Consider the following 71,436-nt stretch of genomic DNA (forward strand, 5'->3'; position numbering starts at 1 on the left):
ATGGGAAAATTAACTTATTCCCTTGCTTGCTGTCAGGTTTCCAGATACATTTCTCTGAAAACCTTGTCAAAAGTCAGTGACTGTTAACTGAAACAGTAGTCTAGATTGGACTGTAGTGAATGGGCTTCTTAATTTCTTTACTTCTATTCAGTTAAGAGACTCACACTTCAAATATAATGCCCATATGATTAAAATTCAATGGACAATCAAAAGTTTGTTAATAAAGTTGCCTCAGAATCTACAGGTCAGTAATTAAAAAATTTCAAAGTTCTAGTTAATATTGAGCAGGAACAACTCAAATTGTAACAAAACCCTGGGTTTAAGAGTATATAGAAATTAGAAACAACTTAGGAGGAAGATGACAAATTTAAGATTTTATGCATCACAGCAGTATTATTAGGAAAAACTCTGGCCAGTCCTTCTCCCCGGAAGTTTTATGTTGTAACTTTTCTATCAGCACTGCACATTTAGGTTTGGTTCATACTGGCCAGCAGGTTAGGAATAGCTGAGTGAGGGAACTACAGAGAGGCACAGACTATTGGCCAGAGAAAGTAAATAATACTTATTACTCAGGAGCCAGGCTGACAGGTGAGAGCTTGAAGCAGGTTTTTTCCCACTTCTCAAAAAAATTTTGTCCTGATCCTCTTTTTTTTTTTCCTAGGGGAAACAAACTGGTGCAGGTACCAAGAAGCCAGAGGAAAAAAGCTTAACATTTTAAAGTAAGTTTGCTTTCACAGAATCACAGAATCAATTAGGCTGGAAAAGACCTCTGAGACCAAGTCCAACTTATGACACTAGACAACTAGACACTAAGGTTCACAATCTTTCAACAAGCTCTAATTATTAAACAGAATTCAGTCCACTGAATAATTACAGTATCATTATAACTTGTTATGAGTCACCTGCGAGTGAGGAAGATGAATGATTTGCTATCCAGAGTGGTTATTCTGATTTGCAACTTATACATAAATAAAGATACTTACTTCTATGGGAACAGGATCGAGCCCAGCACAGTTTTCATTACATTTATCGTAGACTAATCTCAGTTTTCTGAAGAGTATTGATAGCTGACGGAGATGTTCCTGCAGCTTTGCCAGTCTGTCTTGATATGTTGCAGTATGATAAGTAACACCATTTGGTAACTTAGAGAACCAAAACATTAAAAATATTACAGTAAAGTTTCTGTCACATGAAATAAATAAAGATATCAGACAGGTTTTTATATATTTTAAAATAAGACAATCACACTTTTCCCACAGCAATCACTGAAATTTTTATTTTCTTTACTAGCAAAATTATGTATTTCATGTGCTCAGTCACTGCTGTTAAACACCCTCATGTATTCTACACTTTGGTCACTGTCAATCCCTCTGACTTTTCAGTGAGTGTCTTCACAATGCTTAAATATGACACCACTGTGACTGGGGTTGAGTTTTTGCATCTCAACCCCAGGTCACTCAATTCAGTGACACAAGAGTCATGAAAATGCAGAAGGAGTAGGAGTGATTATTTATCTTGTACTCTCCTCAGAGAAAACACAACAGAAGTTTGTATGTTTTCCCAGTAAGTAGGCACAAATAAGGATTATGTTGTTTTTCCCAACAACAACAACAAGTTTTAGGGGGAAAATATTACAGAAAAGGATCTATGAAAATTCCTCTAAATTTATTCCTCATATGTTAACATAAACAGAGAAATATGACCAACATATGAACAGGCTTCATTATTGTCCTAGGGTAACTTTATGATGCCTGTATCCCCAATCGTCTGTTCTGTTTGTGCTGTATATTGAGTCCTGTGCCTTTAAGACTGGTTCTAAGAGCAAGGAGAAGCGCGGAGTTTGTTTTGAGAAAACTACCTGACTCCTCCACATTCTTCTGCAGACGGCGTGTCTGGCGGAGGCTTGGAGAGACTGCAGGACAGAGATTTTTTTTTCCTTTGCTTTTAGTTAGTTTCAGCTAGCTAGGGCAGAGAATTTCCCTGGACTGTTTTTTTTTCCTTTTCCTTGGAACTGTTTAAACCTGCTCTAGACTGAAAACCCAGGGGAGCACTGGAGGCTGCACCTGCGGCCCACCGGAGCCTGGACCTCAGCATTTTCCAGCAGCGCCGGAGGGACTGGGACTGGAGACGCTGAGAGAGAGCTGAGCTACACCCACGGCAAAGACTTTCTCAGTTTGCCATCTCACTTCAGAAAGAGAGGTTTTATTGTTTCATACTATTCATTCTTTATACTTGTATGCACTTCATTTGTTTAGTAAAATAGTTTTTTCCACTTTTCTCCAAAGAGGGTTTTAGTTTTTTTCCAGACCGGTTAGAAGGAAGAGCCACGTGGGTTTGCTTCCTTAGAGGGATCCTATACAGGGGTTTTCTCCCAAATTTGTCCCAAACCAGGACAATTATACATAAAAGGAAACACAGTTAATTAAACATAGAGTTTTTTATTGTGGGGGCAATGACAATTCAGCATTTCTGAATTTCACTTAATGTACAGGACTAAGCAAATATATTAATAGTACTACTCACTTCTTCAACCAATCCTCCTTTTCAGAGCAGTTTGAGTTTTCTAAACATCCTAAGGCCTCTCCTGAGTCTATATACACTGTCATTCGGTGATAAAGACATGGCAAGTTCAGTGTATAAAAATAAATAGTTGTTTCTCACCTGCATGTTCCTTAGCAACTGGAAGATTTCCATGGTTCGAAACACAATGTCCTGCACGGTCTCCTGGCCGATGCGGCAGAGGGAAGCCGTGTTCACCTCCCTGGCAGCCTGAGCCTGCGTCCCGGAGAAAGCGCCCGGCGGCATCCCCGCCCCGGCCAGAGGGGGGGTCGACATCTCCTGGCCTTGACCGGTCACACCAGGCAAGCTGCACGGAGAAGTGATGATGAAACGATTAAATACTTGACTCTATCCTAGCAAACTTCTGCAGGGTGGCTATCCCACTCCTTTTCTCCAACTGTCCAACAGATGAGGCCGGCCCAGCGCAGCACCCCTTGTTCCGGACACCGCTCCCTGACCCACCGCAGCTTTGCCGGGCGGTGGAAACGGGGGCACTCCTCACTCCCCTCCCTCCCCTCAGAGCGTCACTGGGCGCGCCCCTTACCCGGTCCGTCCCAAGGGGTGCACGACAGAGGTTTCTGCCCAACTCCAGCAGGCAGAATCGGAGTCCTGGACACCGGGACCGGTACCTGCGCGACCACTCCTCTCCCCGCTGATCCACCCGCTCCCGGGGCGAAGCGGTGCCCCGGCCCCGCAGCGTCCCCGGACCCCGCGCTCCCGCCCGGACCCGGCCCCGCTCCGCGCTGCAGCCGCCCCGGACGCAGCGGCCCCGCGTAGCCCGCGGGCCCCGCCGCACTCACGGTGTCCCCGCCGCACTCCCGGGGCACTCCCGGTGGCCCACGGTGCCCCCGGACACGCGCGGGCGGAAGCACTTCCCGGCGCCCGGCGCCGTCACAGCCGGCGGGGCGGGAGCGGCGGGCGGGGCCGGGCTCTGTCGCGCCGGCTTGGGGCCGCCCCTGTACCGCCGCTCTCCGTTGCACGTCTCTCTCGGGAAGCCGGTCGCTTTCCTGGCTTGATGAATCCAGTGCGGATTTGCGGACAGGTCAGCCAACATGCGGGCTCTTGTGGTTGAAAAGTTTGGTCAGAATCCCCGGGCATATTCACACATTCACACCACCCCTCTGTCAGATCATAGAATCATTGAAACTTTGGGTTGGCAGTGACTTTAAAGGTCATTTAATTCCAGCCCCTCTGCCACAGACGGGAACGCCTTCTGCTAGACCAGGTTGCTCAGAGCTTCATCCAGCCTGGCCTTGAACACTGGCAGGGATGGGGCAGCCCCAGCTTCCCGGGGCAACCTATTCCAGTGTACCATCACCCTCACAGTAAAGGATTTCTTCCTAACTCCTAAACCTACTGTTTTTTTCAGTCTGAAGCCATTCACTTTCTTATCACTAAAGTTCAGGATGAAGAGTCCTGCTCCACCTTCCCTGCAGGCTCCTTCACATACTGGAAGGCTGCTATGAGGTCTCCTCTGCTCTAGGCTGAATAGCTCCAACTCTCTCAGCCTGTCTTTGTAGGAGAAATGCTCTAGTCTCAGTCCCAGTGATAAATGGCTCAATATCTGTTTTGTGGGATAAGTGCGTATTGACAGTATACACTTTAAAACCTGTGCTAATTTTATAGTTTTATGGGTGTACTGCTATTCCTTCCTGCATAGATATATTATTCTTACTACAGAAAACCCTTAACACTTGGTCTTTCTTGGTCACAAGGTCACAGTCACAGTATTTGCATGGATATAAAATAGCTCTGAGTGCTTGTACCACGCTAATAAAATTGAGGCATTTTTGAAGTATAGACAAGCCCTCCTATGTAAGGGAGAGGGAATAACCTCAAAAAGAAACCAGGCAAATTCTGTGAAGCCTGACAGATATGAGCTGTTTCTACAGTAGCTAATGCTTACTGTCTGCCAAACAAACAAACAAACAAACAAACAAAAAAACACCACCACCAACTTTATACGCAAAAATCTGTAAGTACCAAAGGTTCTCTTTTTTTTTTTTTTTTTTTTTTTTTTTCCCAATTGTCATAATATCTAGGACTCTGTATTTGAGTGATTGTGGCAGTAAGTATCTAAATATGCAGAAGGGGACATTTATATACCTTCAACTTCTAATGAATTCTTAGTACAGTAAAGGTGGTTGTGCTGTATTAAAATTGATGTTACAAATGATCTTTCATGTGAAATGTTTTGCATTTGTAATGTTGTAAAAATGGAAGTTTGATGTGTGGTATACAGCCTTTGTTAAAGAAAGAAGAAAGCAGTCAAGGAACATTCAGGAACAGAACCATATAAACTTGCTGTTAGAGGCATTTTGCTTCATATAAAACATTTTTTACCTCAGAAGCAGACTACTGAGGGGAAAGAGGACCCCCTGTCCTAAACTGGAGCTTTTTGCTGCCTAAGTTCTCCCTAGAACTCTGCCTTACTCAATGTGCAATGGAAATAACTATATTTTAGCAAAGATCTTAGCATAAAGGATAGCAAAATGGTTTCTTAAGCAGAGAGGAAAAAATGGTTTATAAAAATAAGAGGAGGATATTTTCAGAAAGGAAAAGAATATCCCATGGTGTCTAGTTAGACAATGTTTGGAAAGAGCATCCTCTGGAGACCTTCAAAAGGATTGTTTAAATGTTTACTTCTCATTTCACTGTACATTAGAAAATGATACAAGAACTGTTCAAGTATTGAGCAAAAAGGATAATGGTTTCATATTCAGATTGCATGCCCAAGAGCTCTGTTCACAATGCTTAACTTGCTGCCTCAAATCCGTTGGCATTAAGAGTAATGAGGGATTCAGACCACCTCCTGTTCAGGGCTGCCAAACTCTCCACACAGAGTCGTATCCTGCAGTACAGGGCTGACATATACAGTAGGCAGTTGAAATACAGAGCCAAGTCTGTGTATGAAGAGTGCTGGAGAATGTTGCTAGGAGGCCTAATATTCTTCACTGCCAGTCTGTGGAACTGTCTGAATCTGGGATTTCATTCCCAGACAAAGGAATCTTCTTTAGATAAGAATGTTTTCCTGGTCAAAAGAGATAAAGATGAATTTGCCTTTGAAAGCAATCTATTAAGCAACCACTCTCTGACTTCAGTTTGGGCCAAGTGCTTTCATCTGGAAGGTGTCCAAATCAGAGATCATCTTTCATATCCATTTCAGTTTCTTTGGCATCAGTTCAAACCAATGTCTTACAATTCTGCTGCCTTTGTTGTTGGGTTGTAGAAAAGTTACCAAAAACCTAACAAAGAGCCTGTGTCTGCATGTAATATTCTAGTCGAATCAACTTTAACCCAAATTTGAAGTTAGGACTCTTTAAAGAGTAACTACTTCAGTGGTCATAATTTTCACAATAATAATGGATTATGGGGTTTTTTTTTGTTATTTATGATGTTCTCATTCATATACCCTGAGCAACTCCAAAGGTGGTTTTGCTGTGCTCTGTAAGGAGGGTAAAAATCCTCAGAAGTGAGGGAAGAAGATAATTGTTGCTTTTGTTCAAATAATTTTCTTTAAATCAATGGATTCACTCACAAGGCAGTATGAATCATTCTGTTTAAAAATAAACAGAACTGGTGAAATTCCTGGATTATCATCTGTTTTCCTCTAATAAAGAAGAGTTTACTCCCTCACAAGTCTCCTCACACTATTCTTTAAGCAGTAGTGTTTTGTTACTGCTCTGAGGGTGACGGGCTTAGGGGAAATGTGTTAACCACGGAAGGACTTCCATTCTCCACCCTGTCCCATTCCGTCTGTATGTGTTCATTCAAGGAGAAGTAATGGAACTTTGTAGAACCTTTGCCAACAAGAAACAGTTTCACTTGTTACCAAGCTGTGGTAGGTAACAGCATGACACGTAACTTTTTTAGCATGTGGCCAACATTTAAGGTAGGTGGATGTGATATATGTCCTAAAGTTAATTCGTGTTGATAGATAAAATTTAATATCATCTAAATAAATGTAAGGTTTTATTTTAATCCAACAAACTCTGAGTTAACTCAGAGTTAAGCAACTCAGAAGAGGGTGCAGGAATTCCTCTCGCTTGAAAGGACAAGGGAGGGGGAAACACGAGACATAACATGATTAAGAATTACCAGGAGGGAGACACAAACATGCATTAACTACCAGGAGAGAGACACAAACATGCTTTGGCTACAAATTGTTAAAAAGGAATGTAACATCTGCTCTGAAGTTACTTCATGTTAATAGAATATAAATTGTAATACTGAATGTATGATTATAAGTCCTGTATAAAGCATGTTAGAAGTTAGGTTTTGTTTTAGCATTTTGTGGGTTAACTTGGGAAGAAGGGGATTCAACAGAATACAAAAATATCCCTAGCCTGAAAAGGTTTGGGAGGGACACGGAAAGAGCTTGATTGGAATTACCAGAAAGGAGGACAAAAGACTGTCACTGCCAGGAATCGCTGAAAGGAAACAAAGGGCAACGGAACACAGAGATGATAGCCCGGAGGACCCGATGATGGTTTCAGATCCGTATCTAGATGGTCTCCAGCCAAAATTAGCATGTCTACACCACACCTGGAACCAACCATCGACAGCATTGTCCTCCTCTGCTGATCTATTCAGACTCTTAGAACTGAAACTTGCATGCTTAATGAAGCTGCCTCGGATGGAGGACTCACGTCATCTCAGGCCTCTCTCCGTGATCCAGTGTATAAAAAGAGGCTGCTGCAAACCCCAGATGTGAACTTGGGGATAACAGACTGGCAGTGTGTGTTATCGTTGTTCACCCGGCGCCGACCCCGGGCTCGACGCTGTCCTTTTAATTGTGGCTGTCCGAGACTGTTATTTTGTCTCTCAATAAAATTCCAAATTTTGATTTATCGAATTTGGTCCTCTCATTTATAACAGTGGAGTTTAATTCAGCAGAGATTGTATTTATATACCAGAGGCAACAGTTAATGGCTGTGATTAGGTGAGGAGGACTGGGTGCTCGGGGAGGTTTTTTTTGTGTGACGGGGTGTTTTGCAATGGTGTTTTCCACATCCAGGTAGTTAATTTCATGAACTATGAAAAAATCTATTTAGAAGGAACCAGGGCCATCTGTGGTAGTGCTATATAAGATGGGATAAATTAGACAGGATCAGAGCCCAAAGCATCAGAGCAGAGAGCTATACTCCATGCCCTTGCTCAGTAGGGGGTGAATACAGCTGTTTTCTGGACCAAGAGGAAGCTGGAGTTGAGCAATGAGGACCTCTCTGTCTTTACAGGATTCTCTTGCACAGCCTTTAAATGCTGTAGGTGATAAAAGGACAACAAGGAGAGCAAGATGGAAGGGGCTCAACCTCGCTGCTTGCCTCTTGCTTCTGTCATCTGTGTATCCATAAGCAAACTTATCTATATGTTCTGAGTGTTAATGGCACAGTCTGCTGGGGGACTGTCCTGGTTTAGAGCAAATTTGGGAGGAAACCTCTGAATGGGGTGCCTCTGCAAAACAAATCCAAGCAGCCCCTCTCCCAACTAGTCCGGGAAAAAAGTTTCCTTAGAGAAGAGTGGAAAAAACTGTTTATTCAACAAGCAAAGTGTTCACAAGAACCAAAAAAAAAAAAAAAACAAAAAAACAAAAACAAAACCCACCAACCAAACAAAAAAAAAAAACCCCAAAAAAACAAAACAAAAAAAAACCCACAAAAAAAACACCACCCAAAAAATCAACCAACCAACCAAAAATAACCCCACAATAAAACCTCTTGCTGTTCTGAAGTGAGATATCAAAATTGAGAAAGTCTTTGCTGTGGGTGTAGCTCAGCTCACCCAATCTCTTTATCAGTCCCTCTGGTGCTGGAAAATGCCATCCAGGGCCCAGGTGGGCCGCAGATGTGAGCTCCTGGTGCTCTTCTGGGTTTTCAGTCCAGAGAAAGTTTAAACAGTCCCACAAAAAAGGAAAACCAAACCAAACCAAACCAAACCAAACAAAAAACCACAAACCAACTGTTGAGGGTTAAGTCTCCTGTAGAATTTCCCCCCCACCCCAAGTTGCTAGGAGACTAAATGCTGAGTACTTAACCTGGACAAAAAGAAGCTGATCACTTAGTTTGGGGGAGGGAAAAAAAGCTCCGGGAGAGAGAGCTGAGGGTGGGGGTCGGGTGTCTTTGGTCTTCCGGGGAGCAGAGATCAGGGGCTGCTGGCTGCTGGAGTCCACGGTTAACGGAGGAGTCTGGTCCTAGGAATTCTACCATCTGTCGGAGTATCCAGGAATTCGGAGTTTCTTCGCTGTCCTGCTGGATTTTGGGTGAGCCCGGGTCCCGCCGCTGCGGCTTCTCCGGCACTGCCACCTCTGCCTGCCGAGGACACCCCGTGCCTGCGGAGGACAGCCCACCGCGCCCGGCTTCCAGCCATCAGCGCCGGAGCTTCCACCGTTTGCCCTCGGGATTCTTGGTTCTGTTCTACTATTGTTATAATTGCTGTTGTTTTTTGTCTGTCCTGTTATATTTACAAGTAAAGGACTGTTATTCCTTTTCCCCATAGCTCTGACTGAAAAGTTTTTTTTTTTTTAAATCTTCCAAATTATAATAACATGGAGGGAAGGATTTGTTATAAATGAGAAGACCAAATTCGATAAATCAAAATTTGGAATTTTATTAAGAGACAAAATAACAGTCTCGGACAGCCACAATTAAAAGGACAGCGTCGAGCCCGGGGTCGGCGCTGGGTGAACAACGATAACACACTCTGCCAGTCTGTTATCCCCCAAGTTCACATCTGGGGTTTGCAGCAGCCTCTTTTTATACACTGGATCGCGGAGAGAGGCCTGAGATGACGTGAGTCCTCCATCCGAGGCAGCTTCATTAAGTATGCAAGTTTCAGTTCTAAGAGTCTGAATGGATCAGCGGAGGAGGACAATGCTGTCGATGGTCAGTTCCAGGTGTGGTGTAGACATGCTGATTTTGGCCGGAGACCATCTAGATACAGATCTGAAACCATCATCGGGTCCTCCGGGCTATCATCTCTGTGTTCCATTGCCCTTTGTTTCCTTTCAGCGATTCCTGGCTGTTATAAATTGGCAGGAGTCGATGTTATCTCCTTTTAATGCCTTTATTAGTGATTTCAGCAGAGGGACGGCTCGGGGTAGGGATGCCCTTGCCCACGCTGCACCAGCCGGACACCGCCGAGGAGGAGGTCACGTCGGATCTGCGCCGCTGTCGTCGCAGAGCCGGAAGCCACGCCTCACGGGAGTCCCTAGGCTCGCTGATGGCTCGAATGTCTAGGGGGGTGACTCTTAGCAGGGACTTCAGAGGTTATGGCGACTCCTCTCGGTGTTTGTAGATGATACTGGCAGCTACCTTGGCTCTTTCCCCACTCAGCGCTGCATTCCGTCTCTCCGGGTCTTGATCAGGCTCGCTGTTCTGAGCGGTTCTTGGTTCTAGACTCACTTCCGGCTATACTCGATTTGCATAGAGGCGGTGACAGGCCCAGAGCAGGCGAGGAGTGGGCGAGGCCCCCAAGTTGATGGGCAGGCTGGTATGTGGGCGGTGTCTCGGAGAGCAGCGGGGCTTACAGACTAAGGTAGGGGTGCAGGGAAAGTACGGGACGGGATGAATGTAACATTCGAACCACAGAATCAGTGCATTTACGATTGGGTTTTAGGGTACAACAGTACATTAAACAGATAACTAACAGATAACATTGATACGTAGAACAGAGGATACCCACAACTAACTACTAACTGCTAATAACTAATGGCCTGGACCCTTTGTTAAAATCTTTATCTTTCTCAATCCCCCCTCTTTTTCTTTGATCGAGTTTAACTCGCATCAATTCTTTTGAGTTCTTGGTATTGATTGTAAATTTCTTCTGCTGTACTTAATTCCTTTATTTCTGATGTTAAACTCAACATATGTGGGAGCTTTTGTGTATTACCTTGGGATACTTGGAGGCTTGCTTGCACTGCTGATGTAATAATTCAGATTAGGCAGGGTAGTAAGCATGGGATGAGTATGAGGCTTACTAATGCACTCAGAGCTATAAAACCTACTTTCTTCCACCACGCCCCCTTGGATGACCAAAATCTGTCCCACCAGTCAATGTTTAGTAATGGGGTCCACTCCTGGTTTCCCACGTAGGCGACTCTCCTGATTTCTTTCGAGATGTTTCTAATGACCTCACTCTTATCGTCAATCTCAAGGCAGCACTCAGAGGTATTAAACTTCCCGCATATGCCACCCTCATCGGCTAACAGGTAATATTTGATATACCACTGTCCTAGTTTGGGATAACTGCTGGCTGATATGGTCTAATGCTAGGGCAGTGTTATTTGATATTACTTCTAAGACTGCCTGCAGCCTAATAATTCGGTTTAACATATAAACGGGAGTTCGATACCCCCACGACCCGTCTTGCGCCCAGGTTGCTGGTCCATATGTTTGTATAATTTTTTCAGGAGTCCAAACTTCTCCTTTCCAATCCTGGGAGCTGCCCATATTGATTACGGTTCGTTTTTGCCTCTTTAGGTTGTCATATAATGGTACTCCCAGGGTGTTTCCAGATTGGCGTGGCAACAGAAAGAAAGCTGGCTTTATAATTCCTATAGTGCAGCTCCCTGCCCAATCCCTGGGAAGATGTGTATACGCTTTGTCCCCACAAATCCAAAAGAGATGTTCGGGGGCGTTCCAGAACGTATTTTGGGTAATAAATGGAGATTCCCAGTATTTCGAGATTTCTTTAATTCCCCAAAAGGGGTTAATTCCCCGGTCAGTGCATTGGTACAAGTCATACACCTCATTATAGATACATCCTGTTTCCGTTTTCCTAGTTGCCCAGTAGGTGTACGGTTCTCTGGGAATCCACTTTTGGATGAAGTCCCTGATAATGAGGGTTCTTTTACAGGCCATTCTCCCCACTGGGGTCTTGTATCGTTTGCCTGTTCTTTTAATGCATTCTTCTCCGACTACTTTAGTTTTCAAATCCCATTGCTCTATTTCTCTTTCCCCTATGTATGGTGGTTCTGGCTTCATCATTTTCCATTTTAGTATGTCTAATGGTGATAAACTGATCCCTTCCCAAGGCCATACGTCTGCTACTTGAGTACTCCCACATATCCAGCAGTTAGTTAAGTTCAATTCGTGGCTAATCCTCTCAATTAGATCAATGAATAAATTTTCGTTGGGGAGTTCACTTAATTCATCTTTTCTGATGGTTAAGGGTTTTTCTTTCACTAGGTCTGAGGCCCCTTCCTGATTGTCTATCTTTTCTAAGCAGAACCATTCTCTCATAGGGCATTCTCCAGTTAGACGCTGCCTATAATTGGCTATATTCTTGGCAACCCAATATTTCTTACCTTCCTCTTGGCAGGAGGTAAGTTGTCCGGCCTCAAAACAAGTGGGGTTTACATTCGTATGAACCCTTATCAACTGCTGTAAATCCTCCCCATCATAGATGGGTGAATAGCACTTTGTGCAAGCGGCCCCTTCTGTATGTTTATTCATCGCCAGGACTAGTATCAGTCCTATCAGCTTCCCCAAGAGTCCAGTATGAACCATGGTTGTTTTGGTCTCACCTGGGCTTGCCTCTTGGGACTTTGGGGCTCTCCGCGTTTAGTCCTTAGGGTTCTATAGTTATCCTTTCTTCCACTCGGAGGTTAATTTGGTTATCTCGCCCTTCTAAAGGATGCTCTAGGAGAGAAATTTGAATAGATGCTCTAATTTACTTATCTATTTGCTTAACTGCTTTTAACATTAACTGAACTTTTATTACACAATGTCAACAATTTTCAAACCTAATACAACAGCAAGTGATTTATAATAACTTTTCTTTACTTGAATTAATTTCTTAATCACAGTTCTTTAACAGTCTCTGGGGCTCAACTGAGTTGCTCCAGTCTTCTACTGAGTTTTTGTTTTCCTTTTAAACGTCAGTTTTAGCGGGTCCAGTTGCGGGGTTACCGTCCAATCGGAGGAGTCAGCTGGTTGGTTTAGGTCTGGGGGTTCACTTGGGGGTGACACAGGTCCTTTTACTCTAGTGATGTGAGTCCAGCCTCTTTCTTTAGTGCGTACCGCGGTATGAGTGGTTAGGAGTACCTGGAAAGGACCTTCAAATTTTGGGGTCAATGGGGTAGTGCTCCAAGATTTAATTAAAACCCAATCCCCAGGATTTATTTGATGTATGTTCGCGTCGAGAGGGGAAGTTTGAGGAATATACCCTTTTATTCTGAGGTTTTCTAGTGTTTTACTGATGGTCTGTAGATACTTTCGGGCGGCTGTATCACCTTCTATATATTCCCCGGTGCTGTATGTTGTTAAAAGAAAGGGGAGCCCGAACATCATCTCATAGGGGGAAGCCCCTATATCCGATCTTGGCCTAGTTCTGATTCTCAGGAGAGCTAGGGGTAAACACTTTAGCCAATTTAACTGTGTTTCTTCGATTAGTTTTGTTAATACGTTTTTAAGGGTCTGGTTCATTCTTTCCACCCTCCCTGAGCTCTGGGGGTGCCAGGGGGTGTGCAATCTCCAATTTATGCCTAACTCTTTAACAGTTTGGCGCAGAATTTTAGCAGTAAAATGAGTTCCCCTGTCAGAATCAATGTTATTTACTAACCCATACCGAGGGATTATGTGCTCTAGGAGTATTTTTGCCACTACTTCCGCTGTTTCCTTTTTGGTCGGGAACGCCTCTATCCAATGAGTAAGGTGGTCGACCATGACCAATAGATGTTTGTATCCTTGGATTTGAGGCATCTCAGTGAAGTCAATCTGAATACTCTGGAATGGTCTCAGAGCTAGTTCCCTCCCTCCAGGTATGGCTTTCCTCGCTATCCGTTGGTTGACTTTTTGGCAGATCGTACACCCTTGCGTTATGGCTTTTGCTATGCTGTATATTCCTATACAAAAGTTTTCTTTTAGGAAATGATCACATAATCCCTGGGTTCCCCAGTGGGTTAGTTCGTGAATTTCGGTTAAAATCCTTCTGGCTAGGGGTTTATTCAAAAACTTCCTGCCATCCGGAGTTAACCATTCCCCATGCTCTCCCTTCCTCATTCCTAGGTCCTTGATCGCTTTTAATTCTGTTCTATTGTACTTCGGTTTCTCTTCCCCTCCCTCTTCCTCTGATGTTTCATTTAAGGCTAATATCCTAATTGATCCTTTGGGGTCTTGAGCTGCTCTTTTTGCTTCTTTGTCTGCTAGTTGGTTCCCTTTCCCTTCAAATGTGGTTTCTTTTTGATGTCCTTTTACATGTACCACAGCAATCTCAATGGGTTTTAACAAAGACGTTAAAACTGATCTTATCATTTCCTTATGCACTAGGTCTTTCCCTTTTGAATTGAGATATCCCCGTTCCTCCCAGATCTTTCCGAAGGTATGGACTATCCCAAAAGCGTACTTCGAATCGGTATAAATAGTTCCCCGGTCTCCTTCTAATAGGTCTAGTCCCCTTTTTACAGCATAAATTTCGCAGAGTTGGGCGGACCAACTCGAGGGTAACTTTCCCGTTTCTCGAACTTGAATGTCTTCTATGGTGGATCCTTCTACCACTGCATACCCTGAAACCCTTTTCCCCTCTAGAACTCGTGATGATCCATCAGTGAATAATCTTTTTCCATAAGGTAAGGGAGTACTTTCCAAATCTTCCCTTACCTTCGTCTGGAGACTCATAAGTTCCAGACAATCATGCTCTAAGTCTGGAGGTGGTTCTCCAGAGAGGAACTGTGCAGGGTTCAGGTTTTTGGAAACTGTTAACTTCAAGTTCTCCGAGTTTATTAAAGTAATCTCATATTTTAGGATCCGGGAGTCGGTTACCCACCCCGGGGCTTTTTGGCTCAAAACTGTTTTGATATCATGAGGTGTATGAATTTGAATTTTTCCATTTAATGTGAGCTTTTGAGACTCCTCAACCAACACTGCGGTGGCGGCTACAGCTTGCAGACAGGCTGGCCACCCTCGGGCTACAGGATCCAATATCTTGGAAAGGAAAGCAATTGGCTTTTTGCATCCTCCCCACTCCTGAGCTAACACACCATAGGCCACTCCTCCTTCGGTGTTCACAAATAGATCGAATTCTTTCTTCAGATCGGGCAGGCTCAGGACAGGTGCAGTGGACAATTTGTTTTTTAGTTTTTTTTAATTGTTTTTCATCCTCTTGTGTCCACTCTATGAGCTCTGAACTTACCAATTTATCATAAAGGAATCTCACATTTTGGGTGTACTCATCAATCCAATGTCTGCAATACCCGAAAAGGCCTAATAATTTTCTTATGTCTCTTTTGGTTTTTGGGGCAGGTATTGCTATTATTCCAGCAATCCTTTCAGGGCTTAATTTCTTGTATCCTTTGCCAATCAAATGCCCCAAATAGGTCACTTCTGGTTTCACGAATTGTAATTTCTTTTTTGATACTTTCAGCCCTTTTTCCCCCAGAAAATTCAGGAGTTTAATGCTGGTGGTTCTCACTTCAAGTTGGTTTTCTCCTGAAATCAGTAAATCATCCACATACTGGAGGATTTGCACCTGTCTTTCTGGGGTGAATTGCTCTAGCAGCCTTTCCAAAGCTTGCCCAAATAAATTTGGTGACTCAGTGAACCCTTGGGGTAGGCGTGTCCATCTTAGCTGCTGTCTCCTCTTTGTTTCAGGATGGTCCCATTCGAACGCAAACCAGTCTCTGCTCCCCTCTGCTAGTGGACATGCCCAAAATGCATCTTTCAAATCTATGATGGTGAACCAGGCATGCTCTTGGGGAATCTGGCTCAGGAGATTGTATGGATTAGGGACTACAGGGTGTTTGGTGATAGTCCTCTTATTAATCTCCCGTAAATCCTGAACTAATCGATATTTCCCTTCCGCTTTCTTCACAGCTAAGATGGGTGTGTTATGTGGGGACATGCATGGTTCCAGGATGCCTTCTTTTAACAGTTGTTCAATAATGGGGATCAACCCTTTCTTTCCTTCCAAAGACATTGGATACTGTTTTATCCTGATGGGAGGAGTTCCTGGTTGCATTTTAACTTCTATAGGTGGTATATTCAGGAGGCCGCTCTTCCCTCCTTCTGCCCATACCTCTGGGTTTATTTCCTCTAAGTCTTCGGCGGTTACTTTCATAATCTTTACTTTCATTTGGCCGCCTTCGGGGATAACTCCTATTCCTAATAATACTTGCAAATCGCGTCCCAATAGGTTGCTCTCTAGGTCTGGTAAATAAATAAAATCCGCCCTTATTTGTTTGGAATTCCCCTTGACCTCTATTCCTTCTATAATTGAAGCTGCGAATGGTTTCCCCTCCGCTCCTACGACCTCACATGTTCTAGTTCCGATATTAACTCCCACTGGAAGCCTCCTAATACTGGATCGGTCTGCTCCAGTGTCTACTAAAAATTCATATTCCTCGTGTTGGGGACCCACTTCAAAATTTACTATGGGCTCACCTCGGTGGTACATCGGGTCCCCTAGTGCATAGAGCCCATGACACCCCTAATCCTCGTTGTTTTCGCCCTTTAATAGCTTCTCTAAGGCATCCTGTTCTTTTGTGATGGCTTCATCCAAGGATAATTTCTGACACTCTCTTCTTATGTGTCCAACCTCCCCACAATAGAAGCATTTTCTGTCCTCTCCTGGCCTCCCAGGAGTTTTCCAAGGTGGTAAGGCCCTTCCTCCCCCTGACTTGGTATTTCTCCGATTGGGAGGGTTTTGATCTTGTATCGCTTCTCTTGCTACAGCCACCATTATCTTTGCTTTCGTCTTGGTTTTCTCCTCCTCCCTCCTTAGATAGACCCTTAAAGCCTCTCTTAACAACTCATTTACGTCTTTTTCTTGCCAGTCTTCTATTTTTTCTAATTTCCTCCTAATATCGGGCCAGGACTTGATGACGAACTGTGTCTTTAACAACACCTGACCCTCGGGACTATCGGGGTCTATATTTGAATAAAGTTGAAAATTCCTCTTTAACCTGTTTAACCAGGTTGCAGGAGTCTCGTCTTTCCCCTGCATATTATCAAATGCTAATCTGGTATTATTGCTTCGGGGTACTGATTCCTTTATACCTTTAACTATTAGACTCCGATAGTCGTCCATACTTCTCCGGTCTTCCTCCCTGTTCGGATCCCACCTCGGATCTACGACTGGTAATTTGTAATCCCCTGGCGGACCCGTTCTGTTTTCTTTCTCCCAAATTTTCATCCCGGCGGTCCTAATCATTCTAATCTCTTCTGGGCTAAATAAAATCTTCAGAATCGAATTCATCTCTCCCCACGTGTAGGTATTGGGGCCCAGAAATTGATCAACTTGATTCGATATGCCTACAGGGTCCTCTACCAGGTTTTCCAGTTCTTTCTTGAAATTCCTCACCTCTGAAGCTGTTAGTGGAGCATTTACAAAACCGACCCCTCCTGCAACTCCACCCATCGGGACTTCCCTTAAGGGGAAAAGTTTAGTTCTAGACCGGGTGTTATAGTTATGTCCCTCTGGGACTTTAGTTACCCCTATGAGGTTAGTACTGTGAGAGGGGTCCGTATTCGGGGTGTTAAGGTCTAGCTCCCAACTACGAGGTGGAACAGGAAGTTTAGATGGCGATGGAGAATGTATGGAGCTTGGAGAGACTGGCTGCGAGACTGAAGGAGGAGTAGGAGAAGCTACAAAGCTATAAAAGGGGTTTTTACTAGAGCTATGAGATGTTACTGTTAGGGGTGTATTCCCAGAAAAATTCACAGCACCTACCAGAGGTGCATTCATAGAAAAATTAGTCTCCATCGGGGACGTATCTACCGAAAAATTAGGGGAAGGGGAATTAGGTACAGGGGAGGAAACTGGTGAGGAAGGGGTCTGAGGACTGACTTGGGGTAGATCAGGGTAAATAGGAGGAGGGGGTAAGTGCTCAAGGGGGTCCCATACAGGACCCTCCTCTTCTTTCTTATCTTTATTTTTCCCTTCCTTTTCCTGCATCTTGCAAATTTTTACTGTCTCAGTACCTGATCTTACATGCATCCAGCAGGCAGCATACCTTAGCTGCTCTGTGTCTACTTCCTCTTGGGCTCTCAAATATTGGTTTAACTGTGAGCTCATCCAAGAGTCGGTGGTACCGTACCATGGCCATTCCCCGGGTAGATTAAGGGTTGGCCATACTTCCACGCAATAGTGAATCATTTTCACTTTGTTTAAGTTCTTAGTTTTCTCATTGTTCTCCCACTGGTCTAACATTCTCCCTAGTGGGCTATCAGAAGGGATGTTAGCTACCTTCCCTTTTCCCGCTTTCCTCTCCTTCCTGATCTTACTTCCGCACACACCCATTCTTACTTGGTCAAATGAAAATACTCTACTGTGTCCTTACCCAAAGGAAATCTTACGACAGGACAACGCAAACTAGAAAAGCGACCTTTCTTGAACTAAAATCTTATAAGGTGCCCCTACTCAAACGGAAATTTTAAAGACGGGCAACTAAAATCTAAAATTTCATTCACTCTGGATAGCTTACTGGCACGCCCTTAGGTCCTGGCCACTATCCCTCTTTCACTCTCTCAGACAGCCTGTTGGCCCGCCCTCAGGGCCCAGCCACTGTCCCTCTCTTACTCACGACGCCACACTAAACTAATCCCCGCAGACGGCCGATAGACCGGGGCCCAAGGTGTCAGGCACCGCCTGCAGCCAGGATTAGTGCGTCGCGGTGCGACACTCACTCTGTCCCTAGCTTTGAACTACTCGCACCTCAGTAATTCCCTAACCACACACACCCCCACCCGGGACAGCGTCCTGTCCGCCCGCCGGTGGGCTGCCCCCGGATAGCGTAGACGCCTCCGCCCAACGGTCCCAACGTGTCCGGTAGCGTACCCTAGTGGTACCCCCGCCCAACACTCCCGTCCGGTTTGCACGTCTACCCCCGCCAGGGCAGGTCCCTTACACCCGGTAGCATAACTCCCCTTTGAGCTACCCCCGCCCAGTGTAAGGCTCGCACTCTTGGTCCCACTACACTACGCCAAATCAGCGGCGCACCCCCTCGTTGCCGGCCCGTAGGTCCGCCCTTAGGACCCCAGCCGCCGCGCTACGGGCTTACCGCCTTTGCTCACTGGGTAGCCTGCCGGCCCGCCCTCAGGGCCTCAGCCACTACCCCGGGTAGCCTGTTGACCCGCCCTCAGGGCCCAGCCACTACCCTTGTGGGGGGGGATCCCTAGTGGGGCCTCCTACCAGTTACCTATCAACCTCACACGGGCCACTCACTCCCTAGGTTTCCTCCGCCCGTTCGGAGGGGGGCCCACTATGCCCCTGGAGGCACCTCACTCGCTCAGGCTCCACTCGCTTCCCCCTGTTCCCGGCCGGCCCCCTCGCGGGAGTCCCGGAACCGCGGTACTAAGGGGTCCACACTCGCTTCGGAGGTCCGAGCTGCCGGCCCCCGTCTCATTCACACCACACTCGCTCGCCTCCACTCCCGCCACCGGCTATACTTACCAGCCGGCGCTCCCCGGCGCTGTCTTCCTCGATGCTGCGTCCCTTGTTGCTGGGGTCCGATGTTCGCCAGCTGTCCCAGGAGTTCGAAGATGGGCGGCGCCTTCCCTTCTTCGTCCTCTTCTGGGCGTGGCGATCCCGGACGAGCCCCCCAAAATTGTTATAAATTGGCAGGAGTCGATGTTATCTCCTTTTAATGCCTTTATTAGTGATTTCAGCAGAGGGACGGCTCGGGGTAGGGATGCCCTTGCCCACGCTGCACCAGCCGGACACCGCCGAGGAGGAGGTCACGTCGGATCTGCGCCGCTGTCGTCGCAGAGCCGGAAGCCACGCCTCACGGGAGTCCCTAGGCTCACTGATGGCTCGAATGTCTAGGGGGGGTGACTCTTAGCAGGGACTTCAGAGGTTATGGCGACTCCTCTCGGTGTTTGTAGATGATACTGGCAGCTACCTTGGCTCTTTCCCCACTCAGCGCTGCATTCCGTCTCTCCGGGTCTTGATCAGGCTCGCTGTTCTGAGCGGTTCTTGGTTCTAGACTCACTTCCGGCTATACTCGATTTGCATAGAGGCGGTGACAGGCCCAGAGCAGGCGAGGAGTGGGCGAGGCCCCCAAGTTGATGGGCAGGCTGGTATGTGGGCGGTGTCTCGGAGAGCAGCGGGGCTTACAGACTAAGGTAGGGGTGCAGGGAAAGTACAGGACGGGATGAATGTAACATTCGAACCACAGAATCAGTGCATTTACGATTGGGTTTTAGGGTACAACAGTACATTAAACAGATAACTAACAGATAACATTGATACGTAGAACAGAGGATACCCACAACTAACTACTAACTGCTAATAACTAATGGCCTGGACCCTTTGTTAAAATCTTTATCTTTCTCACTGGCAGTGACAGTCTTTTGTCCTCCTTTCTGGTAATTCCAATCAAGCTCTTTCCGTGTCCCTCCCAAACCTTTTCAGGCTAGGGATATTTTTGTATTCTGTTGAATCCCCTTCTTCCCAAGTTAACCCACAAAATGCTAAAACAAAACCTAACTTCTAACATGCTACTTTATACAGGACTTATAATCATACATTCAGTATTACAATTTATATTCTATTAACATGAAGTAACTTCAGAGCAGATGTTACATTCCTTTTTAACAATTTGTAGCCAAAGCATGTTTGTGTCTCTCTCCTGGTAGTTAATGCATGTTTGTGTCTCCCTCCTGGTAATTCTTAATCATGTTATGTCTCGTGTTTCCCCCTCCCTTGTCCTTTCAAGCCAGAGAAATTCCTGCACCTTTTCTGAGCTGCTTTTCTCTGAGTTAACTCATAGTTTGTTGGATTAAAACAAAACTTACATTTATTTAGATGATATTACATTTTTATCTATCAACACAAATTAACTTTAGGACATATATCACAGATTCAAATTCCTCATTTCCTAGAGAGGCCTGACTCTCCATAGCAGACACCTGTCTTTTCAAAACCAAGACACCAACCAAAAAAAAAAAAAAAAAAAAAAACAAAAAACCAAAAAACACAACAAACCAAAAACCCCCCAAACCAACAAACAACAACAACAAAAAAAACACACCAAAAAACAACAACAACAAAAAAACCCAACAGTCCAGGGAACTTCTCTGCCTTAGCTAGCTAAAAAATAACTAAAAAGCAAAGAGAGCTCTCTCTTGCTGTCCATGTTGCAGACAACACAGTCCAGGAGCAGAATGCAAAGGAGTGAGTGCAGTTTCTGCAAACAAACTCACAGCTTCTCTTTCTCCCCACTTTGCTCTCGGAACCAGTTTTAGAGGTAGAGAACATAATATACAGCACAAACAGAACAGATGACTGGGGATACAAGCATCCTAAAGTCACCCTGGGATAGGCACAGAGAAGCAGGGTCGTGCCTACTGGGTTTCATACAGGGAGTAACGAACTTCAGTGGTTTGCCACAGCTCAACCTCAGAATGTTCACAGAGTAAGCAGAAAAAAAGTGATCAGGAAACTACCCATTTCAAAATGGCTTTATGTGGTGGGGTGGCTGCCAGGTGCCCATGACAGCACTCCACCGTCACATTCCCTCACTCTCCCCCTCTCCCTCCTTGGCAGTACAGGGGGAGAAAATAGGATGAAACCTCATGGGTTGAGATCTGCATGTGGAAGCCCAGTCCTCTTGCAGACTGATCCAAATGGCACTGCAAAATTTTAGACCTTGTTGGGCCTCACATTTCCTCCATAAGCCAGGGCAAGTGTGTGGGTTACTATAATTATAATGTGGGTTTATCCCATAGGATAAAAATAAGCATTAACAGAATATGGGGAAGTCAGGTGCAGTGTGATAGTCCAGCCTACATGTGGGGTGTTTAAAACATGATGAGGCTTTTTGGTTCTCACTAAGCAGTGGGTCCCACACATCATTTCTTGATCTTGGCAGGCATGTTGTATCATCAGTTCTCTACCTCTCTGAAGTTTCCTTCCTGACATTCAGCTCAAGAATGTTGCCCTTGGCCCATTTCATATTCCTTTAAACACCAAAGAACTAGTTTTGCAGTCAGTTGTTTCTGGCATAAAGGTTATTATCCTTACACATGTTTTATGTGATGGGCTGTTATGCCCGGCAGCTGGCGCTCTCCCTGTAACTAACTGTGACAGAAGAAAAACGAGTAGCAGCACTTATTCCAGAGTATCACAATGCAGAAATATCATCCTGATCATCTTCCTGCTTTTGCCGTTGTTCAGTCGCGTGTCCAAAGACACATCTGGAAGTCTCAGCATAATCCTGACATTGTGACTTCAGACCCAAACCCAGAAGCAGATGTATCATGCCTCCTTTGGTCTCTCACTACCCAGCACCTCTCCTGCAGCCTTCAATTGTGTTAGTACTCCAAATGCTGACACTAAAAATTATTTAAACAGAACAGTATCAAGTTTCCCTCCTTGCCTTGCCCCAAAAATAACTGTGGGCTATCTGTGTCTTTTTGTACTGAGCTTTCAGACATTTCCCCCGGTTCTGTTTCTCCTGAGGAAATGATGCCATATGGGACTGGCTGTTTGGAAGAAGAGGCATTCCAAATTGAAGTTTATATGAACTCTATGTCTTCATCAGCCAAATGTGCATTTCTGATGACTGTGGATAAATTTTCAGCATGCTTGTTTGATGACTTCTCTTGGGGCTTGCAGAAAAATGGCTTGGAAATGGAACATTTGCAAAGAAGCGGATGCTGGCAAAAGAAAACATTACAATTTGATGTAAAATATGTGCACTGTCATTTATACGGGCAACTAGCTTCTGGAAAACGTGACCTCTGGCCAGTAGAGGACAGAAACATATCCAAAGAGACCACTGAAGCAGTGACTGATACCCAGTGGGACTGAGATGAAGGGACTAATTCTATTTTCACAGGTGTTACACTAATGCTGAAAGTATGTTGGTGACAAATGACTTTGTAGCAGACTTCACAGTACTTAATACAGGAGAAAAGCTAGTCTGCCCTGTGGTTTGACTGCTTATGTGCTATTACCATTATAGTCAGGAGTGCAAGGGTGCTTTTCCCTTCAGGGGTCTGTAGTTTCCCATTGTTGCTCTGCAGTTGGAGACATAGTTCTCATTAAGGTGTTGACAGATCATATCCCTGTGACTCTCTGCATAGTAGGACAGACAGAGAGACCTGTGCTTGTTTCCTTTCTAAAACATGTCCTAGTGTGTGAGGGGATCCTTGCTGGGCTCTGTGGTACGTGGCTTTTTGTCTTAGACCCTGAAGGGTACAGCAGACCAGGGTTTCTCTCTTCATCTGCCTCTACTGATGTTTTATTTCTCTCTCTGACTGCAAAGATCTAGCAGTAGGTGAAAACTTTCTCTGTGACTTTACAGAAACAAACCCAACTCACCCACTGTCATTTGGGGGAGCACTGAGCACCCATCACATGATTGCAAAGAACATTTGTATTCTTGAAATATTATAAGGCTCATTTTTATTTCTTGTATCTGTGGCACAAGATATTTTCTTTCACCTTAGCTTCCTTCTTATGAGCAAAATAGTGATTTATTCAGTGTCAATCAAGCTAGATTCTGTAGCCTCATTTCTTATTCACAGGTTCCACAACCCTTTCTGTATGTGAATCAGATATTGCATGTAAACATGGATGGCATGTAAAATAGGTATTAACAAGATCAGCCATTCTGGTGCTACAAATCTGGTCCTGAGAATTTTTGCATTCTGGTCAGTAGCTCCCCTACATGTGTGACCATTCATGGACTCATTCTGTGTCCTGCACTATCACACTGGACATTCGTGCACATAATCTATTCATCCCAAGATACATTTTGCTCTTCTTGTTTTCTTAGTAGATTTAGATGGATTAAAACAAACACAGAGATACATTATATAATCATGTGAGATGCATTATGGTAGCAGCAGAAGACTTTAGGTAAGAGTATAACCTCATTCTGCTGTGTGATTACAGAAGAAAACAGTCTTTTTCCTTGATGGTTTATGATTCAGAGATTGTATATTTCATAGCAAAGAAGTAGATAGATTAAAAAGGTACCTTATAGTTCCTGGATAAGGAGGTTGGAGTGTCCTAATTTACCATCAAAGGCATCAACAGTGTAGATGGCAGCGCAGAAAAAATTATAAGGGCATGAAAGATGTATAGTGCAGGTCGTGTCCACAAAAGCCATCATCACTCGATGCAAGTCAAATGTCACTTGTGTCTTCCCAGTGATATAAGACTATGTGAAATAGGGAATGGAAAAATAGATAGGGGAAAAGCATAGCTGGAGGCAGATGTTTGAACACAAATCATCCTTCTAGGCTGATGCATTATTGCGGAGTTCCTGGATTGACTCACTGACATTATTTATGCAAAACTTCTGGCCACATTCCCTCTGTGCCATATTACAAACAGTATATTACAGAATGGAGGATGTCTTCTATTTCCCCAGAGTTTTCCATCCTGTTCCTAGATAACCTTCCAGATGTATATCACAATTACTAGAAGCAGTATATTTCTCATTATAACCTGAATCTATATACAACATCTGGACATTTTTACTGACCACATTCACATCTAATGCAGGCTTGGATGATGGCAAAACTCATCATCTTGCTGGATCTCTACTAATTGCACATTACCTTTTAGACTTTTTTCTTGAACATGTATCCTAATTTTATTACGGCCGGCTGGAAAGTTGGCTGGAAAGTTTTTTGTCACTTGTAGGGGATGGTATGTTGTGAAGCAGATGTTCAATAGACTCTATATGGCTGCAGCTGTACTAATTAATAAATCCTCATCAGGCTGTTCTCTGGGTGCAAGGCCAGTTGGTGTTGAACAGTCTATATGAATAATATTTGACTCTCTTAAACTTTGGAAAAGAGGAGCAACACACACACTGCCTACTGGAAAGGTTTGCTGTCTCCTGGTATCTCCCAGATGATTGGTGGTAGAGTGCTACTGATCAGGGTGGTCTAGTTTTCTTTTTGCAATGCAGTCTTACCAGTGTGTACACCATAACAAATGCATTTTTAAATTTGCTTTAAAGACCATTAACTTTGAAATGAAAAGTGGGATGGAGGAAAAGCAAGCTACTAAAGAAGAAACTTCACAATCTTGTAATCCATGCAATTTTTTAGAGGATAATGGAATTTGATGAACTTGTTTGTTTTTTAAGTTGTTATAGGGGCTTTTTTTAACATTAAATCTGACATGAGCAAGTGCTTTCTCCATAAACTGTGTGAAGTGAGTGAGAAGTCTGGTGTTATTTCAGTTTCACATGTTTGCCAGTATCTGGAGCAAGGCTTTTCCTGGAATGAAGATGATAATTAGCAATCTGAGATCTAAGTGTGTTCTGAGGTTACAGCTCACAAAGGCTTATTAGCAGAGTGAACATACTGTCAGATGCCATGTGACAGCATGAGGATCTCCAAACATGGAAATGCTTGGAGAATTTGGAGAATTCCTGCTTTGGATGGCTTACTTCCAGTCATTTGTAAGTAAAGACCATAGCTAGTAGCAATGCTTTTACTGAAAATAATGTTAACAAGAGGAAGAAAGCAATGTCAGCCCCACAGAGCTCACATATCAGTATCTGCTGCTGTATCAGGCTGTTACAGATAAGAAGTACAGTGATGTTCCTTGAAAGGAGCTGCCACAGCCTTGTGGGTTATGGTGCTTTGACAGGCACAGCAGAGGAGCTGCCTCAAACCTAAGAAAACTCTCATGGCTGCATCTGTCCTTACAGATATGTGGGAAGCAAGAGTGCAGGCAGACAAACTGTGAGGGTAGAGAGGCAGAATACATTAAAATTACATGGTGCTGTAGTAAAGGATTCTGAGAAAATCCAACTGTTTTAAACCAATGCAATGAATTGTCAAGGAAAAGGAGAAACAGAAAAGCATAACTCCCCTCTCATGTAAAGCCTTACTACTGAATCCTTCAAATGGGTCTTCAGCTCCTCTGCAGAACTCCCTGAAATCTTGCTGCATTAGCAGGTGGCATGACATGGTTTTTACTTGCTCTGGCAGTGCTGACAAATCTTGGCTTCATCACTGTATACTGTGACTGTTGCAGCAGGGTGCTACCCTCCTTCATCAAACTGAAAACAACCATTATGGGGTTCTTCAGCTTCAGTTACCTGCTTCCTGTAATATGGGGAGGTTTGATCTGGATTTTAAAAGACTATTTAAAAAGAAACATTAAAACAATTACAAAGGCCCTAATAGTAAGCCTTAAAAAAAAAAAAGGCCAAAAGACAATTAAGATGTTTTAATCAGGTATTTTTAATATTTAGAGAGAACTGCACATGTGGTGATAGAAACAGAGTTTGTTAAAAGGCATATTTTCCTCTTTCCTAGCTCCTTCCACCTGATCCCCCGTTACTCCAATGAAATGGTTAAAATTAGTTTTGTGTATTTTTCAATGATTTTTTATTTTTTTTACTTCTGGAATTTGCAAGAGGGAGGTTTCTTTTTGAAAGTGCTCATCTTTTAATATATAATATGAGGAGTATCTACAGATGTTTTCATTTAACTGAATAGAAGCTTTTCATTAAATGAATGTTTTTGATGGAAAATTTCTGGCCAGCACTATCTGAATGACATATCACATAGCTCTATGATAATAATAAGAGAAAAAACCTTAAGTGAAACTGACCAGAAAGTAGTAACCTGAAAATGAGAACATGACTTATTTGTTTGTTCAAGCAAAGAAACCACCACAAAGCAAGATAACCACACCCCCCAAGCTTAGTATTTATTGTTCAACTAAAAATCTGAAAATTCTTCCATTTTAATGCTGTGAGGACATGAATGGGAAGAGTATTGCAGCTTTGCAGCTTTGGAGGTAAGAAATGGGACTTTAAAATAATGTTATTTTAACCAATACTAGCCCTTTAGAAAATGCCTTTTTAGAGAGCACTAGCAAATATCATCCATGTGTTATCAACAGAAGGACTCAGTATGCTCTCTTGGTGTGAGGCTGGTAACAATAATAACCATCCATGCATCACTGTAAAACAGAAAATATGAAAATAGTGTTAGTGTAAACTTTGTAGACTTCTTTTCCTATTTTCCATTTCTAGAGGTATCTAGAGCTATCCTTAGCTCTCATTGTTTGAGCTGAGGATCTTCAGACCCAAATGGCTTTATTTTTCATGTACAGGTCCCAAATTACTGTATAGAAAGAAGGATTACATAATGCAGAAAGGTGGTGTGTGGGGGTTTTTTTTTTGTGTGTGTGTGTTTTTGTTTTGTTTTTGTTTTTGTTGTTGTTGTTGTTTTATTCAGAAAAATCTCTGAAATCATTTTTGCAGCCCTTAGAGGATGAAAGCCTGTGTCTACAAAGAATGCTTACAGATAAAATCTGTGCCCTGTTGCTACTTCCGCAACTGAGGTTAAGGAATTTTTAGTTTTATGTAGAAAGATTGTAATTTACCAGCAGGTGTTTCACACACTATAGAACAGTCCTTCCTTGGACCTGTAAATATATATCTTTCAAATATTGTTTTTTCTTCTGTCAGCCTGTGTACATCGTCCCACTGGAGGTGCAACACTGCCATCCTTTCTTCTTAATATTTAATGATAAAAATGTATTTAGGCATGCTGCTTGCATTAGTATCAGAAGTGACAGAACAAACATACATATTGAGGGCATGGGAAGAGGTCCTTCAGCAGCTGGTATCTGCTGAGTAATAGCTGCAGGCATGAGAATTAAAAGCTTATACTCAATCATGAAAAGAAGAAAATTACAGTGCAAAGGTCAATTCAGTGTTTCATCATTTGTCATTTGAGTTGAACTAGTTTTTCAAATCCATATCCTCTGATAGCATGAACTGTGAAGTTTCCTAGGTGACTTATCTTTTGTCTGTATGGCACTATATGACAACAGTGGCAGCATCTAGTGATTCATGTCTTCAGGGAAGTGGGTAACAGGAGGGCAAAAAATGAATATTGGGTTGATGGCAATTGTCATGGTTCCATTGACGTCAAAGAGACAACTATCAAGTGGCAGGAGTTGAGAAAATTTACATGAGTTGAGCATCTGTGCCATCCTGTATTTTAATAACTGACAATCCTGACTGAAAACTAATGAGGGAGAAACTTTAAAAGATTTGATCAACACAGACTCAAAATGTGAACTGCAGAATTTCAGCCTTAGTGTGGAAGATTTTGGAATGTGGGATTGATGAATTTGGTCTAGTTCCAGTAAATACAGGGCCATTTCTAAGAGACATCTCTTTGCTGGGATAACTATTTGAAACCCAGACTGTGAGCACATTTTTCCCATATTATCCAGCTAACACAAAGTTAGTGGAAGAATCATTCTTTACAGAACACCTAGCCCCTGGTGGGATCCTAACAAAGTATGACAGAGAAAAGTCTTTCTCTGATTTTACATCCTTTTCCTTTTAAAATACTTTTGTTTACTGTTAAGATTGGTCAGAATTAATTAACCTTATCATTCAGCCTTCCATGACCAATAGAGTTTAAAAGTTGTAATATTTCAGCTAAATTAATTAACACCAACCCAAGTAATACATTTCAGATGTTAATCACATCAAATCCTCAGGCCAAATGGGGAAAAAAACCCCAAAATATTATGGACAGAACTGCCACTACTGAAGTAAAGAAAAAAGCTGCATTTAATCATTAGTGGCCTAGACATCAGGTCTGAAATAACTGCACTTCTCAGACTCCTAATCCCACAGGGACCAACAATCTTTCATCCTTACAGAGGAAATATAATAGGAGTCAGTATTTTGCTATGCCTCAGTCTTTAGCCTTAGAATTTAAATATCAAGCAATTGTGTTTCATATAAGCAGATCTTCTGGGGAGAGCATGTTTTAGTTCATCCAATTTGCCACCATTTTCACCATTATTTTAATCTGCATATCCCTAACTCTGGGCTTTTCAATGTTGGAGTAAATTTACAACAGGAAGGACATGGGAGCTCTAAGCGCAAAGCAGGAATCCAGACCAAGGGCAGTGCTGGCAGCTATTGTACTGAAAACACTGAAATAATGCTGCATGCAATTTGGAAATTAACGTGTTGAACCAGTTTAGAGAACATAGTTGATAAATTTTCACCATGTATTTACAAAACTCTTTATATTGACTAGTAGATGATGCTGTTGCATTGCTGAACTCCACATCTGTAGTGGGTTTTTGTTTTTTGAGGGAACACCAGGCTTGGTTTCTGTCAACATTCTAACATTTTTGCAGTCCCTTAATATGGACATAAGTGGTGGAAACATGCATGCAGTCCCCAAAACTGCAAGACTGGATCTGAGTCTCCCAGCTTGGCCCTTTCTCCATTGTTAGGGCCATATTAAGGTCAGCAGAAAACAGGGACAGTCTTACTCTTACATGTGGTCTGACAGAACAGAGACAGGTTCCTACTGGGATGCCTTCAGCAGATCTTTCTCCTCACCTCAGCTTCCTGTCATGTTCAATAGGGGCAGTTATTAGTCTCTCTTGTCTTCTATTTTTTGTGTCCATAGTCTGTCTATGTAATCTACTTAAAAATGTTCAGTGGCCTTTTCCATGCTAATGATTCATGAGTCTACCTTTAATGAATCCCCCATCTCAGCTGGTTTTGTTGGTTCTGATCCAGGCAAGTCTTAAGCATGTACTGAGCTTTGAGTTTATTGACAGTCCAAACTCAGACTAACATCACACTTTGGAGAGCTGTAAAAATAGTAACTGATTTTATTGTTGGAATTGCCATGCTTTGTGCTGCAAGGTTGATACAAAGTTTTGATTAGTATTGACCTACTAAATAAGGTACATTATAAAGTCATTCATGACAGAAGTGGTTTCTGAAAAAACTGAAGAAAGAGACAACATAAATTTAAAATTAGTTATATGTATCTGAATGCCATATTTTAATAATATATGCAATACACAATTCTACATTTAAGAGAATGTGTTTATAAAAGCATATGAACCATATAAGCTAATATTTCATATTCTTGTATAGCATGTTAAATGTGTATATATGTGTATCTGTATCTGTTTGTATGTAACTCTATCCATATAAGATGTATACATCTGCCCAGTTATCGGTGTTGTAAACCACTGTATTAAAAATGTAGATGAAATAAATAATGCTTTCTGACACCTCATGTATCTCAATTGGTTGACTGAAATTCTGAGAATTGTCCATCTGTCTTCACACTAAGAGAATGATAGCAGCCCTTGTCTTGTCTGGTGCTTATTTAGTAAATGCCAGAAGGATAATTGGTCTATAGGAATTGTGCTACTGCTGGTAATGCCCATGCGGTGATGTGTGTACCATGAGAAGGTGCCAGTGCATACTGCTTGTGTTTATAATGGGGAGAACACTTTCAGAATGAATTTAAGTGTTCTTTAGCTAAAGAAGAAAGGAAGAGTAGAAAATAGCTTCAGACGGAATGTTCCTTAGGCACAGACAGAATCCTTATTTGACCGTATAAGGCTAGACCTAAATCTGAGCACAGCCTTCTATGAGCCAGGAACAGATTGTCTTCCTGGCGAAAAGCGAGTGCATTGCTTCAGCAGCCTCTCCTTGCATGTTGTTCCTGATGCCATAAACTTTGTTGCAGTGATAATTGCTTTTTTCTGGATTCGTAAGTCTTTTCAACACTGGACCAAGAGTGGAGATCAGCACAGGCCAAACTGCCCGAGGCTGCTGATACTTGTAACATTAACAGGTTGCAAGATCTGAACTGGATTACCCTACTTTCTTACCCTCTGATTTAAAGGGTGAATCAGGAGCTAGTGGGAAGTTCTAAGGTATGGTGGATAAATCCAAAGCATTTTGGATCTGTTCTTAGGAACTAACTCTTGCATAACTTAATAATGTGTTATATGGGCATTTCTGAATTTTGGATATTTACAATCAGATACCTGATGTGGATATGAATTTAATTTTTAACCTAAATTTTCATAATCATTGGAATTATAAACTCAATTATGTGTGTCTTTGAACATTCAAAGATTTGTGGATTTCTTCTGCCCAAGATCTTAATGTCAAGATGAGGAAATATGAGGCTAGAAGGGGAGAGTGGTGAGAGTGACAGCTGAGCATGGCAGGCCAAACAATTCTCTATTTGGAATGCTGAAGCCATGCTGTGATATTAACAGATTTAGCAAATATGAAAGATCTGCAGAATAGAAGCAGAATATAGCCAAATCAAAAGGACATTGAAAATCATTCTCAAGTAACCTTCCCACAGGCTAACAGAAGAAAGCTGGATGAATGTGGCCAACTGCTGGCAGAGCTCTTCACCTGCTCTTGGAGGGTGGATGTGTCCTCCTCTGTTTGGCCTGATGTTTAGCAGGACCTAGAATGGTGCTGTAAATTTTCCTGCAGTGGAAGCATGCATAGTCCTTCTCTTATCTAACTGGGCACTCTTTGAACACAGAATATGAGAGTTAAAGCATTATGTATCCTGAACAGAGATGACCAGTAACAGGTGGAAGGCGGTCAAGGTTTTTATTACCATAGTAGAGATCTGGGGTGGAGAACAGGTAGGGATAGCATTTCTTTGTAAATATTGGCCATCTGAAAGCTGTGGTGTGGAGGCTGGCCCTGTTGTGCAGACTGTCCTACTTCTCAAAGGAGAGTGAAAGGTACCTTACAGCAAATGATGTCCCTAGGACTGCTGATCATGCATCTGTCTTGACTGTAGAGAAGAGCTTAGACTGAACAGTTGAGTCAGGGAAGGCAAGCTCCATTCCCAGTGCCAGAGGCAAACCTTCTCGAGATGGCTGTGTCATAGTTAAAAATTGAAAGCAGGTATCCAGAATCCTATGTCTTGTGTGCAATGCCATTCTTTATTTTTAAAGATGAATGTTTGATGACAAAAGAAAGATCAAAGTGGAAGATTTCTGCTAAGGAAAAACTGGGGTCATCAGTTTGGTCTGGAGCTTAATCTTGAGAAATCATATCCATTTCAAAGTTTGAAATTAATATGAAGGCCGTATGGAAAGTGAAGAAGTGAAAATGTGTCTGTGAGGCAGAGAAGGTGTGATTAGTTAGAAGACAAGCAGGTTTTAATTGCAGTAGAGAGCTGAATGTGACAAAACAGACAGTCCGCCTCATCTTCCAAAGATGTCCTACTGTGCCATATGACAATGACAGATAAGGGAGCAGAATTAAAAAAAAATATAAATTGAGAAGTGGTTGCTTTGTGGGTCTGACTGATGAAGCCACCCAGAAAGCGAGACTTCATCCAAAGAGGATTAGTAATTTAAACATGAGACTTGGTGTCCTTCAAAGGATTGCAAAGGTGAAAGGGTGTCATACCAAAGGAAAAATAGCACTTTGTCACTTAGTCTCTGTTCTCAGAATGAACTGTAAGCAGGACAAAGGAGAGGGAAGATGTCAAAAAATAAAAATGTCAATAAAAGAGTAAAGAAAGGAAAAGATTAGTGAAAGCATTTTAAGTTCATCAGTGATAAAATAGAACTTATTTAGAGAAATGTCTACAGCAGCCTTCTTTCATCTGAAAAAACATAAAATCCTGCATGAGCTGAGTTTAATGGGATTCATACCTGAATAAGGTTTGATTTTCATACAGGAGCAGTTTCTTTGTTATAATTTTAGTTGTTTTCTGGTATTGTCTGCCTTGCCATGACCTTACATTCAATTTTGTTTTCTGTGGAACAGTTTATTTACATGGGAGTTTCCTTTATATGTGTCATCACCTGTACCTTGTCCAGCTTTTGTTTCACTTCCCCTGTCTTGTATCATAAAATGCTGTGTCTCAAGAATGTCTTAAGGGCTCCAAGGTTGTGATTTGATCCACTGATAATACACCCAGCCTCAAATATCTTTCAGGATACATACTAGCTTTGTGTATACCAGTGGTTGGAAGTCCTCAAGTCCAGTAATTCTAATTCCAGTAATCAGCCCTGAGAGTCTGATGAGTTTTGAAGTTTGAAACAGGATCCCTGAGTGTAGTTCATATGGTGCTAAACAAAGGGCACAGTTTGTGTTTTTTAACATATTTTCATTATTTAGCTGATACACCTGGCCAAAGTCCGCACACCCCTTGTGTGTCCGGCTCCTTCCCTCTCCTGGCAGTGCACTTTCAGTCCTGGTCATGTAAGGGATTCAGTTTCCATTCCCATGCTCCCTGCATTGACAGATCATTTCAGATGAAAGACAAAGCAAAGGCAACAGGAATTCAGACAAGCAACTTGGAACAGCCGGAGATACATGTTGCCAAATGCCCAATCTATCACTATCAGCATCACTGAACCCAACATCTTTCTGCACTTTTGAATCATCATGGGCTTTATAAACCACCCCCCTCCCAGTTTCTAAATGTCTTTGTTGTTCTGTATCATTTTTCTTTATAGTGGGTATAATCGGGTTTTTCTTTGCTTCTACTCATATTTTTATGCAAGTCAGAAATGATGTTTTGTCACCTGCAGCTAAGCTGCCAACTGAAACTGGCTGGCATATGCATATTAGGCCAGGAATCTGCAAGATTTACTGGCTGCTAATAAAGTGGCAGACTGATGTTAATGTTAAGATTGTCTGACTTTTAAGTTCCTATATAGAGAGTCAGCCTTGTTAGCCTGATTAATTATTTATATAATACTAAAGGTATACATAGCACTTAACTAACAAATTAGCAGATTAGGGCCCTCCACTCAACACTTATAGTGACTAGTTTGGTTTGCTATGATGTATAAGAAATTAGTGGATGCATGCAGGTGTAGTGGCAAATAACACTGAAGAGGAACTGAGTCACTCAAGGCTTCATGGAAGCAGCAAAGATACAGTGCTGTTGGCTTTAAGGGCATCCTTAATGGTGGCTGTGGGTAGTCTTTGGACTGCAGCCGCAGAGAACTGGATTTAACAGCTCTACAGCTCAACAGATTTTCTGCTCAAGCCTTAACAGTCCATAGCATGTATTGTTGCTGTGCTGCAAAACAGGGTCATAACTATGTGCTTAGCTTTACATTTTGGCATCTTGACTTCAATGGACCAGAGGTGGCTTACATCAGCTGAGGATCTGGCCCAAAAAATAGAAACCCACAAACTACCTACCTTAGCTGACTTCTGAAGAGACATCTGCAAGCATTTGTGCTATTTTATCTGATGTCACTAGGGTTTATGTTTAATGTATCCAGCAGAAAAAGGTGAAACTTGCCTTGCATACCATTTCCAGGGCAGGTACATCAGACACTAAATCACTGTTAACATACTTTATTTTTTTCAGTCTTAATGTGCATTTTCTGCTGCTATTGTACAACACATATAAAGTATTTCAAGTCCTTATTTTTCTCTTTACTTGTTGACGAAGCAATGAGCCGGTTCTAACACTGATCTCTAAGGTATGCAGGCATTTTTTTCAGCAGGCAAAGGATTTGTTTATGACAACCTGTTATTCTTATCCCATTGTTCCACTTTCTGCCTTATCTGTTAATGTTTCTTTCTTCACATTAGACATTTGTTGCTGGTGAGCTGTGTTATCAAGTGCACTAGGACATCTTAGCTAAGGGCTGCATCTCTCATGAGCAGCATGTCAGAGGGATCTTCGAAGAAGTCTTAACAAAGGACGCCTTTGAAGCAAGAGAAGTCTGGCTATTTTAACTATTCTTCCTTTTGATCTCCAAAAGTAGATTATGAATGTGACTGCTCTGTATTTTTGTTTTGGGTCTCTTGACTCTTTTCCTAAAAGGTTATGTCAGTTACTTTCTACTCCAAAGGGAGTCTTTACCGTACTAAATGCATTTCTGAAAATGTCAGCCAAAACTCCTTCACCTTCTATTCTTGTTTGTTTTTAATATTCTCACTTTTCTATAGCCTGAATCTCAGAGCACCATCAATTTTCAGATCTTTCAAACTTTTCAGAGAAGTTTGGTGCTACTGAATGTCTTGTTTGTCCTTATCACTTTACTGACTGACAACAAAAGTGATTCACCTTTTGCATTTCTGAATGTGGCTTATCACTTTATTACTACTGTTACTCCTCCTCCTCCTCTGCAGTTTCTCCTGCCCTTGTGCAACAAACAGGTCTGAAAATCTGTTTGTCAGACCCCAGTTTTCTTACTATTTTCTGAATTTTTCATGCTTTCATTTAAAAGCAATAACAACCTCTCATTTTGTTTCAAGGTGAACTGAAATATAACTTATTGTTTAAGACTAAAAAGCAAAATAATTTTCCTTTCAGTTTTAGTGGGTTTTTATCTATAAATTTCCTAATGTTGTTGAATTAGGATAGGTAGAGCTGCACAAGAATTGATTTACCAGGTATTTTATTTTTTCATTTAGAATCAGAATAAAAATGGCAAATTAAAAAAGTTTCCAGTAATAAAAATATTTTATTCTGGTCCACTAACACATTTCTTTTAGGTGAAATGAGAAATTCAATGTCAGTTCTGACAACCTTAATTTTCAGAATTTGTTTAAAGACAAAGTAGAACTAATGTATTTATTGTCCCAAATGAGAAATGTTCATTTTTTACATTGTACCCAGGCTTCTTTTTTCTTAATTGCACCATCTGGTCTTATAAAGTTTGTTATATCTCCTTGAAAACTGATTCTGTGATGGATATGGGCAACTTTTACTTATTTAAAAATTTTAACTGGTGTGCTGTTGTTGTGGTTTACACCCAGATGGAAATTAAACACCATGCAGCCGCTCATTCAACTCCCTCCCCTCTCCTCTCCCATCCTGGTGGAATGGAGAGGAGAGTTGAAGTAAAACTTGCATGTTAAGAGCAGTTTAATAATTGAAAACTAAGTAAAATTCAATAATAATTTTAAATAATTATAAGGAAATGTGAATTTCAGGGAAAGTGAAGCACAGTGCAGTTGCTCACCACCCACTGACCAATTCCTGACCCCCCTTCCCCAGCCCAGATCAGTCACTCTTCTAAGTAAGTCCCCCCAATTTATATCCCGGGCATGATGTTCTGTGGTGTGGAATATCCCTCAGATCACCTGTCCTGCCCCTGCTTCCTCCCAGTTTCTCTTGTGTATCTCCACACTGGCAGAGCATGAGAAAAGGGGAAAAAAAGAGTCCTTGACTTGGCATAAACATGACGTAGGAAAACCCAGATCATCAGTGCATTATCCACACCGTTCTCATTCCAAACACAGCACTGTAACAGTGACTGGGAAGACATTAACTCTACCCTAGCTGAAACCACGACAATATCTACCCTTTACTCCATACCATTTATGTCATGCCAACTTTCACATTGCTCAATATCTCATCACCTTTCCTATTTATCTGTTTTGATAGGTATACAAACACCATTCTCTTTGTCTATGGAAGGCCTCTGTCAAATATTCATAAAATGTTCACACACACACACACACACACACACACACAAGTTTGTTGAATTCATTTAGTCCATGACTTTTGGCCTTTACCCTTGGTAACTGTCTTTCAAGCAGGAACAATGGCATGCTACACATTCGACTCAGTTGTGATTTCAGTGCAGCTGTGCTTGTTCAGTTTTATCAAAGTTCATTCTTCATTGGTGTGGGTGCAATGGTCAGAGGCAAATCAGGCTGGGATCCCCAGAATGCTTGTGGTTAAGATCAATGCGGAGAGGTGCTCAGTGAGGTGATGCACACGTAGCCACCACTGAAGTGGTAATACACAGTGTTGGATAATTATTAACATAATGCAATTTAATTAATTTTTGATTTCCACCCAAAACCGAATTCCCTCGAGGCACACACTAGACTTCCCCATCCTTCTGTATTACCCACCAAGTGCACCCAAGTTTGTGAGCAAAAGCTATCCTCCTTAATCTCAGAAAATTATCTTACTATTTCCAAATTTGTCAATATACAAAAAATATCCACATGTGTGGTATATAGGAATGTTAGAATATGTTGTTAATGAGATATGATTCTTTTTTATCTATGACAAAGACTTTTTCCAAGCTTGAAAGCCTTGAAGAAACAAAGTCAACCAGCCAAGAATTTGCTTTCAAAGATGATCTTAAAAAGAAACATCCCCAAAGGGAAAGGTAGAAACTCTTTACAAGAGAAAGGAGATGCTTCTTTACCCCTAATATCTCTTTTGAATGTCAAATCTAAGGGTAAGAATGGGATGCAATCAAAAGGGATGATTGCCATTAGTATGGATATACCAGAGTTTGCTTTTCAATCAGTGCCTTTGGATCTGAGGAGAGTTTGTGAAAATGTTATCAGACTTCATGCAACCTGTACCATTGGGCAAGATGTGGTTTGAGTACCTGAGTACAATTTTTATCTCACCTAATTATAGAAAACAGCCCTAGAAGGGAACCTGACAAGTCCCCCAGTCCTTCCTTCACTGCTCTTCATCCTAAACCAGTCCTACTTGTTTCTGAAAACAGTCATGAGGTCTCCAGTCACCTTGTACAATACTTTCCAGTGCTTTAATCTCTTTGTTACAGCATTTTCTTTATTGTCTTTATTGGGTAACCTAAATATCCCTTTATGTTACTTTTTGTCCTATTCACAATGAATGAAAAGGGCCGTGGATCCCTGCAGTGCTTTGTAAGAATTTCTTACGTACCTGAAAACTGTCCGTGTGTCTCCTTTCTTCTTTAAGGATGAACCTCTAACAGTAGCACAAAGAGAAATAAAAACAACAAAAATAACTATGAGGTCCTATTTGCTGATATGTCCTTGCAAGTTATCTACATTGTGTATTTTACGGTCTCACCCTGAGATAAACGTGGAGCAGGAATCTGAATTAGAGCACAGGCTTCTACGTGCTCCCCTTGCCAGAACAGGAGCGCTGTATCCGAGCCGGGCCGAACCCGCGGGCCGGGGCCGAGGGGCCGGGGCCGGGGGAGCGGGGCCGGTGGCCGGGGGAGCGGGGGGGCCGGGGCCGGGGGAAGCGGGGGCCGGGGCCGGGGCCGGGGGAGCTGGGGCCGGGTCCGGGGCCGGGGGAGCGGGGCCGGGAGCGGGGCCGGGGCCGGGGCCGGGGGAGCGGGGCCGGGCCGGGAGCGGGGCCGGGGCCGGGGCCGGGGGAGCGGGGCCGGGGGCCGGGGCCGGGGGGAGCGGGGCCGGAGCGGGGCCGGGGCCGGGGCCGGGGGAGCGGGGGCCGGGGCCGGGGGCCGGGGAGCGTGGGCCGGGGCCGGGGGCCGGGAGCGGGCCGTGGGCCGGGGCCGGGGGAGCGGGGGCCGGGGCCGGGGCCGGGGCCGGGGGAGCGGGGCCGAGGAGCCGGTGTCCGGGGCCGGGGCCGGGGCCGGGGCCGGGAGCGGGGCCGGGGGAGCGGGGCCGAGGCCGGGGGAGCGGGGCCGAGGGGCCGGGGCCGGGGGAGCGGGGCCGGGGGAGCGGGGCCGGGGGAGCGGGGCCGGGGGAGCGGGGTCGGGGCCGGGCGCTGCGGCGGCAGAACCACGGGCCGCTGGTGCCACCTGGTGCCAACCAGGGACGGGCATGGACGCCTCGGGAGACCGCGGGATGGCGGAGGGCGCGTCACCGAGCAGCCAAGGAGCGTCCTAATGAAAATAAATGCACTAAAACAGCCGGTAGGAAAGACATCGCTGTCCAGAAGTCCGGGCCCTCGGTGTTAATTTCCTTTTTTTTCGGCAGTAGCAGCTGCTTCTTCCAGACCAGAGCTATGAAAAACGCTTAAGAGTTAAACATTTTCCTAATATGAAGTCAGGATGAGACGTGGGCATACAAGCCTCAAAACAAGGAAAATCTCCAGGTATAATCTCTGTCTCCCACTCTCCAATGTCAAGATCTTATCTTAAGCAAAGTTAAATTGACACCACTTAACAAGCAAGCAGATGAGGAAAATAAGAATAGTTCTGAACCTTGTGATCTTCCTCAAGTACAGCAGAAAACTTGTGAGAGGTTTGATTTGGCCTGCAGAATTACAGAACATCCATGCTTTCCAGCTGTGTGGGTTGGGTCATGGTGTCAACCAGGCTTAACACCTGGTATTCAGATTGTCTGGTGCAGTCTCTAAAAGAGAATAAATTACTGTTGCTATTGACAACACTCCAACAGGGCATTATTAAATATAAGTAGATGTGGCAAATAGTTTCTATTAGAATGTGTTAATTTTAGGAAATAAAATTGCTAATTAAATGTATTGGTTGCTAGATTTTTAATGAAAAAATATTGAAACATCGTATTCTGGCAGAGTAAAAATATTTTACATTAAGCTCACGAAAATGTGTTTTTTCTACATGGCTATGTATTAGAAAAGATTGAGAAAAAGGAGCAAAAACTTCAACAATATTGAATTAATTGACTGAAAAATCTTCTTAGTAATTTTCTTTCTATGTTTCTAAAACTTGCATGCCACAATGATATCAAGAAATGTGCTCCACTTTTTTAACATCTTTATCTATGGAAAATCCATATTCTCTATGGCAGAAAACTGGGGAAGTGGGAATGGCAGTTGTTGCAATTAGATGGAGAACTGGAAGCTGAATAGCACAAAGCAGTAAGAGAGAAGGGGAGACCAAAATAAATTAAAAGATAGGTCATCAAGATAAAAAAATAGAACTAACAAAGGAGAGAAGAAGGAACAAGATTGTCTTTGAAAGTCCATGGATATTACTGCTGTACAATGTAGTAACTCAAATATGTTCTGGCATTACAAAGTATAAATTTTAGATTAAATTGCCGAACTACTGCTCTTTTTTTTTTTTTCTTCTTTTTCTTTTTTTTTTTTAATTCTTATTTAACATATTCATCCTCCACAGATGCGATCAATTGCATTTCTGCTACGTATGTGTATTTTTGCTAGGTGCATCAAGCAGCACCCTGGGAGCACACAGGTGGGCTGTAAATGTTCCAGCCTTTACAGCTATTCCAGTATGTGCACATATGCCATAGAAACTGCGCAGTGCCCCTTGTCTTGGTCACTCTCTGACCATCTGGAGCATCCCTGACACAGTGAGGTTAACACAGAAAAGTCTTGGGAGCAATGGACTTTTAGTCACAAGCAAGAAGATATCAAATTAGCTACAACAGAAAAATTAGCTGGACCATCAGTTTAAACTTGATGTACCAAATTATTGTGGCTGCTGCGCTTGCCATTTACTTTAGCAGCTATGAAGAATGAGCAACATGAACTGGATTTGGCTTCAAAGAAGAAACTGATGCTGGGCATTCTCCTGTCAGCAATTACAGAAGATTCATTAGTAGATGCTGACATGGAAAGTGATTTTTGTTATGAAGTGTGCTGAGATGCAGCTGTAGGAAGTGGGTTTCATTAAGATAAATGGAAGTAGTGGATGTTGGATGGGCTTTGAGCAAAATAGATTTTTGTCATTTATTGAACTAACTTGTGACTTTTTATAAGTCTCAGAAAGTAAATTGTCTGAAGATAAAGTTATGAAGTAACCCATAAGTTTGAGACATGACATGAGATATTTGACAACTGATGATCCACTGCTGTCATCTGGAACAGTACCCATTATGCACAATGTCCGACTTGAGGCAGGTGCCATAGGTACCACGTTGGTGTCTCTATCTCTTCCACCCATGATTCTTCTATAATCATAGAGTATCTCAAATCGGAAGGGACTCATAAGTATCATCAAGTCCAACACCCTCACAGTATTTCCTAAAATGAAACCATATGACTAAAAGCATTGTCCAGACACCCCTTGAACTCTGACAGGCTTAATGCAGCAAATATTTTCCTGAGGAGTCTGTTCCAGTGACCAACCACCCTCCCAGTGAACTTTCTCCTAGTGCCCAGTCTGGACTTTGCCTGATGCAACTTCATTCCATTTCCTTGGGTCCTTTGACCAGCCACCAGAAAGAGGAGATCAGTGTCTGCCCATCTTCTACCTCCTTTTTCTGAGTTGTAGACTGTGATAAGATAACCCTCCATCCTTCTTCTTCTGAGCTGAACAGAACAAGAGCCCCTTCAGCCACTCTTCAAAAGTGTTCCCCTCAAGGTATTTCTCCATCTTGGTCACTATCCTCTGGACACAGCCTAATATCTTTATAGACTTCTTTTATTGTGGTGCCCAAAACTACACAGAGCACTCGAGGTGAGGCCATACCGGCACAGAGCAGAGTGGACAATCACCTCCTGGAACCAGCTGGCTATGTAGTACTTGATGCACCACAGGATACTCTTGGCCCTTTTGGCTGCAAGGACACACTGTTAATTCATATTCAACTTGCTATGGACTGAACCCCCAGATTTCTCATTCTCCAATTTCTCCACAGGTATAGGATTACTCCATCCCAGGTGGAGAATCTGGCAGTTGCTCTTGTGAAATTTCATGTGATTGGTGATTGCTGTTGAGGGTTAAGTCTCCTGTAGAATTTCCCCCCCACCCCAAGTTGCTAGGAGACTAAATGCTGAGTACTTAACCTGGACAAAAAGAAGCTGATCACTTAGTTTGGGGGAGGGAAAAAAAGCTCCGGGAGAGAGAGCTGAGGGTGGGGGTCAGGTGTCTCTGGTCTTCCGGGGAGCAGGGATCAGGGGCTGCTGGCTGCTGGAGTCCACGGTTAACGAAGGAGTCTGGTCCTGGGAATTCTACCATCTGTTGGAGTATCCAGGAATTCGGAGTTTTCTTCGCTGTCCTGCTGGATTTTGGGTCAGCCCGGGTCCCGCCGCTGCGGCTTCTCCGGCACTGCCACCTCTGCCTGCCGAGGACACCCCCTGCCGGCGGAGGACAGTCCGCCGCGCCCGGCTTCCAGCCATCAGCGCCGGAGCTTCCACCGTTTGCCCTCGGGGTTCTTGGTTCTGTTCTACTATTGTTATAATTGCTGTTGTTTTTTGTCTGTCCTGTTATATTTACTAGTAAAGGACTGTTATTCCTTTTACCCATAGCTCTGACTGAAAAGTGTTTTTTTTTTTTAATCTTCCAAATTATAATAACACGGAGGGAAGGATTCAAATTCCTCATTTCCTAGAGAGGCCTGCCTCTCCATAGCAGACACCTGTCTTTTCAAAACCAAGACAATTGCCCAGCTCCCTGGTCTATGAAGATCTCTCTGCAAGAACTCTCTCCCCTTCAGGGAATGCACAACTCCTCTTACTTTAGCACTGTCAACAAATATAATTATGTACCTGTAATTCCTCTGTCCAGATGATCTATAAAAATATTATAGAAAGTTCAAGCTCTAAAGAGAACTGCTCTTGAAATAGAGCCCTGTGGAACCCCACTGGTGACTGGCTGCCATCATGTTATAATCCCATTTACTGTAAGCCTTTGAGCTTGACCCATCATCCAAGTGATCACCAGCTTATGATGAACATATCTATATGTGTGATGGCCAGTTTGTCCAGCAGAACACTGTGAAGGGACAGTACTAAAAATTGTGCTAATGTCAAAAAACATCACATCTACTGGCTTCCCTTGGTCAACCAGGAGGGTGACTTTGTTATAAAAGAAAATTACGTTTGTCAAACAGGACTTTCCCCACCTGATCCTGGCCGTTCACCCCCTTGGTGGATGTGACCACTGACTACATTTTCTCTCAAATGTTTTTCAATACCTCCCAGAATTATCTCCATAATTATATCAGGCACTGAAGTGAGACTGGCAGGCCTCTAATTTCCATGGTCTTCCTTCTTGCCCTTCTTAAAAATTGAGACATTTTCCAGCATTCAGCCACCTGGGGCATCTACAGTCTTCCAACCCAGTTGAAAAATAATGATGACAGATCCCATAATGACAGTAGGCAGCTTTATCTGTGGCCTGTCTTGAATCCCATTGGGTCCCTTATGGACATCCAGATAGAGCAGCAAGTTTTGGACAAGGCAAGAGTCAGCTGAGAGTCAGATCTCCCCAGTCATGGTCTTCCAACACTGAGCTCTGAGGATTCCAGAGTCCAGCATCAATGTTGAAGACAGATGCATAGAAGGTGTTAATATCATGTGGAAAGTTCTGAAAACTTAAGTTATCTTGAGTTGCTTCCTGAAGTCTTCTTAGTCTTACCTATATTACCTATGTAAAAGATAGGTACCTACTCTATGCTAGTTATCCAGCTTCCCTCTGTAGTGAAAGAGGCACTTGAAGAGACAAATCAGACTATCTGTGGTGGGCTCTTGCTGAATCCCTTGGGAGAAGCCCATCTCCACATGACAGCACTGATAACTAGTCCTCCAGTTGCCATTGGCACCCACAGTTGGACAGTGAGAGCTCTTGTACTTTTATGACTTTTTATTGATGACAAAAACCATTAGACAACAAATGATCTATTTTACATGCAAGTTGCAGGGACATCTCAAATAGGAACTCTTAGAGATGCCCTTCAAGTGTTTACTCCTTCAGATTCCATCCCAACAATCCAGGTGAACTCCGTATCTCTAGAAATTCCCAGTCACTACTGATGCCATCTCAGACCTGCTTCTTTCTCCAGCCTTAAAGGCTTTCAGCTTCCCCACCTTAGCCTTCTTCTAAAGCACCAAGCCTACAGTGTACCTCCCAATTTCATCCCTCCTTTCCATTGAAGACCCTATTATAGCTTCTTATCCTTAGTTATCTCTAGAAGTGTTTTCTTTGGTATCTCATTAGCAAAGCCTTGTCTTGTGCAAAGCTGCCTTGCCCAATGACCGTAGTACAAAGGGCACTACCTGCTTAGTTGCCAACTGGCTTCTCTTCTCCAGTAGCCTCCAATTTCTGCTTCTGCATTAAAATGCCTGTGGCAAAACCAGTGTTGGGATGAAAAAAAGAAAGATCTCATCACAGGGTGAGAGCTGTTTTCAGCTGAACTCTTCCTTGCTGTAAGTGTACCCATATTAAAGGGCTTAACTTGTGTGTATAATTGTAGCAAGCAGGTTTCTTTCTCTTCCTCCTTCTCCTGCCTTCTTCTTGCTGTAGGTATCCCATTCAGTATTTGGCTTCGTGAGGTTGGCAGCTGGCACCCCCTGACTCCCAGTGGCTGAGACAATGAGACCTGCAGGACTGGAATGAAGATGTTGTGCTTTTAATTTGTCCCTGAAGCAGTGTGCAGGAATCCAGAATAGGATATTCCAGGAATTACACAGCTTAAATATTTGATACCCAGGGTATATTTTGGAGGTTTGTTTGGTTTTGTTTGTTTTAAATTATAAGCAGACAAGTCTCCAAAGTGAAGTTTGACTCTGAGGGGTGAGTCTGAGCTGTTATTCCATATGCCACATTTTTGTATCTCTTGGGTCTCCTTGCTGAGTTTTTGCCTGCTTAAAAGCAGTTTTTTCACCTTCTGTGTTACATGTGAAATCAGCTTTTTTGAAATCTGTATCCTTTCTTCTTTCTCAGCAAAAAAGTTTATGTGATTTAATGATTTATAACTTGGTTTCTGTTCACTGGACGTGCAAATATGGAGCAAATGCATCGCAGCTAGCTTTGTCTGTGTAGTAAAGGGTTAATAGTGGTCATCAGCTGGAAAATCTTTTACTTTCTTAGATACACCCTTAAGTACACACCAGGACTGATTTCTGAACAAATATGCTTGCCCAGGTTTTTAATTTTGTGTCTAATTTTTATGATTTGTTTGTTTGTTTGTTGTTGTTTCTTTTTCTTGCACTCCTGGTGTTGGGGATTAAGTTTTCCTGTGGAATTCCCACCCGCCCCCCCCCCCCTCCAAGTAAGTTGCTTGGAGACTAAATACTGATAGTTAAAGGGTGCTCAACTCGGACAAAGGAAGTTGATCACTTACTTTTGGGGAAGGAAAAAGGCTCCTGGGAGTGGAGGGTGGGGGTTGTTTTTTTTTCTCTCGGCTCTTGGTTTTTCCCGGGAGGAGGACGGTCGAGTGACTGGTGCCTGCGCGGATTCCACAGTTAACGGAGGGGTTCGGTCCTGAGAATTCTATCATCTGTTGGAGCGCCCAGGAATTTGGAGTTTTTCGCTGCCCTGCTGGATTTTGGGTCAGCCCAGGTCCAGCCGCTGCGGCTTCTCCGGCACTGCTTGCTTCACCTGCAAGGACACCCCCCTGCCTGCCGAGGACAGTCCACCACTTCCAGCCATCAGCGCCGCAGTTTCCACCGTTTGCCCCTCGGGGTTCTTGGTTCTGTTCTACTATTATTATAATTGCTGTTGTTGTTTGTCTGTCCTGTTATATTTACTAGTAAAGGACTGTTATTCTTTTCCCCATAGCTCTGACTGAAAAGTTTTGGTTTATTTTACTCTTCCAAATTATAATAACATGGAGGGAAGGATTTGAATTCCCCATTCCTAGAGAGGCCTGCCTCTCCCTAGCAGATACCTGTCTTTTCAAACCAAGACAGAATTTGGTGCCCAAATCGTGGGACACGACGGCATTAAGAGAAAAAGGAATAACAGTTCTTAAGTGCCTACATTGTTGTGTACTGGATATCATGTGGTCTGGCTTAACCTGGTTCCGGTGGCATGTGGTGGTGGCCGTATTTCTCCCATTTGCAGGCCCTTATCTAAACATGGGCCCTGTAACTAAGGCTACTGTGGCTGTCATCCAGTTTGCTATATGGGTTAACAAGGTGAGGAATTTGTGGATCTTTAATTTCCTCTGGAAGGCAGGCACATGGATTCAGGGCTATCATACACTAACTGTGTGTTTCTGGGATTACTTTAACAATGGTACCTCCTGTGAAAAAATGACACCGGGGGAAATTTTTTCACAACCCTTCACCCAGCTCTTTGGGCCTACCCCACCAGTCTTTGAAAGGTTCAAACCTCTGAATGTTAATGATATCATACAGTGGCTGGTGTTGCTGGTATGCCTGGCTGTTCTGTTTAGCATCTAGAGATAAGGGGAGACTGACCTGGATAACCACCCTGATACCTACTCTAGAGAATAAGGATACTGCCCCACAGCCTGACCTTGCCCCACAGCCTGACCCCACCCCACAGCCTGACACTGCCCCACAGCCTGACCCTGCCCCACAGCCTGACCCTACCCCACAACCTGACCCCGTCCCACAGCCTGACCCCACCCCACAGCCTGACACTGCCCCACAGCCTGCCTCAGGAATAAACCACCCAGATTTGGTGAAGGAGATACGTGAGATGCTGAGGGAGTACCTTTCCCCTGTAGTAGCCTCATTAGCCCCAGCTGCTGGGGCAGCCTCCCCCTGCCCCAACAAAAGAGAGTCTGATGGTGCAGCAGTGGAACTCACAGACGTTACAACCATCCAGGTTCCAGCTGAAGCACAGGGGCAGCCACAGCCAGCAGCAGTTGTCCCTGTGGAAACAAAGAAGTATAAGGTGAAATCAGAGCACCCAGGCAACAAGGATAAGAAAGAAGGGCCCTCACAACCCGCAGGGGAGTCAGAGGTTGAGATCATCACTGAGTCCCTGATATATGAAAGTCTCCGTAATCTGCAAAAAGATCTTGCACGGCGGGGACGTGAGGCTTATACAGCCTGGTTACTTCGGGTCTGGGACCTTATAGGTACAGGCGTGCAACTAGATAGTAGTGAGGCAAGGAATTTGGGACCCTTGACCCAGGACTCAGGTGTGAATCAGGTATTCGTAAGGGAGCCAGGGCCCCTTTCCCTTTGGGAGCGGCTTTTAATGAGTGTACGGGAGAGGTTTGTCCACAGAGACAGAATGCAGGAGCACCATCATAGAATGCGCTGGAAGACCCTTGAGGAAGGGATCCAACAGCTGAGAGAAGTGGCGGTATTGGAGGTACTCTTTGGGAGGGGTGGACAGCATGATAATGACCCCGACAAAGTCAGGTGCACAGGGCAAATGCTATGGAATCTGGCAGCTCTAGGACCATCTCAATACGCCACGTTCATTGCAACAATTAATCCTAATAACAACTGAGAGACAGTGGTTCTTTAGCCAACAAGCTCAGAAATTACGGGAGTATGATCAGTGGCCCAATGCAGGCTCAGGTCTCTGCCGTGGCTAAGGAACTCAGAGAGGAGATAAGGGAGAAGATGGAGGAGGTGACAGAGAAGATGGAGGAGATGAAGGAGGAACAGTTCCCATGTGGCACGGGTGTGAGTTACAGGCCCCAGACTCAGCTCAACGTCTCCCAGCTAGAGAGAGAGGGTACACCCCACGAGCTGACCTGTGGTTCTTTCTGCATGACCATGGGGAAGACATGGGAAGGTGGGATGGGAATTCCACTTCTGCCATGGCAGCACGGGTGCGTGAGCTCAAGGAGAGAAACACTAACCGAGGGGCTCCCACTAAGATGAAAGTAGCCTCGACATCACATGACCAAGCTGCCAGGTATTATAGAAGTGAGGATATGTCAGATCCCTGTGAAGGAACCTCTACCATGTATGCCCAGGAAGGGAATAATGACCGGTGCTAGAGGGGCCCTGCCTCTAGCCAGGGAGAGGCACGGGAAAACTGGGTCTATTGGACAGTGTGGATCCGATGGCCTGGCACACCAGAGCCACAGAAATATGAAGCTTTAGTTGATACTGGTTCGCAGTGTACACGGATACCATCGGAATATGTGGGGACAGAACCTATTTCCATTGCCGGGGTGACGGGGCGATCACAGGAACTGACTCTGTTGGAAGCCGAGGTGAGCCTGACCGGGAAGGAGTGGCAGAAACATCCAGTTGTGACTGGCCCAGGGGCCCCGTATATTTTAGGCATAGACTTCCTCCGGAATGGCTATTACAAAGACTCTAAAGGACTCAGGTGGGCTTTTGGAATAGCAGCTGTGGAGGCAGAGGGCATTAAGAAATTGAATAGCTTGCCTGGACTGTCGGAGAACCCATCTGCAGTAGGACTGCTAAAGGTAGAAGAGCAATGAGTTCCAGTTGCCACCTCGACGGTGCACCGCCGACAGTATCGGACAAATCGAGATGCCGTGATTCCCATCCACAAGATGATCCGTGAGCTGGAGATCCAAGGGGTGGTCAGCAAAACCCACTCACCCTTCAACAGCCCCATCTGGCCTGTGCGCAAGCCTGACGGAGAATGGAGATTGACTGTAGACTATCGTGCCTTGAACGAAGTGACTCCACCATTGAGCGCTGCTGTGCCGGACATGCTGGAACTCCAGTACGAGCTGGAGTCCAAGGCAGCAAAATAGTACGCCACAATTGACATTGCTAATGCATTTTTTTCCATTCCTCTGGCTGCAGAATGCAGGCCTCAGTTTGCTTTCACCTGGAGGGGCGTGCAGTACAACTAGAACCGACTGCCCCAGGGGTGGAAACACAGCCCCACCATCTGCCATGGACTGATCCAGGCTACACTGGAAAAGGGTGAGGCTCCGGAGCACCTACAGTATATCGATGACATCATTGTGTGGGGGAACACGGCAATGGAAGTGTTTGAGAAAGGAGAGAAGATCATCCAAATTCTCCTGAAAGCTGGTTTTGCCATCAAGCTGAGCAAGGTCAAGGGACCTGCCCAAGAGATCCAGTTCCTGGGAGTAAAGTGGTGAGATGGATGGTGGCAGATTCCCACTGAGGTCATCAATAAGATCACTGCAATGTCTCCACTGACCAGCAAGAAGGAAACACAAGCTTTTCTAGGCACTATAGGATTCTGGAGGATGCACATTCCTGAGTACAGCCAGATTGTGAGCCCTCTTTACCTGGTCACCCGCAAGAAGAATGATTTCCACTGGGGCCCTGAACAGCAACAAGCCTTTGCCCAGATCAAGCAGGAGATCGCTCATGCAGTACCCCTTGGCCCAGTCAGGACGGGACCAGATGTGAAGAACGTGCTCTACTCAGCAGCCGGGAACAATGGCCTGTCCTGGAGCCTTTGGCAGAAGGGGCCTGGGGAGACTCAGGGCCAACCACTGGGATTCTGGAGCCGAAGTTACAGAGGGTCCGAAGCCAACTACACTCCAACAGAAAAGGAAATCTTGGCCGCCCATGAAGGAGTTGAAGCTGCCTCAGAGGTGATTGGCACAGAAGCACAACTCCTGCTGGCACCTCGACTACCGGTGCTGGGGTGGATGATTAAAGGAAAGGTTCCCTCCACCCATCATGCCACTGACGCCACATGGAGCAAATGGATTGCCCTCATCACTCACACTTTCCTGCATTGGAAACCCAAATCACCCTGGGATTTTGGAGATAATTACAAAGCGGCCGGAAGGTGAAAACTTTGGTCTCACAGATGAAGAGGAGCAGGAACAAGTGACACGTGCCGAAGAGGGTCCACCATACAACCAACTGCCAGCAGAAGAAACACACTATGCTCTTTTCACTGACAGTTCCTGCCACATCGTAGGGATGAACCGGAAGTGGAAAGCAGCCGTATGGAGCCCCACACAACAGGTTGCACAAGTGTCCTGGTTTGGGACAAATTTGGGAGAAAACCCCTGTAGAGGATCCCTCTAAGGAAGCAAGCCCAAGTGGCCCCTCCCTCCAACCGGTCCAGTAAAAAAAAAACCTCTTTGGAGAAAAGTGGAAAAAACTATTTTACTAAACAAATGAAGTGCATACAAGTATAAAGAATGAATAATATGAAACAATAAAACCTCTCCTTCTGAAGTGAGATGGCAAATTGAAAAAGTCCTTGCCGTGGGTGTAGTTCGGCTCTCTCTCTCACAGTCTCTCTTCAGTTCCAGTCTTTCCGGCGCTGCTGGAAAATGCCGAGGTCCAGGCCCCAGTGGGCCGCAGGCGCAGCCCCCAGTGCTCCCCTGGGTTCTCAGTCCAGAGCAGGTTTAAACAGTTCCAAGAAAAAGGAAAAAAACAGTCCAGGGAACTTCTCTGCTCTAGCTAGCTGAAACTAACAAAAAGCAAAAAACAAAATCTCTGTCCTGCAGTCTCTCCAAGCCTCCGCCGAACACGTCGTCCACAGAAGAATGTGGAGGAGTCAGGCAGTTTTCTCAAAACAAACTCCACGCTTCTCCTTGCTCTTAGAACCAGTCTTAAAGGCACAGGACTCAATATACAGCACAAACAGAACAGACGATTGGGGATACAAGCATCATAAATTTACCCTAGGACATTCCACCCCTTATCCCCATATCGTCAATTTACTAAAACTAATATATACTCCAGCTCTACACACACATACATCTATATAAAAAACAATATGCAATATACAGCTACATACAGTGGCAGTACCATTCAGCACACAGTGATAATTACACACGGTTCTCACCCAACAATCAAATCTCCCTGGGGTACACATCATGTGGTTCCATCTTTCTGCATTACCCACCATGTGCAGCCTGGTCCCTGAGCAAAGACAATCCCACGGATGGGATCCTCTGTACTTGAAGCAGAATTGATCCAAACTGTCTTCCCTAACAAACCTCTTACATGTACTACTGGGACTTTCTCTCCATCTACTGTATGTAGGGACTCAGATTGGGCAGGGCCTGCTCTGTTGGTGGAACCTCGGGTGTTAACTAACCAGGTGGCCTTGGCTAGATGCTGCTCCCAGTTTTTGAATGATTCCCCACCCAGTGCTTTCAGGGTGGTTTTTAGCAGTCCATTGTATCTTTCTACTTTCCCTGAAGCTGGTGCATGATAGGGGATATGGTACACCCACTCAATGCCATGTTCCCTAGCCCAGTTGTTGATGAGGCTGTTCTTGAAATGAGTTCCATTGTCTGACTCAATCCTCTCAGGGGTACCATGACTCCAAAGAACTTGTTTTTCAAGGCCTAGAATGGTGTTACGGGCCATAGCGTGAGGCACAGGGTAGGTCTCCAGCCATCCTGTGGTGGCCTCTACCATTGTGAGCATGTAGGGCTTGCCTTGGCAGGTTTGGGGAAGGGTGATGTAGTCAATCTGCCAGGCTTCCCCATACTTATACTTGGACCATCGCCCGCCATACCATAGAGGCTTCACCTGCTTGGCCTGCTTGATGGCAGCACACGTCTCACAGTCATGGATAACCTGAGAAATACTGTCCATGGTTAGATCCACCCCTCGGTCTCATGCCCACTTGTAGGTGGCATCTCTGCCCTGATGGCCTGAGGCATCATGGGCCCATCGAGCTAGAAACAACTCTCCTTTGTGTTGCCAATCTAAGTCTATCTTTGACACTTCTATCTTTGCAGCTTGATCTACCTGCTCATTGTTTCGGTGCTCCTCATTAGCCCGACTCTTGGGGACATGGGCATCTACGTGGCGGACTTTTACAGGTAGCCTCTCTACCCGGGTGGCAATGTCCTTCCACTCATCTGCAGCCCAGATTGGTTTTCCCCTACGCTGCCAGTTGGCCTTTTTCCACTTCTCCAGCCATCCCCACAGAGCATTGGCGACCATCCACGAATCAGTGTAGAGGTAGAGCTTTGGTCACTTCTCTCTTTCAGCAATGTCCAGGGCCAGTTGAACAGCTTTGAATTCAGCGGGTTGGCTTGACCCACCTTCTCCTTCAGTGGCTTGTGCAACCTGTTGTGTGGGGCTCCATACGGCTGCTTTCCACTTCCGGTTCATCCCTACGATGCGGCAGGAACCGTCAGTGAAAAGAGCATAGTGTGTTTCTTCTGCTGGCAGTTGGTTGTATGGTGGAGCTTCTTCAGCACGTGTCACTTGTTCCTGCTCTTCTTCATCCATGAGACCAAGTTTTCACCTTCCGGCCAATTTGTAATTATCTCCAAAATCCCAGGGTGATTTGGGTTTCCAGTGCAGGCGCGCTGGGTGATGAGGGCAATCCATTTGCTCCACGTAGCGTCAGTGGCATGATGGGTGGAGGGAACCTTTCCTTTAATCATCCACCCCAGCACCGGTAGTCGAGGTGCCAGCAGGAGTTGTGCTTCTGTGCCAATCACCTCTGAGGCAGCTTCAACTCCTTCATAGGCGGCCAAGATTTCCTTTTCTGTTGGAGTGTAGTTGGCTTCGGACCCTCTGTAACTTCGGCTCCAGAATCCCAGTGGTTGGCCCTGAGTCTTCCCAGGCATCTTCTGCCAAAGGCTCCAGGACAGGCCATTGCTCCCAGCTGCTGAGTAGAGCACGTTCTTCACATCTGGTCCCGTCCTGACTGGGCCAAGGGGTACTGCATGAGCAGTCTCCTGCTAGATCTGGGCAAAGGCTTGTTGCTGTTCAGGGCTCCAGTAGAAATCATTCTTCTTGCGGGTGACCAGGTAAAGAGGGCTCACAATCTGGCTGTACTCAGGAATGTGCATCCTCCAGAATCCTATAGCGCCTAGAAAAGCTTGTGTTTCCTTCTTGCTGGTCAGTGGAGACATTGCAGTGATCTTATTGATGACCTCAGTGGGAATCTGCCACCATCCATCTCACCACTTTACTCCCAGGAACTGGATCTCTTGGGCAGGTCCCTTGACCTTGCTCAGCTTGATGGCAAAACCAGCTTTCAGGAGAATTTGGATGATCTTCTCTCCTTTCTCAAACACTTCCATTGCCGTGTTCCCCCACACAATGATGTCATCGATATACTGTAGATGCTCCGGAGCCTCACCCTTTTCCAGTGTAGCCTGGATCAGTCCATGGCAGATGGTGGGGCTGTGTTTCCACCCCTGGGGCAGTCGGTTCTAGTTGTACTGCACGCCCCTCCAGGTGAAAGCAAACTGAGGCCTGCATTCTGCAGCCAGAGGAATGGAAAAAAATGCATTAGCAATGTCAATTGTGGCGTACTATTTTGCTGCCTTGGACTCCAGCTCGTACTGGAGTTCCAGCATGTCCGGCACAGCAGCGCTCAATGGTGGAGTCACTTCGTTCCAGGCACAGTAATCCACAGTCAATCTCCATTCTCCATCAGACTTGCGCACAGGCCAGATGGGGCTGTTGAAGGGTGAGTGGGTTTTGCTGACCACCCCTTGGATCTCCAGCTCATGGATCATCTTGTGGATGGGGATCACAGCATCTCGAGTTGTTCTGTACTGTCGGTGATGCACTGTTGTAGTGGCAATTGGCACTTGTTGCTCTTCCACCCTCAGAAGACCTACAGCAGATGGGTTCTCTGATAGTCCAGGCAAGGTATTCAACTGCTTAACACCCCCTGTTTCTACAGCTGCTATCCCGAATGCCCACCTAAATCCCTTTGGGTCTTTGAAATACCTATTTCGGAGGAAGTCTATGCCCAAAATGCATGGAGCTTCTGGGCCAGTCACAATAGAGTGTCTCTTCCACTCATTTCCAGTCAGGCTCACATCAGCTTCCACCAAAGTAAAATCTTGTGAACCCCCTGTCACCCCAGCAATGGAAACTGATTCTTCCCCCACATGTCTTGATGGAAGTAATGTTCACTGTGCACCAGTGTCAACTAAGGCCTCATATTTTTGTGGTTCTGATGAGCCAGGCCAATGAATCCACACAGTCCAAAAAACACGGTTTTCCCTAGCCTCTACCTGGCTAGAGGCAGGGCCCCTCTAAGCCTGATTATCCTTATTTCCCTGGGTAACCAGAGCTGCTTCCTTCTTGCTAGAATTTCCTCTCACAGTCTTGCCATCCAACAATTCATGCAGCCATTGTGTCATAGCATCAGTAGATTCTCCATCCCATCTTTTCATGTTTTCTCCACAATCACGCAGGAAGGACCACAGCTTAGCCCGTGGGATGCCTTTTCCCTCTCTATCTAGGGAACATTTGCGTGTGGTGCCAGAGCCCCTAACTTGTACTGCAGAGATCTGGAGAATGTCCTCCTTGAGTTCTTTGTGATTCTCCTCCATCTTGTCTGCTAATCCCCGCACCTGTGTTTCCAGAGCTGCAATTCTTGCATGTGTTGGACCATGCACAGCATCTGCATATGTTTGGAGCTTCTTCACCATATCCAGCACCATCTCCTCTGTCTCATCCCGCTTCATTATTGCTAAAGCAGAGGAGTATTCTTGTGGCCCAAGTCGTACAAGTTTTCGCCACATCACAGGTGTACATGGTACCAAGTCGGGGTTCCTAGTGTTTATGTCATCTGAGAAGACAATTTCCGCCACTGCCATTTCCCTCAAGTGCTGGATCCCTTGTTCAATGGTTTTCCACTGGGTTTGCTGCATACAGAGATCGTCAGCACACAGATATCTTTGTGCCACACTTCCCAGGACCCGTTCCCAGAGACTGCAAGGACTAGCCTCCCTCATCATTTCTTGGTCAATAACTGGATCATGTGACAGGGATCCAAGATGTCTTGCCTCAGTGCCATCCAGCATTGTAGCCTCGCCTGCAGCATCCCAGAGACAGACTAACCAACTAATTATAGATTCATCAGGTCGTCGAGTATAATCCTTTCTTAGGCCACGAAGGTCCTTCAGGGAAAAGGACTCAATAGTATCTCCTGCTCTTGCAGCAGTTGGTCAGGCTCCTGATCTTGTAGCAGCTGGTCGGGGTCCTGATCTGGTAGCAGCTGGTTGGGCTCCTGATCGTGTGCTAGTTGGTTGGACTCCCGATCTTGTGCCAGTTGATTTGGCTTCCGATTTTGTATCAGTTGGTTCGGCTTCTGACTGTGTATCATCAGTTGCTTCAGCTTCTGATCGTGTGTCAGGTGGTTTGACTCCTGACTGGGTGTCAGGAGGCATTGAGGATCCTTCACCTGAATCATCGTCTACTGGTCGATCGGTTTTGTCCGTGTGCTTCTTTCCCTTCTTTACTGCAGCAACTGCCGGTGTCTTAGCCTCACTGTCTGGTTTAGCTGCAGCCTGAATAGCTGTGGGATTGGCTGCAGCCTGAGTGACTGATTTATCTCCCTGCTCCCTTGCCTCTATCTGCTGCCCTACAGTGTTTAGCAGTGTGTGACTTATTCTAGAAAAGCTATAAACTGTATAGAGGAAAGTCACCAGGTGAAATACCAGGAAGGTGGTGTCTTTAACATTCAGGAGACCCTGAACATTCTCCGAAAGTGATGTAACTGACTCAAAAGAGAAGAAGGAAAGAAGAGGCTGAAGAGCCTCATCCCCTACTCCTCCCCTAACAAACTGGGTGCAATTGTTGATAAATCCCCAAAACATGCTGCTGGAACTAGAACGCAGGGTAGGACGAAAAAACCATAAACTGAACATACCCAGAACAAACTCCAGTATCTTTATAAGCTTCTTGTAAACCATAATCACCGAACCCAGCAAAATAACTATTCTAATTTGTGCATCCCTAGTGTAAAAGCTGTATGTTAGGGATAATATTGGAGCTATTTCAGGGTAAGAGAACAAACCTAGGGACCAGAAAGGTATTAAGACCTCAAAAAAGCCTAAGGAACAGAAATGCAGAAAAGACTCCATTCTAAGAGACATTAGGAATTCAAGAAGCAACATGGCCACTGACTGTTTAATCCCCACCCAAAGGACAACAAAAAAAAATGCAGTTAATAATAATCAATACAAGTTTTTTCCACTCTCTCGAGCCCCGCAGTGGGTGCCAGTTAGAAGTATGTCCTGGTTTGGGACAAATTTGGGAGAAAACCCCTGTAGAGGATCCCTCTAAGGAAGCAAACCCAAGTGGCCCCTCCCTCCAACCGGTCCGGTAAAAAAAAACCCTCTTTGGAGAAAAGTGGAAAAAACTATTTTACTAAACAAATGAAGTGCATACAAGTATAAAGAATGAATAATATGAAACAATAAAACCTCTCCTTCTGAAGTGAGATGGCAAATTGAAAAAGTCCTTGCCGTGGGTGTAGTTCGGCTCTCTCTCAGTCTCTCTTCAGTCCCAGTCCCTCTGGCGCTGCTGGAAAATGCCGAGGTCCAGGCCCCGGTGGGCCACAGGTGCAGCCCCCAGTGCTCCCCTGGGTTCTCAGTCCAGAGCAGGTTTAAACAGTTCCAAGAAAAAGGAAAAAAACAGTCCAGGGAACTTCTCTGCCCTAGCTAGCTGAAACTAACAAAAAGCAAAAAAAAAAAAAAAAACCAACAAAATCTCTGTCCTGCAGTCTCTCCAAGCCTCCGCCAAACACGTCGTCTGCAGAAGAATGTGGAGGAGTCAGGCAGCTTTCTCAAAACAAACTCCACGCTTCTCCTTGCTCTTAGAACCAGTCTTAAAGGCACAGGACTCAATATACAGCACAAACAGAACAGACGATTGGGGATACAAGCATCATAAAGTTACCCTAGGACAACAAGCCACTGAAGGAGAAGGTGGGTCAAGCCAACTTGCTGAACTCAAAGCTGTTCAACTGGCCCTGGACATTGCTGAAAGAGAGAAGTGACCAAAGCTCGACCTCTACACTGATTCGTGGATGGTCGCCAATGCTCTGTGGGGTTGGCGGGAAAGGTGGAAAAAAGCCAATTGGCAATGTAGGGGAAAGCCAATCTGGGCTGCAGATGAGTGGAAGGACATTGCCACTCGGGTAGAGAAGCTACCTGTAAAAGTCCGTCATGTAGATGCCCATGTCCCCAAGAGTCGGGCTAATGAGGAGCACCGAAACAACGAGCAGGTAGATCAAGCTGCAAAGATAGAAGTGTCAAAGACAGACTTAGATTGGCAACACAAAGGAGAGTTGTTCCTAGCTCGATGGGCCCATGATGCCTCAGGCCATCAGGGCAGAGATGCCACCTATAAGTGGGCACGAGACCGAGGGGTGGATCTAACCATGGACAGTATTTCTCAGGTTATCCATGACTGTGAGACATGTGCTGCAATCAAGCAGGCCAAGCGGGTGAAACCCCTATGGTATGGCGGACAATGGTCCAAGTATAAGTATGGGGAAGCCTGGCAGATTGACTACATCACCCTTCCCCAAACCCGCCAAGGCAAGCGCTATGTGCTGACCATGGTGGAAGCCACCACTGGATGGTTGGAGACCTACCCTGTGCCCCATGCTACTGCCCGGAACACCATCCTGGGCCTTGAAAAGCAAATCCTGTGGAGGCATGGTACCCCTGAGAGGATTGAGTCTGACAACGGGACTAATTTCAAGAACAGCCTTATAAACACCTGGGCTAGAGAACATGGCATTGAGTGGGTGTACCATATTCCTTATCATGCGCCAGCAGCCGGGAAAGTTGAACGGTGCAATGGCCTGCTTCAAACCACTTTGAAGGCACTGGGTGGGGGATTTTCAAGAACTGGGAGATTAATTTAGCAAAGGCCACCTAGTTAGTGAACACTCGAGGTTCCACCAACCGAGCAGGCCCTGCCCAATCTGAGCCCCTGAGAACAAGAGATGGAGGTAAGGTTCCAGTGGTACACATGAGAGCAATGCTGGGAAAAACTGTTTGGATTAATTCTGCCTCCAGCAAGGACAATCCCGCTCCTGGGGTTGTTTTTGCACAGGGACCTGGCTGCAAATGGTGGGTGATGCAAAAGGATGGAGAGACCTGATGCGCACCTCAAGGGGACCTTGCTTTTTGGTGAACCCTGTGACTGTGTCTGTATTCATATACACATATATATATATGTATATTATTTAAAGGTTTAAATTCAATATAATATGTTGGTATGGGAAAAAAAATTCGGGGTGGATAATGTTGGGGGTTAAGTTTTCCTGTGGAATTTTTCCCCCCCCCCATAAGTTGCTAGGAGACTAAATACTGATAGTTAAAGGGTGCTTAACCTGGACAAAGGAAGTTGATCACTTGCTTTTGGGGGAGGAAAAAGACTCCTGGGAGTGGAGGGTGGGGGTTGTTTTTTTTTTCTCTCGGCTCTGATTTTTTCCCGGGAGGAGGACGGTGGAGCGACTGGTGCCTGCGCGGATTCCACAGTTAACGGAGGGGTTCGGTCCTGAGAATTCTATCATCTGTTGGAGTGCCCAGGATTTTGGAGTTTTTTCGCTGCCCTGCTGGATTTTGGGTCAGCCCAGGTCCAGCCACTGCAGTTTCTCCGGCACTGTTTGCTTCGCCTGCCAGGACACCCCCCTGCCTGCCGAGGACAGTCCACCACTTCCAGCCATCAGCGCCGCAGTTTCCACCATTTGGCCCTCGGGGTTCTTGGTTCTGATTTACTATTATTATAATTGCTGTTGTTGTTTGTCTGTCCTGTTATAGTTACTAGTAAAGGACTGTTATTCCTTTCCCCATAGCTCTGACTGAAAAGTTTTGGTTTTTTTTACTCTTCCAAATTATAATAACACAGAGGGAAGGATTTGAATTCCCCATTCCTAGAGAGGCCTGCCTCTCCCTAGCAGATACCTGTTTTTTCAAACCAAGAGATGAGGGCAGGAACAGACATAGTAAAATGGCAAAACTTTACCCTAAAGGTAACAGAGCTAAAGGAGGAAATGATACATCATAAAAAATTCACTAGAGAAGTCAATGGACAAAAGTGGTTTTGCAGTAAATGACGCTGTTTCAAGAAAATGTTGAAGAAAACGTACAGTCTTTAGCAAGGTACTTCTAAAATCAGCTTTCATTTTTGTTACAGAAACACACCCAGGAACATCTAAGGATTGCATTTACTACGTGATTTCACATCAAAAGAAATGGACCGTCTTTGCATTTCAGTGACATCATCACAGGATCTTCACTGGGATAACTAGAGGGGAAACCCAGGACAAGACACCGAGAGCCCATAAGATACAGGTGACAGGGATCCAGCAGACGACCCTGCGCCACGTTGTCTTGGGGGGGATCACGGTGGATGATTTGGGTTATAAACCACAGACAACAAGGGGACCCCCAGGACCCAGGGGACGGGGTTGGCAGCACAGAGCAGAGCTGACAGAAAGAGCCACGGGGAAGGGATCAGGGCCATCTGCAGGACAGAGGGACGCTGGAAGCGGGAGTGACCACAGAGCCTAGAGGATCCTGCCATAGTCCTTGCAGACAGGGAGAAAGAATTTGATTCTTATGTGGATATTGAACAGGAGCAGGCCAAAGGAGTTCTAGCGCAAGAACACCACGGGCTGGTACTTGAAGACTGATGGCCTGTTTTTCTAAAATGTTACACCTCTAGGACAGAGGTGGCCCCATTGTGTGCAAAATTGTGCAGCCACAGATTTAATGGTAACTGAGGACGGAATGGTAATCCTTACAGCCTCACATCAAGTTAAGGCTTTGTCGGCTAAAAGAGCCTCTCATGGAATGGGTGGATCGAGAATGACAAAGTGGGGAAGGGTTTAAGCCCATTCCATGTTTACCTGGTCCCAAGGGAGAAGACCTAAACAAAACTCATGACTGGATTCAGGAAACAGCCCACCGTATGCTGAGCAGATATTCAATTATCCCCCTTGCAATTAATGTTCAGGGTTCTTCTTTTTCTGGAGCAGTAAAGTGGGATGTTGGTGTCGGTTTCTGGTTCTGTTTCCAACAGAGCAGCCATTTGGCACAGCCCATGAACACGGCAGTCAGAGTCCATGTGGGTGTAGGAGAGATCCTTGTGTTCCGCTGCTTTCCCTCTCCCACTCCCCACTGCCCCCAGCTGCCCCTGGGCAATGCGGGGGTTCCCGGCTGAGCCAGGGCAGCGCCAACGTGCAGCAGCTCAGGGATCCTCTCCCTGTGCACTTGCCAGGATGGGGCTGCCCTGGGCCTTGGCATGGACAGAGGGTGCCCCTTCCCTGCTCCGTCTGACCCTCCTGGCCCAGCCCTGCTCGCTTCCATTCAGGTTCCTCCTGCGAGGGACACTCTCCACACAGACCCTGGTTCTGATTCCTTGCATCCACAGCACTGTGTTTCCTGGATTTTAGCCAGGGCTTCCCCTGTGTGAGGGGCTGGGGTGTGCCGGGGAGATTGTGTTCAGCTTTCCGCAGCCACCCTTAGCGGTTCCAGGCCCCCGAGAACTCTTGTGTCTCCCTTTTCCCCAGCAATATACCCTCGGTCCCCTCCTACCCAACACTTGCTACAGTCACTTCATCCCCCCTGTCCCTGCCGCTCCTTCCTCTGCACTGGGGGCCTCCTCAATCTCTTTCCCTGCCCCAGCGCAGGAGGCTGAGCCCACTGGAGTGTGTCCAGCTCTCCTAGAATCCCTTCTGGCATTTGTGCATCCCTGCAGAGCTCCGTTGGATGCCGCCTTCCCCTGGGAAGGTGTCCTTGTCTATAATGATGTGTAAAATGAAACTATGGAGATGATTTTAAAAGCTGGATCTTTTAATGAAAGCATTGCCTTTATAGTTCTCATAGAGACCCCACAGAAACCAGTTTTCTTTCAGATTCTCATGGCTTTATTCAGGAAATTATATTAAATATATGCATATTAATAAATGAGCCATGGCCAAAGCGTTGGTTTAGAATGGTTATTCTACAGTAACTTCTCCTGTGAGCAGTCATCCAGGTTCCTGACTCTGGCAAAGACTGATAGTCCAGAAGAAAGCACTGAACTCCCAGTGGGAGAATTCTCAAGTGGAGAAGTTTTCCCAGAATAATTATTTCAGGTTATGCTTTCTCCAGACAAGCAGTGCTTGTTCTCTGGATCTCAGGAAGCGCTACCACAGCTGTAGATACCGACAGATTTGCAGTTAGTGGTTGCAAGCAGCGCTACCGAATGCAGCGCAGGGGCAGAGAATTCAAATCTCCACCAAGCTGATCCACTATTGCAGCTTTGGAAATGTAATATCTGCGTAGTAACAACACAATGAGGTCAGGAACAGACATAGGAAAATGGCAAAACTTTACCCTAAAGGTAACAGAGCTAAAGGAGGAAATGATACATCATAAAAAATTCACTAGAGAAGTCAATGGACAAAAGTGGTTTTGCAGTAAATGACGCTGCTTCAAGAAAATGTTGAAGAAAAGGTACAGTCGTTAGCAAGGCACTTCTAAAATCAGCTTTCATTTTCGTTACAGAAACACACCCAGGAACATCTAAGGATTGCATGTACTACATGATTTCACACCAAAAGAAACGGACCGTCTTTGCATTTCAGTGACATCTTCACAAAGGTAGGTGCATTCAAATTTGAACTCTACCCTCTTCTTCTCAAGCAACATTCCTTTGCTCAAAAGCAACAAAGTCCGTACAGGTAACAGTGGCAGATCACTGGCTGTTACTGTCACAGCGACTGCCAGCTCACTTCACCAGCTCCTGTCTGTTGTTTATTGCTGCCCAGTGAAGAAGAGTCACGTTGTCTTTGTCTGGTTGCCCAACATCATCTCCTGCTTCTACCAGTCCTTTGCATCACCCTGCCAGTCCATACCTTAAATGAGAAAAAAAGAAAAGTCACTTTACTTATCCTTTTTTCAATATTCTCCAGTCTGCAGACAGTGAAATAACAGCTGCCCTTTCAAGCTGATGTGGCCCCTTGGGATAACCCAGAGTGACACACGGGGCCGTGCGTGCGTTCCAACGGCAAGTGGGTGGCAGGAACAGAGACGTCGCTCCAGTCCCAAGCTGTAAGTACAATTAGAAGCGGCAAATGTCATTTCAGGTTGAGCCCTGACAAAGCTCTTTCTCTTTCTTCCCTTGAAATGGGATGTAGCGCTGGGCCTTTGACCCCATCCTCATAAGTCATAGGCATGGAGGCCACAGGAAATGCTGAGGTGCTGGAGTCGCTCCCATGGTGCTGGGCTCATTGTACTCCCCAAAAATATCTTCCTCTGCCTTAAAAAAGCAAAAAAAAAAAAAAAACCAAAAAAAATAAAAAAAAAAAAAAAAAGGAGATGGAAAGTGCAGCTACCAGTATCTAGTCAGAGGAAAGCACTCAGGTGCCTGCCCTGGCCCTTTGGGCCAGGTCCAGCTACAAACTTGTGCCACCTTCTGTCTACTGCCCTGACCTATCAGAAGAGGGTTTGGGAAAAAGACATGTTTTTTTTCATAAATGCACCTGCTCTTTCATTTTTCTCCATTTTTATGAGGGTTGCCACCCCTCTTGTACCCTGAATGGCTCTCCAAGCCTCTATGTGAAGGCCTGACCTGAGCCAGGACCCCACTGTGAGAGGATGCTGAGAGCTCTGTGTGTCAGCCCTGGCCTGGAGGCTGAGCTGGGAGTGATAATTATCCCTTTCTGGTGGCCTGTGAGCGGTGTGACTGCCAATTCTCCAGGGGCCATGACACGTTTCCTCCAGGAGCAGGAGGTCCCCACGTCCCCACAGCCCCGGGGTGCCGGTGACTGCAGGCCCCGTCCCGCTCTGCCCTGGCCCACAGCCATGGAGAGCTGGCGGTGTCTGGTCACCCCGTGGTTTCTCCTCAGGCCAGAGGAGATGGCGACACTCTGGGGGCTGCCAGGGTCCCACCTCAGCTGGGAAGCTTTTGAGAGTCTACACGTGTGGGCGTTTTCCCAGGTTATGCCCATTTCTTTGGGGGGGTGACTGTTTGCCCCTCACGGTTTGCCCTAAAATGGCTGCTCCTCCCTCCCTCCCTCCCTCCCTCCCTCCCTCCCTCCCTCCCTCACCCTGGCGGTTGTTATGAGGGGACACTGGGGCTCGGCTGGGGCTGGAAATGGTCCCAAATGGCCTTGAACTCCTGGGGGAACCCTGCCACCGAGGAGGTGGCACTACTTCTTCCAGGGAATTGTGGAGAGAGAGAAGGTCCCCTCTGAGCCTCCTTTGCTCCAGGATGAGAGAAACTGTGCTTTGAATGAACATCTTTCTTTGTCTTTCCAGAACCTGACACGCAGCACAGCGAGTGCATCTGGTAAAGACGGAGGTGTGTGTGGTGTGCAGCCAGTAAATAATAAGGGTTAATAATGGTTTTGCTAACCAAGAGCCAAAAAGCCAGTGCCACGGGCCTCACCAGCCTCATATGCACAGCAGCCCCAGTGCCCATGGAGATAAAGGCCCACATGCCATTGCTAAAGAGCTCGGCACCTGTCATATTGTCTAGGCTACACAGTAAGTACATGTTCTGAGTGTGCAAATTGCTGAAACAGACGGAAGCGTCCTCAAATGTGAACCATTTGATGGATGGTTATTTTTACAAAGCAAACGTGTCCAGTTTCATTTTCCTCCTGTATGGAAGAAGAAAAATCACTTACAACCGCTATTGTAAATAGAAGCATTTCAAGCAAGTTTGTTTTAAGAAGAAAACACCGCTCCTCAAGGCACAGCCCCACTCTTTTGACAAGGCTCCCATTGAATGCAGTGTGGAATTTCCTCAAGTAGGAACTGCTGGTTCCTGATGCTTCCTGAGATGCATTTTCTCTTTCGGCAGCAACTGTCTGCAGACTGGAGAATATTGAAAAAAGGATAAGTAAAGTGACTTTTCTATTTTTCTCATTTAAGGTATGGACTGGCAGGGTGATGCAAAGGACTGGTAGAAGCAGGAGATGATGTTGGGCAACCAGACAAAGACAACGTGACTCTTCTTCACTGGGCAGCAATAAACAACAGACAGGAGCTGGTGAAGTGAGCTGGCAGTCGCTGTGACAGTAACAGCCAGTGATCTGCCACTGTTACCTGTACGGACTTTGTTGCTTTTGAGCAAAGGAATGTTGCTTGAGAAGAAGAGGGTAGAGTTCAAATTTGAATGCACCTACCTTTGTGAAGATGTCACTGAAATGCAAAGACGGTCCGTTTCTTTTGGTGTGAAATCATGTAGTACATGCAATCCTTAGATGTTCCTGGGTGTGTTTCTGTAACGAAAATGAAAGCTGATTTTAGAAGTGCCTTGCTAACGACTGTACCTTTTCTTCAACATTTTCTTGAAGCAGCGTCATTTACTGCAAAACCACTTTTGTCCATTGACTTCTCTAGTGAATTTTTTATGATGTATCATTTCCTCCTTTAGCTCTGTTACCTTTAGGGTAAAGTTTTGCCATTTTCCTATGTCTGTTCCTGACCTCATTGTGTTGTTACTACGCAGATATTACATTTCCAAAGCTGCAATAGTGGATCAGCTTGGTGGAGATTTGAATTCTCTGCCCCTGCGCTGCATTCGGTAGCGCTGCTTGCAACCACTAACTGCAAATCTGTCGGTATCTACAGCTGTGGTAGCGCTTCCTGAGATCCAGAGAACAAAGCACTGCTTGTCTGGAGAAAGCATAACCTGAAATAATTATTCTGGGAAAACTTCTCCACTTGAGAATTCTCCCACTGGGAGTTCAGTGCTTTCTTCTGGACTATCAGTCTTTGCCAGAGTCAGGAACCTGGATGACTGCTCACAGGAGAAGTTACTGTAGAATAACCATTCTAAACCAACGCTTTGGCCATGGCTCATTTATTAATATGTATATATTTAATATAATTTCCTGAATAAAGCCATGAGAATCTGAAAGAAAACTGGTTTCTGTGGGGTCTCTATGAGAACTATAAAGGCAACGCTTTCATTAAAAGATCCAGCTTTTAAAATCATCTCCATAGTTTCATTTTACACATCATTATAGACAAGGACACCTTCCCAGGGGAAGGCGGCATCCAACGGAGCTCTGCAGGGATGCACAAATGCCAGAAGGGATTCTAGGAGAGCTGGACACACTCCAGTGGGCTCAGCCTCCTGCGCTGGGGCAGGGAAAGAGATTGAGGAGGCCCCCAGTGCAGAGGAAGGAGCGGCAGGGACAGGGGGGATGAAGTGACTGCAGCAAGTGTTGGGTAGGAGGGGACCGAGGGTATATTGCTGGGGAAAAGGGAGACACAAGAGTTCTCGGGGGCCTGGAACCGCGAAGGGTGGCTGCGGAAAGCTGAACACAATCTCCCCGGCACACCCCAGCCCCTCACACAGGGGAAGCCCTGGCTAAAATCCAGGAAACACAGTGCTGTGGATGCAAGGAATCAGAACCAGGGTCTGTGTGGAGAGTGTCCCTCGCAGGAGGAACCTGAATGGAAGCGAGCAGGGCTGGGCCAGGAGGGTCAGACGGAGCAGGGAAGGGGCACCCTCTGTCCATGCCAAGGCCCAGGGCAGCCCCATCCTGGCAAGTGCACAGGGAGAGGATCCTTGAGCTGCTGCACGTTGGCGCTGCCCTGGCTCAGCCGGGAACCCCCGCATTGCCCAGGGGCAGCTGGGGGCAGTGGGGAGTGGGAGAGGGAAAGCAGCGGAACACAAGGATCTCTCCTACACCCACATGGACTCTGACTGCCGTGTTCATGGGCTGTGCCAAACGGCTGCTCTGTTGGGAACAGAACCAGAAACCGACACCAACATCCCACTTTACTGCTCCAGAAAAAGAAGAACCCTGAACATTAATTGCAAGGGGGATAATTGAATATCTGCTCAGCATACGGTGGGCTGTTTCCTGAATCCAGTCATGAGTTTTGTTTAGGTCTTCTCCCTTGGGACCAGGTAAACATGGAATGGGCTTAAACCCTTCCCCACTTTGTCATTCTCGATCCACCCATTCCATGAGAGGCTCTTTTAGCCGACAAAGCCTTAACTTGATGTGAGGCTGTAAGGATTACCATTCCGTCCTCAGTTACCATTAAATCTGTGGCTGCACAATTTTGCACACAATGGGGCCACCTCTGTCCTAGAGGTGTAACATTTTAGAAAAACAGGCCATCAGTCTTCAAGTACCAGCCCGTGGTGTTCTTGCGCTAGAACTCCTTTGGCCTGCTCCTGTTCAATATCCACATAAGAATCAAATTCTTTCTCCCTGTCTGCAAGGACTATGGCAGGATCCTCTAGGCTCTGTGGTCACTCCCGCTTCCAGCGTCCCTCTGTCCTGCAGATGGCCCTGATCCCTTCCCCGTGGCTCTTTCTGTCAGCTCTGCTCTGTGCTGCCAACCCCGTCCCCTGGGTCCTGGGGGTCCCCTTGTTGTCTGTGGTTTATAACCCAAATCATCCACCGTGACCCCCCCAAGACAACGTGGCGCAGGGTCGTCTGCTGGATCCCTGTCACCTGTATCTTATGGGCTCTCGGTGTCTTGTCCTGGGTTCCCCCTCTTGTTATGCCAGGGCGGGACTGTAGGAACAATACCGCCTTGTTTTCCCTGCCCTGGAAGCTGGGGATGGGATACAAGGGCCCTCCTACTTTGTGGTACTGTCTGCCACGCCCAGGGACACACAGAGATACCCAGGGACGTGCTGGAATGGCGCTTCCTTGCTCCATGAAGGCTCCCAGCATCCTTCAGCAGCGTGAGACAACAAGGAAATTCCGGTCTGCCTGATTGATTACCCCGCAGTCTGCCCTGTTTGATCCAAAGCAAGGCCCTCTTGAATTCAAACCCAGCATGGGCCAGCTATTGGGAAGAAAGGAACCCTGTCGCAGTCAAGACCAGAGCAGTGGGAGCAGCATGAGTGCGCTCTGGGAAATCCTGATTTATTTAGAACACAGGCTTCGCAGAAGTTACCAAAAACTAACAAAAACCTTTTTTTGCCAACAAAAAACTCTTCCGTCCCTCGACTGCCATTTCAGGAGACTTGCCCAGTCGACACAGGAACTTCAAGTCTGTCTCTGGAGGGTCTTCTCAGGAACAGAGAAGTCCTTGTTTGAAGTTGGTACAGCTGCAGCGCCCTGGGAGCCGTGGGCATGACACTGGTGGCCGCAGCAGCACTGTGCCTGAGGTGCCACCACTTGCTCCAGGGAATGATTCATTGACACAGGGTGAGCTCCAGTTTTTATTTCCAGGCTTTTTTTGGCCGTGGCCATCTTCTGCTGATCCCTGAGGCGGGCGTGGCCGTGACGGCACAAAGGCGCAGAGTGCTGGTGTGAGGCAGGGCCGTGATGTCACAGTGCTGTCCTGGCCGCAGCACTGTGACATCACCGCGCCGGCCTATATAAGCCGGGCCCGGCCCCGCAGCTGCCAGTGCAGTCGCCATGGGACGTGCCGTAGCCATGGGTGACGGAGGCGTCCTGATCACTGCACTTGTCCTGCTGCTGGCCGCTGTGGCAGTCTGGTGGGCCGTTGGCCACTGGCCACCACGGCGGCGGCAGGCAGGAACTTCCAGGAGACGCAAGTGCTCCGGGGTCCGGCCCAGAGGCTCACGGAGGAACCGAGGAGCCCCTGCGGCTCCCAGGTGCTCCAGGCCCCGGGCCACCCCTCGCAAGCGGCCAGGTGATCCCGCAAGCCCCCAGCACAGGTCCTGCAGCTGCGGCCCCTGCGTGGCAGTGGCCCAAGAGCTGCAGGAACTGATGATCTGGCTCTGGGCTGGCAATGGGACATCTGTGCCGCTCTACACTGGGATGTGGCAGGCGTTGTGGAAACAACTGGAGAAGCTGGGGAAGAGAGGCCACCTGCCCTGCTGTGGCTCGCCCAGCCCCTCCCGAAGCCTCCATCCCTTCAAGAGGCTGCTCCCAGCAAGATTCTACACCCCTGGGAGAGCCTCAACTCTTGCAAGGATGGCACACCAGCAGAGACCCGCCATCCATGCAGGAGGATCAGGCTGTCAGAGAACGTCCATCCTGCCAGGAGCCTCGGCTAGCTCTGACAGCCTGCATCCCTCAGAGAGGCTCAGTGAGACCTGTCAGCCTGCAGAAGGTGCAGAGCCCGTGGACAGGTCTCCCAGCTCCCTTGGACCCTTGGATACCAACAACACGGGCACAACCCTGACCAGTGACGTGGCCGGGGAAAGCCCGCAAGTCCAAGTGGGAGCCCAGCCCGAGCCAGGGGAGCCGTGTCAGGAGCAGGTGGCGGAGCAGCAAGCGTCCTTGAGCCAGGAGTTGCCGGCCCACGGGTCCCAGGACGCTGTGCCGGCTGGGCCAGCTGGCCACAGCCCGTGCCTGGAGGTGGAGACCACCCCTGAGCGACCAAGGAGGTTCCTCCACCTCCAGGAAGCTGCTCCGAGACGGCCACCATCTAGCAGGACAGCTTTTCTAGTGGCAGGTGAGCTCTTGTCAGGGGCTCTCTGAGGCTCCCCTGGGTCTCTTGAGGGGCATTCCCAGGCCAGACCAGGCCAGGGCCTCTGAGAGCAGCCTAGTCCCTGGCTATTTTCAGTGCCTCTGATGCCAGGGCTTCAGAAAAGCTCTCTCTGGTTTGCAGCTGCTCCTGGCACCCCCGTGTGCGAAGCCTCGGGCTGTAGCCCCGGCCGTCCAGAACAGCAGAGTCCAGCCCACGAGGCCGGGGACAGCGACGGTGCCGCCCTGCTCTGCTGCAGCGCGGCTCCTGCAGCCTCCTCTGTGCGCTGCCCTGGCCCAGCTGTGCCGCTCGCCAGCCCCAGCGCTGCCAGGCGGCGGCCGCTGCCCGGCGTGCAGCAGGAAGCAGGTGAGAGCAAGGTGGCCCGCGGTGGCTCGGCCTGCTCCACTCGGGGCCCTCGGGGGCTTGGTGGGCACAAGGCTGATGGCTGGGTCTTGGCCGCAGGGCAGAAGAAAGAGCTGCAGGAGCTGTACCAGCTGGGCCCGCAGCTGGGGAGCGGTGGCTTCGGCACCGTTTTCTCGGGGACCCGCCTGTCGGACGGGAGCCCGGTAAGTGGCCGGGACTGCCCGACACAGGAGAAGGGTGAGGGGCGGCGCGGGGCGGGGCAGGGCTTGAGCTCAGCCCCCCTCTCTCCATGGCTTGCAGGTGGCCCTCAAGCGCGTGCCCCGGGAGAGCATCCTGCGGTGGCACGAGCTGGTGAGTGAGCGGGGCCAGCGGGACTGAGCGGGCCGTGGCGGGCAGGGATCAGGCCGGGCCCGAGGGCGGGGAATGGCGGCGGCAGCGGGCGTGTGCTCAGCGTGCGAGGCCGAGCGTGGCGGGTGCGGGCATGCCAAACAGCGGTGGTGGTGGGGGGTCCGGGCAGGGGCACACCTCCCAAGCATCCCCTGGGCAGGCGGGAAGAATGCCAAGCCCCAGGGAAGCTGCCCAAAGGGCATCCCAGGCAGGGGGGCAGCGCAGGCACGGGACAGCATCAGGCCTGCTGGAGGCATGGTCTCCTCCTCACAGCCCGACGGCACCCGTGTTCCCATGGAGATTGTGCTGATGGAGAAGGTGGGCTCTGGTTGCCAGAACATCATCCAGCTCCTGGACTGGTTCGAGCTGCCTGACAGCTTCGTGCTGGTGCTGGAGCGCCCGGAGCAGTCGCAGGATCTCCTGGAGCTCCTGCTGGAGCAGGAGTTCCTGCCCGAGGAGGCTGCGCGCTGGCTTTTCTGCCAGGTGCTGGACGCCGTGCAGCACTGCACGGCCTGCGGCGTCCTGCACCGGGACATCAAGCCAGAAAACCTCCTGGTGAACCCGGAGACTGGCGACCTGAAGCTCATCGACTTTGGTTGCGGCACCTTCCTCCAGGAGCAGGCCTTCACAACATTTGCGGGTGAGCCCACAGCCCGGGCCCTGCTCCCGGTGCCAGGCACTGCACGGTCCCATTCCCTCCTCGGCCGTGGGCTGCGGCATTCAGCCGGCTGCCGGCTGCCCTGTGGCACGGGGCAGACGCTGTGCCCCGGGAGCCGGCTGCCGGCCCTGCCCACACAGGGGCGCTGCAAAAGCCAGGCCCCGGCCCCTGGGCTCGGCAGGCCCGCAAGGGCTTGGGCCGCTCCGCTGGCCTTCTCTGCCTTGCGGAACGGCGCCTTGGCTTTGGCCACTTGTGTGGGGGGGATGCAGGGTGGCCTGGGGGGAAGTTGTGGCCGCCGGTGCAGCCCCTGCCTCTGCCAGGAGGCTGGCGGCAGGCTCTGGGAGCCAGCAGCCTGCGCCTGGACAGCGCTGCCTGTGTCCCCTAGGAACACACTTGTACTGCCCACCCGAGTGGATCTGCCTTGGCGGCTACCACGGCCATGCGGCGACCATCTGGTCCCTGGGTGTGCTGCTTTATGTCATGGTCTGCGGGGACATGCCCTTCCGGGACGACCGTGACATCGTGTCGGGGCAGCTCTTCTTCAGGCTGCAGGTCTCTCCAGGTTGGTATCTGGCCTCAAGAAGGCAGGCTTTGGCACATGGCACGGCGCAGCCCAGCACGGCCCTGACGCAACTCTGCTGGAGGTCAATGTGCCCTCCAGGGCCGGCTGCAGGAGGTGGCCCGTGACGGGCTCGGTGTGGCACGCTTGGCTGAAGGAGGTGGCGCTTGTCCTGCCGTGCCGCTCTCCCGCAAAGGGCGGCTCTGAGCACAGGCAGCGTGGCCCCGCTTCTGCAGGCGCCGGGAGCAGCCGGGCAGGAGCCTTCTGCAAGTGACCGGCGCTTTCTGCCTTCTCTCCCCAGAGTGCCAACACCTGATCCGCTGGTGTTTGTCCCAGCACCCCGCGGACCGGCCAGAGCTGGAGCAGATCTTGCGCCACCCTTGGGTGTGGGGCGGGCGGCTTTGATGCCTTTGGCGGAGCCTCTGCAGCCCCCACTTAACGAGTCCCACGCAGGACTGAGGTCCCGAAAAATAAAACAACCTCCAACCCATTCTGGGCTGTCAAGTCTGCTCCTTGTTCGAAACTTCACCTTAAGAAACCTCTTAGGAACAGGGCTAATCAGAGTGTTCCCGTCAGCCTTTGCCAAGCTTTTGATGCCTTTCCTCCACATCGGTAGATTTGTGTCTTCAAGCGCAGGCTGTAGTACAGGCAGGAGGGGCTTTGGCACGCCAAGAAATGCAGCAGTGAAATAACAGCTGCCCTTTCAAGCTGATGTGGCCCCTTGGGATAACCCAAAGTGACACACGGGGCCGTGCGTGCGTTCCAACGGCAAGTGGGTGGCAGGAACAGAGACGTCGCTCCAGTCCCAAGCTGTAAGTACAATTAGAAGCGGCAAATGTCATTTCAGGTTGAGCCCTGACAAAGCTCTTCCTCTTTCTTCCCTTGAAATGGGATGTAGCGCTGGGCCTTTGACCCCATCCTCATAAGTCATAGGCATGGAGGCCACAGGAAATGCTGAGGTGCTGGAGTCGCTCCCATGGTGCTGGGCTCATTGTACTCCCCAAAAATATCTTCCTCTGCCTTAAAAAGGAAAAAAAAAAAAAAAAAAAAAAAAAAAAAAAAAAAAAAAAAAAAAAAAAAAGGAGATGGAAAGTGCAGCTACCAGTATCTAGTCAGAGGAAAGCACTCAGGTGCCTGCCCTGGCCCTTTGGGCCAGGTCCAGCTACAAACTTGTGCCACCTTCTGTCTACTGCCCTGACCTATCAGAAGAGGGTTTGGGAAAAAGACATGTTTTTTTTCATAAATGCACCTGCTCTTTCATTTTTCTCCATTTTTATGAGGGTTGCCACCCCTCTTGTACCCTGAATGGCTCTCCAAGCCTCTACGTGAAGGCCTGACCTGAGCCAGGACCCCACTGTGAGAGGATGCTGAGAGCTCTGTGTGTCAGCCCTGGCCTGGAGGCTGAGCTGGGAGTGATAATTATCCCTTTCTGGTGGCCTGTGAGCGGTGTGACTGCCAATTCTCCAGGGGCCATGACACGTTTCCTCCAGGAGCAGGAGGTCCCCACGTCCCCACAGCCCCGGGGTGCCGGTGACTGCAGGCCCCGTCCCGCTCTGCCCTGGCCCACAGCCATGGAGAGCTGGCGGTGTCCGGTCACCCCGTGGTTTCTCCTCAGGCCAGAGGAGATGGCGACACTCTGGGGGCTGCCAGGGTCCCACCTCAGCTGGGAAGCTTTTGAGAGTCTACACGTGTGGGCGTTTTCCCAGGTTATGCCCATTTCTTTGGGGGGTGACTGTTTGCCCCTCACGGTTTGCCCTAAAATGGCTGCTCCTCCCTCCCTCCCTCCCTCCCTCCCTCACCCTGGCGGTTGTTATGAGGGGACACTGGGGCTCGGCTGGGGCTGGAAATGGTCCCAAATGGCCTTGAACTCCTGGGGGAACCCTGCCACCGAGGAGGTGGCACTACTTCTTCCAGGGAATTGTGGAGAGAGAGAAGGTCCCCTCTGAGCCTCCTTTGCTCCAGGATGAGAGAAACTGTGCTTTGAATGAACATCTTTCTTTGTCTTTCCAGAACCTGACACGCAGCACAGCGAGTGCATCTGGTAAAGACGGAGGTGTGTGTGGTGTGCAGCCAGTAAATAATAAGGGTTAATAATGGTTTTGCTAACCAAGAGCCAAAAAGCCAGTGCCACGGGCCTCACCAGCCTCATATGCACAGCAGCCCCAGTGCCCATGGAGATAAAGGCCCACATGCCATTGCTAAAGAGCTCGGCACCTGTCATATTGTCTAGGCTACACAGTAAGTACATGTTCTGAGTGTGCAAATTGCTGAAACAGACGGAAGCGTCCTCAAATGTGAACCATTTGATGGATGGTTATTTTTACAAAGCAAACGTGTCCAGTTTCATTTTCCTCCTGTATGGAAGAAGAAAAATCACTTACAACCGCTATTGTAAATAGAAGCATTTCAAGCAAGTTTGTTTTAAGAAGAAAACACCGCTCCTCAAGGCACAGCCCCACTCTTTTGACAAGGCTCCCATTGAATGCAGTGTGGAATTTCCTCAAGTAGGAACTGCTGGTTCCTGATGCTTCCTGAGATGCATTTTCTCTTTCGGCAGCAACTGTCTGCAGACTGGAGAATATTGAAAACAGGATAAGTAAAGTGACTTTTCTATTTTTCTCATTTAAGGTATGGACTGGCAGGGTGATGCAAAGGACTGGTAGAAGCAGGAGATGATGTTGGGCAACCAGACAAAGACAACGTGACTCTTCTTCACTGGGCAGCAATAAACAACAGACAGGAGCTGGTGAAGTGAGCTGGCAGTCGCTGTGACAGTAACAGCCAGTGATCTGCCACTGTTAC

The 71,436-nt window shown here is 46.6% G+C and overlaps 1 protein-coding gene and 2 long non-coding RNA genes across 5 annotated transcripts in view; 1 reads left to right on the forward strand and 2 right to left on the reverse strand.

Annotated features, from left to right (window-relative positions):
• LOC120761627 (mediator of RNA polymerase II transcription subunit 30) overlaps positions 1–3,455 on the reverse strand; it is a 21,700-nt gene extending 18,245 nt beyond the window's left edge. Inside the window, exons 1-3 of one of the 2 annotated variants that reach the window (XM_040083057.2) lie at positions 3,360–3,455; positions 2,662–2,866; positions 984–1,142 (exon numbers count right to left, since the gene is read on the reverse strand). In XM_040083057.2, coding sequence (XP_039938991.1) covers positions 984–1,142; positions 2,662–2,835 — 333 coding nt within the window. In that variant the 5' untranslated portion in view covers positions 2,836–2,866; positions 3,360–3,455. Of the gene's footprint in view, positions 1–983; positions 1,143–2,661; positions 2,867–3,103; positions 3,217–3,359 lie in introns of those variants that run through there. The other variant, XM_040083065.2, reaches the window with a different exon arrangement.
• A 22,321-nt stretch (positions 3,456–25,776) lies between these two features.
• On the reverse strand, positions 25,777–37,233 carry LOC120755689 (uncharacterized). 2 transcript variants are annotated; one of them, XR_005701865.2, is made up of 3 exons: positions 37,098–37,233; positions 36,948–36,992; positions 25,777–26,436 (listed from the first exon to the last, which is right to left on the reverse strand). It is a non-coding gene; the product is annotated as an uncharacterized LOC120755689 (long non-coding RNA). The 2 variants fall into 2 exon arrangements; XR_005701864.2 differs by lacking the exon at positions 25,777–26,436 and adding an exon at positions 34,766–36,023.
• A 546-nt stretch (positions 37,234–37,779) lies between these two features.
• On the forward strand, positions 37,780–39,683 carry LOC120756947 (uncharacterized). Its single transcript, XR_005702315.1, has 2 exons — positions 37,780–38,090; positions 39,100–39,683. It is a non-coding gene; the product is annotated as an uncharacterized LOC120756947 (long non-coding RNA).
• The last annotated feature ends 31,753 nt before the right edge of the window (positions 39,684–71,436 follow it).

The sequence above is a fragment of the Hirundo rustica genome, chromosome 1 (assembly GCF_015227805.2).
Source record: "Hirundo rustica isolate bHirRus1 chromosome 1, bHirRus1.pri.v3, whole genome shotgun sequence".
Taxonomy (NCBI): domain Eukaryota; kingdom Metazoa; phylum Chordata; class Aves; order Passeriformes; family Hirundinidae; genus Hirundo; species Hirundo rustica.